The sequence below is a fragment of the Suricata suricatta genome, chromosome 6 (genome assembly GCF_006229205.1).
Source record: "Suricata suricatta isolate VVHF042 chromosome 6, meerkat_22Aug2017_6uvM2_HiC, whole genome shotgun sequence".
In the NCBI taxonomy this organism is placed as follows: domain Eukaryota; kingdom Metazoa; phylum Chordata; class Mammalia; order Carnivora; family Herpestidae; genus Suricata; species Suricata suricatta.
Window position 1 is genome coordinate 50,934,817 of NC_043705.1, and position 72,089 is coordinate 51,006,905.

The 72,089-nt window shown below is 44.9% G+C and overlaps 1 protein-coding gene across 2 annotated transcripts; it reads left to right on the forward strand.

Annotated features, from left to right (window-relative positions):
* Positions 1–20,361: 20,361 nt before the first annotated feature.
* TMEM174 (transmembrane protein 174) lies at positions 20,362–29,424 on the forward strand. 2 transcript variants are annotated; one of them, XM_029941466.1, is made up of 2 exons: positions 20,362–21,068; positions 29,236–29,424. In XM_029941466.1, the coding sequence occupies exons 1-2, from the start codon at positions 20,434–20,436 to the stop codon at positions 29,237–29,239; spliced, it is 639 nt and encodes a 212-aa protein (XP_029797326.1). In that variant the 5' UTR covers positions 20,362–20,433; the 3' UTR covers positions 29,240–29,424. The 2 variants fall into 2 exon arrangements, with proteins under 2 accessions (XP_029797326.1, XP_029797325.1); XM_029941465.1 differs by lacking the exon at positions 29,236–29,424 and adding an exon at positions 21,256–23,366.
* Positions 29,425–72,089: the final 42,665 nt, after the last annotated feature.

Here is a 72,089-nt window from a genome sequence, read left to right on the forward strand (position 1 = left end):
GAATCCCAAACCAGATAGAGACCCAGAAAAAAAAAAAAAAAAGAGAACTACAGGCCAATATCCTTCATGAATACAGATGCAAAAATCCTCAACAAGATACTTGCAAATCAATTCAACAGCATATAAAAAGAATTATCCACCATGACCAAGTGGGATTCATTCATGGGTTACAGGGCTGGTTCAATATTCGCAAATCAATATTATATATCACCTTAATAAAAGAAAGATAAAAACCATATGATCCTGTCAATAAATGTAGAAAAAGCATTTGACAAAACACAGCATCCTTTCTTAATAAAGACTCTTGAGGAAGTTGGGATAGAAGGAACTTACATAAACATCATAAAAGCCATTTATGAAAAGCCCACAGCTAATATCATCCTCAATGGGGAAGAACCAAGATCTTGCCCCCTGAGATCAGGAACACGACAGGGGTGTCCACTCTCACCACTGCTGTTTAACATAGTGCTGGAAGTCCTAGCATCAGCAGTCAGACAACAAAAGGAAGTAAAAGGCATCAGAATTGGCAAAGATGAAGTCAAACTTTTACTTTTCACAGATGACATGATACTCTACATCAGAAACTCGACAGACTTCACCAGAAATCTACTAGAACTGATCAATGAATCCAGGAAAGTCGTAGGGTACAAAATCAACATACCAAAATTGGTTGCATTTTTATACACAAATAATGAAGCAAGGGAAAGAGAAATCAAGAAACTTATCCCATTCACAATTGCACAAAAAATCATACAATACCTAGGAATAAACCTAACAAAAGATATAAAAGATCTGTATGATGAAAACTATAGAAAACATATGAAGGAAATTAAAGAGGACACAAAGAAATGGAAAAACATTCCATGTTCATGGATCAGAAGAATAAACATTGTCAAAATGTCATTATTACCCAAAGTAACCTACACATTCAATGCAGTCCCAATCAAAATTGCACCAGCATTCTTCTCAAAGCTAGAACAAACTATCCTAAAATTTATATGGAACCACAAAAGACCCTGAATAGCCAAAATAATATTGAAGAAGAAAACCAAAATGGGAGGCATCACAATCCCAGACTTTAGCCTCTACTACAAAGCTGTCATCATCAAGACAGTATGGTATTGGCACAAAAACAGACACATAGACCAATGGAATAGAATAGAGAACCCAGAAGTGGACCCACAAATGTATGGCCAATTAATTTTTGACAAAGCAGGAAAGAGTATCCAATGGAAAAAAAGACTGCCTCTTTAGCAGGTGGTGCTGGGAGAACTGGACAGCAACATGCAGAAGAATGAAACTACACTACTTTCTTACACAAAAATAAACTCAAAACGGATGAAGGACCTGAATGTGAGACAGGAAACCATCAAAACCCTAGAGCAGGAAGCAGGAAACAGCCTCCTTAACCTCAACTGCAGCAATTTCCTACTCAACACATCCTCAAAGGCAAGGGAATCAAGAACAAAAATGAACCATTGAGACCTCATCAAGATAAAAAGCTTCTGCACAGCAAAGGAAACAATCAAGAAAACTAATAGTTAATGAGGAAATGGGAAAAGATAGTTGCAAATGACATATCAGATAAAAGGCTAGTATCCAAATTCTACAAGGAACTCACCAAACTCCACATCCGAAAAACAAATAATCCAGTGAAGAAATGGACAGAAGACATGAACAGACACTTCTCCAAGTAGGACATCCAGATGGCCAACAGACACATGAAACGATGCTCAGCGTCATTGATCATCAGGGAAATACAAATCAAAACCACACTGCGATACCACCTCATGCTAGTCAGAGTGGCTAAAATGAACAAATCAAGAGACTATAGATGCTGGCGAGGGTGTGGAGAGACAGGCACCCTCCTACACTGTTGGTGGGAATGTAAACTGGTGCAGCCACTCTGGAAAACAGTGTGGAGATTCCTGAAAAAACTTTCCATAGAACTCCCCTATGACCCAGCAATAGCACTGCTAGGGATTTATCCAAGGGAAACAGAAGTGCTGATGCATAGGGGCACATGTACCCCAATGTTCATAGCAGCACTGTCAACAATAGCCAAATCATGGAAAGAACCTGAATGTCCATCACCTGATGAGTGGATCAAGAAGATGTGGTAATATATACACAATGGAGTACTACATGGCAATGAGAAAGAATGAAATCTGGCCATTCGTAGCAAAGTGGATGGACCTCGAGGGTGTCATGCTAAGTGAAATAAGTCAGGCAGAGAAGGACAGATACTATTTATTTTCACTCATTAGTCTAACAGGAGAAACTTAACAGAGGACCATGGGGAAGGGAAAGGGGGAGAAAGAGTTGGGGAGGAGGTGGGAGGCAAATCATGAGAGACTCTTGAATACTGAAAACTGAGGGCTAAAGGGGGAGGGGGCGGGGCAGGGGAGTAATGGACATGGAGGAGGGCACTTGGGGGAAGAGCACTGGGTGTTATATGTAAACTAACTTGACAATAAATTATTAAAAAATAAAATTAAAAAATTTCTTAGGATGATTGGGAAATTTTGATTAGGGCATGGCTCTTAGATAATATTACAAAGTGATTGTTAAACTCCTTAGATGTGATCATGTTGTTGTGATTGGAGAGAAGCATGTCTTTATTCTTAGAAGCATTTTTAACTGAAATATTTAGAACTGAAATATCATGTCTACAACTTATATCCCAATGGTTCTATAAGAACAAAAATATTATCACTTTCTTACATCTTCCACAAAAATAAACTCAAAATGGATTAAAGACCCAAGTGTAAGACCTGAAATCATAAAACCCCTAAAGGGAAACACAGGCAGTAATCTCTCAAATATCTACTGAGCAACATATTTATGGAGATGTCTCCTCAGGCAAGGGAAACAAAAGCAAGGTATTGGAACTATATCGAAATAAAAAACTTCTGTATGGTGAAGGGAGCCATCAACAAAATGAAAAGGCCATCTACTAAAGGGGAGAAGATATTTGTAAATGACATATCTGATAAGGTGTTAACATCTAAAATATGTACAGAACTTACATGGTTCTGTACCAAAAAACCCAAATAATTCAACGAAGAAATGGGCAGAGGGCCTGCATAGACATTTTTTCAAAGAAGACATCCAAATGGCCAACATATATATGCAAAGATATATGCATCAGCAGGGAAATACAAATCAAAACCACAATGAGATACCGACTTATCCAGTCAGAATAGCTAGTATAACAAAGTCAAGAAATAATAAGCACTGGTGAAGACGTAGAGGAAAAGGAACCCTGATGCACTGTTGGTGGGAATACAAATTGATATGCCACTCTGAAGAAACTGTATGGAGTTTCCTCAAAAAATTAAACATAGAAATACCATAAAATCCAGCACTTCCACTAGTGACTATTTGCCCAGAGAAAATAAAAATACTAGTTTGAAAAGATATATACACCCAGATGATTATTGTAGCATTAAATACAATAGCTAAGATATGGAAGCAGCCCAAGTGTCCATCGATAGAGGAAATGATAAAGATATAGTATACACACACAATGGAATATTATTCAGCCATTAGAAAGAATGAAATCTTGCCATTTGCAATATGGATGGAACTTAAGGGTAGAGTGCTAAGCGAAAATAGTTAGAGAAAGACAAATACCATATGATTTCACTTATATGTGGACTGTAAAACAAAACAAAACAAAACAAAACAAAAACAAGCAAAATAGTGAACAGACTAATAAATACGGAGTCCAAACTGGTGGTTGCCAGAGAGGAGAGAGGTGTGGCTGTGGGTGAAATAGGTGAAGGTGATTATAACTTCCAGTATAAAATAAATAAGGCACACACACAAAAAAAGCACAGCATAGGGAATATAGTGGACAATTCTGGGACAAGGTTTCACGGTGACAGACGGTGACTACACTTACCGCGGTAAGCACTGAGTAACATACAAATTTGTTTAAAAAATGCACACAAATACAGCGAGGTGAAACAAACCTGACAGATAGTACTAATTGCTGAGAAAGTGGAGAGTGTATAGATTTTCACAGCAGTTTCAACTTTTTCTGACTTTTCAACATTTCCCACCAACATTACATAATAATAATCATAACAACAGCAGCCAGGGGCTGTGTTGGGGGGGAGGGTGGAGCTAATGCTGTGGTGTTATGGCTTACTCTGAAGTCTACAAGTTTTTCTTAGACCGAGATACTTATGACAGCAGGGCGAGAGTCATGATTTTCTCTGAATTCTTTTAAGCGCTTGTTTTTGAGCAGAATCCCAACAGAGAGCATGAGGAATACCTGTTTGCCTTCTGGCTTCCTTGGCTGCTCGCTGGGGCAGCCATGATCTCAAAACATGTGTCCGGAGCACCAGGGCCCGGCCACTACTCTGCTGGCCTTTGTAGGAGGGAGGTGAATGGTTAACAAGCTACCCACCGCTGCATTGTTGAACCTTCTCTGAGCCTGCACGGGGCTCCCTGAAAGTCTCACAACAAATGCACGGGGCACGGGGCGGGGAAACAAGGCCCAGGTGACCCTGGTTGTTAAATAGCGAAAACCTGCTTTAGACGGGCACCTTATATAAGGCTACCCACATCTTACCAAAGGCTACATTTTTGCAAAAACATGCCTCCCTTTAGACCTACCCTAAGATAGTGCCCAGGGCTTTGGCACCTGAGGTCCTGGAGAAGGTAAGGGTAAGAAATCTGGAAGCGCCTTCTCAGGAAAGCTGACTTTCACAAGTAGGGGGAGGAGCCAGTGAAGCAGGTGAGCCAAATGTCAAGGGGCCTTCACAGGTGCGGAGATGCCATCGATGGTGGGAGATGTTACTGAGGACCCCCCCCCTGAAGTTAAGGGCTGTAGAAAGTTCACTGGATTGAGGGGCTCTGTACCTTTGGGGGTCAGGGCCAGATGGTGGTGGGAGAGTGTAGAGAATTACGCAGGAGGGAGGATATAGAGGCACATGGTGCAAATGATTTTTCGAGAAGGTTGGGGCAATAGTGTGACGGCTGTGGAAGACAGTATGTGGGAGGGAAGGAAGGACAGGGTTTTAGTGTCTGGAGAGGTTAGGGGAGAGGCTAGGTGGGTGAGACAGGCTAGTTAAGGGAAGAGGTAAGATCATAACCCACTGGTATTGGAAAGGGGCTTAGCACGAAGAGACTTCTCTGAGATGGAGGGAAGGCAACGGTGGGGGATGGGGGAGGCTGCGGCAAAGATACGGGGTGCTTTGAAATATTGGGTAAGACACCAGCATCACCCAGCTAGTCATCTACTATGCACTATACTTTTTACAGCTTTGGAATTGAGTGACTTCGTTGGTAACACTGCACTGCTTATTTGAAAGTTGCTAAGAGTAAATCTAAAAAGTTCCCATCACAAGAAAATAATTTGTAACCACATATGGGGATGGATATTAAGGACACTTACTGTGGTGATTGTTTTGCAGTGTCCACAAATTCAAATCATTATGTTGTATACTTGAAAATTAATAAAATGTTGTGTGTCACTTATACCTCAGTAAGAAAAGCAAAGAAACCTAAACCTTCTTTTGTGTAGATGTGGATCTTGACCTACTTTTAATCATATTTAATTCAGGAAGAAAGTCCGAAAGAAGAGGAGGGAATAAAGAAACACATATGAGAATTCTCAGATGATGAATAAAGTTATGCCTTGAAATGACTGAAAGGCATAGAAAAAGTAGCAGGGGGGGTGGGGAGTGGGCACCTGGGTGGCTCAGTCAGTTGGGCGTCGTACGTCAGCTCAGGTCATGATCTCGCTGTTCACCCGATTCAAGCCCCGCATTGGGCTCTGTGCTGACAGCTCAGAGCCTGGAGCCTGCCTTGGATTCTGTGTCTCCCTCTCTTTCTGCCCCTCCCCTGCTCATGCTCGCTCGTTCTCCCCCCTCCCTCTCTCTCTCCCTCTCTCTCTCTCTCAGAAATAAATAAACATTTAAAAAAATGTAGCAAAGCGGAGAAAGACAAAGGAAGATCACATGAAAACTCATGGAGAAGGGACACATAGGTGGCTCAGTTGGTTGAGCATCTGGCTTTGGCTCAGTTGGTGGGTTAGAGCCCCGTGTCGGGCTCTGTGCTGACAGCTAGCTCAGAGCCTGGAGCCTGTTTCAGATTCTGTGTCTCCCTCTCTCTCTGACTCTCCCCTGCTCATGCTGTCTCTCTCTGTCTCTCAAAAATAAATAAAAAACAGAAAAAAATTTTAAAAAGGAAAGAAAACTCATGGAGAGAGAGACAGTTAAGTCACCCATGCACACAGACCCTTCTGTGGCAAAGCAGACTGGGAGTGTGCCTCTGGGTGAATCACCGACTTTCCTCGGATAATACCCTCCTTTAGGGTCTTTGCAGTTTCTTGCTTTTAAAATGTTTCTAACTTGACTGGGATCCATTCTTGTTGGGAAAAACCTGCAGAGCAGGTAAAATTTTATTTTACAAATTGACTTCCGTTGTGCAAAGCACCAACCTATTACCCATGCATGTGTGAAAACAAAAGAGGCTTCACCCCTGGGGCAAAATGGTTCTGGACTGGCTGTGAGCGGGCTGCAGCAGGGGGCTTGCTCGCATGGGGTATGGCCGACAGGCTCGAAGGCAGATGTCCAAGCCATGTAGATTTGGTCTGGGGCTCAGAGGTAGTGATTACCTGGAGGCAGGTGCTTTAGAGGAGACATCAGACTGGGCTTCTCCTCCACGGATGGTGCTAACTTAAGGCTAATGAGGCCTCGTCATTCCTGTAGCCAGTTACCATTAGGAGGTCGCTGTGGTGGCTGCTGTAAGTAACACCTAATGGTTTGGTTATCAATCCTTGGGGCTGTGATAGGGCTTCCTTCCAGAAATACACAAATAAGACAAAGTAATATTGTTCCCTGAGAGTTAAACCTAAAAAAAAAATCTGCTCAACACATATTGGACAGAACAGAGATAATCAAATTTACTATAGAAGACAGACTGCTTCTCAGGTATGTAGAGAACACGACACGCATCTCTGGGAATGCATGCCTTTTACATGCCGTTCCCACCCCAGCAGTGTCCTTCCTTGCATCCTCCAGCTACCAAAATGCTACCACCTTTGGCGGCTCAGTTGAAATGCCACCTCCCCATGTACATCTTTTTCCTGATTCTCCAAGTCAAAATCAAGCACTCCTTTCTCTACATTGTAGAATTATGTTTTAACTTTGTTGTCATTCATATTTAATTCTACCTTGGAGCAGAGTTTGTGGTGAGTGGTAAGTCCTCCCTACTATATAGTTTAAGTTTTTTGACTGTAAAACCAGGTCTTATTCCACACTTTATGCATATCATGGGTGGTCTACAAATGCTGTTAAATGAAACTAGTAGCCAATCACAAAAAATCACATGTGGCTTTCAATTGAAAATGCACAATTGTTACTTTCCCTGAAGTGTGTCCTAGGTTTGGGTCCCCAGAAATAGCCTTGAGTGGGGGATTCTTATTCATGGATAAGTTAAGGAAGTACTTTCAGGGGAAAAGGAGCAAGGAGAGAAGAAAGAGATTCAAGGTTGGGGGGACACTCAGCAAGGATGTGACCTCAGCTGGAGATGAGAGACAGCCTGATCCCACCAAGCACTGGGCAAAAATCATGCTACTGAATTGGTCCTCGGTGAAGCAGTGAGGCTGGCCTTTTATACCCCCATGTCAGCTTGGCTTTGGCTGGGGGGCTCCCCTGGGTGGGCAAATTTCCAGTGGCTAAAGTCAAGTCTCTGGACTGGGGTTAGCTGTGAGCCATCAGCAGCCAACATTCACAGCAGCTCCAGGGTGTCAAAGTAAAATGTAATAAGAGGGTGAGTAATGGGAACTGTTGTCACAGCTCTCTTTGGAAAAACAGTCTGCTACCTCAGCTTTGGCCAATTAACAGCTTCCTGAGCTCCAAAAATGGGAGGTGGGAGTCAGGAAGAGTTGCTCTGGGGTTTCCCAACTTGAAATTTCTAAGTGTGCTGGATTTTGCTCATTTCTTTTCAATTTGGAAGATAAGTAGCATGATTTGGAGAGAACTTGTTTCAATACAGAAGTCTGCTCTAGCCCTTTCCTTGGCCATGAAAGCAGAAATAGCAGCAGCCACAAACAGAAGCATCTGGAAAGAGTCTCACAAGGATCTACAATTGGCCACGGTGGTTTTTAAGAAAAAAGCTACTGAAAGTCCGTTTTCCTAAAATACAGTCAGCATCCTCTACTTGCCCAAAGTTTCTGCTCATAAGTTTTGTTTACATGTGATCAACATGGCGGCTCTTCAACTCTCCTTGCCCTCTTTCTATATCATGACACTTCTATTTCGGGCAACAGTGTCAGTCCTTTAGTTCCCCAGTTTCTGAGAACCTGATTGCCTATTCTATGGTTTTGAACCCGAGCTCACATGTCCCTTCTGCCTGAGTGAACAACTTATCCTAGTTGGCTTAGGACTTTTCCGGAATTAGCACTGAAAGTCCTGCCTCCTGGGAACCCCCTAGTCCACGACAAACCAGGATGGTGGTCCACCCTTCCTCCTATCTGTGGAAAGGCTGCCCTTGCATCAGATGCCCACCTCAAGAGGAGGAGGGCTAGGTTGTCTGGTGGCCAGAAGAGCTACTGTCTTTCAGCAGCGTGGGGTAGCTTCTCAGAGGAGGAGGTGTGAGTTGGACCAGCAATGATCAACCTCTCTTTTTGTAACTGTAACTGGATTAATTACTCATTAGAAGGGCAAGAATCAAGGTACTGTAAATACTTGTGCAGCAGTTTGATATAGTAGAAAGAGCAGGGAACTGGGAGTCAAAATACCTGGTTTCTGCCACTGATGGCCATGAAACCTCAGAGCCAAACAATGCATGCTTCTGAGCCTTGGTTTCTCCATCTGTAAAGTGAAATCACAAGTCTAGGACTTGCTTCCTCTCTTACCTTTTGTTTTGTGACTTCATTCTAGAGGATAGAGTTACTCATACTCCTTGAGACATAGTTGGCTGTCATTACAAGTTTTTCCCCTCCTCTCCCCTTCTCCTCCCCCCTCCCTTTTTCTTTCCCCTCCCTGTTTCCTCCTCCCCCCTCCTCTCCTCCCCCTCCCCTCTCCCCCACTTCCTGCACTCATCTCTTTACTCCAAATAGGCAACCACATCAATGTGAAGAATATCATTGTAGTCTTATAAGTATTGTTTTGTGTATGGATCTTTTATTTTCATATTTTATATTGTGCTACAGACCTCATTTTTTTCCCTAACACTTTTTTTACTCGGCACCATTAAAGAAAGTATCTTCAGGATGCTGGTGTTGGTCTCCAAGGCTCTTTCCACTTTATGAACTTTGTTTAGAATTGCAGAATGTTCTATTATCCAGTGTTCCAGCTAACTGTAATCAAATAATTGATGGGCTTTCTAGAGCAACAGAAGGGAGAAGGGAGTATCTTTTGTCACTCCCCACATTGGTCAACTTTGGTCTGCACGCAGGGGACCAAGTACATTAATATGCAGACACATTCGCGGGGAGTACATGAAGTGTTGGATGGCAGGAAAGGTTATGAGTGTGCCTTTGGGCCTCTAACTCTGAACGGTGAGGTCTCCCAGGAACCTGGCAGATCTGCAGTCCTAAGAGCTCGCACTGGGGGAGCTTACCTCCCGCATAAGCCTGGTGGACACAGGGCAGCCGCTTAAGACCTCAGCCGGAGACCCGCCTCAAATAGTGCATACTGGCAAGCTCTAACTCCTCTTCCTGGGGCTGAAGAGGACCAGGCCCGTGTGCGCATCCCGCTGGGAGAGTTGCTGTGGTTGCTAGTGGTTTTTAGCAGAGCAGTGTCTCCCAGGCTGGGCCACTCTCTTGGTGGCATTGAAGCTCCAGAAGCCATGTGGTGCCTGGGAACAGGCTGCGGGTGGGGAGCAGCTGTGGGGATCAGCCCTCCTGTCACTGCCTGCCTACGCGTGGGAGAATGGCTTCCATTTCAGACAGCAGCGATTCACACTGGGTGGCCTCTGCCTTCCCTTCCACATCAGTGCACTGAGAACAACCCAGAAGGTTGAGGAGCGTGGAACTCCCCTCGGAGAAAGCAGACCCTGCTGTAGGGCCTCTTCTCTCTCCTTGTTTTCTGGCTCATCACGGCCCTAATCTTTATTCAGGCCTCTTCGCAAGCTCTGGGGAGATCCCTCAAGCCTGGCCGGTGAGGCCCGTGAGGTCGGGGTGGAACGAGGGGTGCCGAGGTGCTCTCTGTCTCCCCACATGATGGGCTTCCCCACTTGAACTTTGCTCAGAGGCACATCTTGACTCTATTCCAGACCTTACCTGTTTCTGCTCCTTTCAACATGCAAGACAAAGAAAAGCAACAAGGAAATTAAGAAAAACAAAAATAAACAAACATAAACACAGATAACACACACAGATAACAAAGGCCCACTGTTTCCAGCCTCTTTTCTCTACATTTCAGCTGATTCTATGTTGCTATGTGATCTCCTCAAGCTTCCCAGGGGGGGACATTGAGGCAGTCACAGGATTATGTACACACTCTACTTAAACGGCTCCCTTTGCAGTGGTATGACTTAAACTGACCCTGAGAATCAGAGAAGCTTCATCTTGACCTTCAGGCCTAGTAGCAGCTAATCCTTAGTATCCAGGCAATGGTTTCAGGGCCTGCTGACACGGGCCCAGTGCTCCAGCCGCACTAGGGACCCAGCTCCTCAGGAACCCAAGGGGAACACTTAAATAAATGTAGCAAAATAAAATAATTACAGCTGACAGTCACCAAGCTTACTAGGCTATGTGCTCTTTCGGTATCATCTCACTCGATCCCCAGGTCCTTCTGAAGTAGGTAGTGTTAGGAGGCTCTTTAATAAATGAGGAAACTGAGCCTCAGAGAATATAAGCAGCAAACCCAGCTACACAGCTAGTAATTAGTGGAGCCAGAATTTGATTGCACAAAAACCTCTAGACCCCATGTTCTCCGCCACTGTGCATATGTAAGTTCACACACACACACACACACACAGATGACGCACACATGTGTCTTTTGGTTTATACACTGTAATCATTTTATTTATTTTTATTTTTTAATGTTTTATTTATTTTTGATACAGAGAGAGACAGAGCATGAGAGGGGGAGGGGCAGAGAGAGAAGGAGACACAGAATCTGAAACAGGCTCCAGGCTCTGAGCTAGCTGTCAGCGCAGAGCCCGATGCGGGGCTCGAACCCACGAACGTGAGATCTGACCTAGGCCGAAGCCGGAGGCTTAACCGACTGAGCCACCCAGGTGCCCCACTGTAATCATTTTAATAATATTCAGAGAATCATAGATTGTTGGAAGTGAAAGTCACCTTAGAGATGGACTGAATAACATGCACGCACACACAAACACAGAAGTGAAAAGGAAGGAAGGAAAGAAACTGAGGACTTGGTTTAGAAAAATAGTTCTCAACTGAGTTGCATCAGAAGCACCTAGCTACAACACAGATCTCAGGAGCACAGCCCCAGAGTGTTGAATTCAGAGTCTGGGATGGGACCGCAAATTTGCATTTCTGACAGTGTCCCAGATGCTGCTGAAGCTGCTGGTCCTGCGCCCAGGCTGTGAGAGCCACGGCATGAGAGTAAATCATACACGTCAAGGAGCATAAGACCCACTGCGATTGTGACCTAAACCTACTTAGCAATCAATGCCGATGAAACCTAGACAAACATATTCCCGGCAGGGGCATTCTTATCTGATCACCTGTTCTTAAACACCCAGCAGCAGAACCAGAATGCGGTACGCAGGATTCTAAAGATGCCCTACCTGCCTCCCACAAAAGATTCCATACCCTTTATCCCCCTGGACCCGTGATGGGATATCATTCCTGTAACTACATTATGTTATATGACACAGTTGACCGGAAAAAGGGATTATCCAGGTCAGTGTAATCTAATCACAAAGCTCCCCAAAAGCCCAGAACTTCCTATAGCTGTAAACACAAATACCTGAATTTCCAAATTTGGAAAGGGAGCTACTTCCAATGCAGACCTACTCAGGCCATGAGCTCCGCCCCTGGCACGGGTGGGGGGCACCTTGTTGCCTGCTGAAATGTTAGTGGCTGTCACCTACATTCTAGCACCATCAAGGTAACATTCACGTCAGTCAGAAAAAGGAAATGTAAAGGTTGTCTGAGTGAACAGCCTATGAACCGTCTGCCCCAGTGACCCTCGGCCGGCGACACAGCCCAGCTCAGGAGCACAGAGGAGTCACTCGTCAGCAGGCGCGTGCCCTTCATGGAAGAGCGGTTTAAAAACAGTTTAGGAAAACAGATTGCCCTCCTGCACTGCTGATTGGTCAGATAACACCCTTTCCGGCGACGGAGATTAATCATCTGTAAAACCGAGGCACTGCCCCTCGCATGGCTATTAGGAAACTCAAGCAAGAGGCTGGGATGAATGCGCAGTGATCCCCGCTGCCCACGCCCCCAAATATTTTTTTGATTCTTAATGTAAAATACAGAGGGACAATTTTGATTTTCTGTATGACTACTAGATAGCTATGATTTAACCACTGTGGGTTTTTTTTTATTATTGTAAAAGAGGAATATAAACTCTCTGTGGTCACAGACATAATTCAAGTAAATAAAACAAGGTAGCTGGTAGATAATTCTTAACATTGAGATTTCCTTCAAATACCCAGCTCCAAATGATTTATAGACCCCTGACATTTAAGTGCAGAGTCATCTCTCAGGGGTGAGGTTCCAGGCATTTGATATCTCTCTCTCACACACACACACACACACACACACACACACACACACAGGCTTCCACAGAGCAGTTTCCTTCCCACCACAATGTGCTCAAATCAAATGCTTTGTTAACAAACGCGTGACCATGCTTAGTTTCACTTCCCACAAGAGTTCTCTGATAACTCTGTTTTTGTGGTTTCAGTGTCACTTTTCATTGATCTCTTTGAACTATAATCACTTCAAAATTACAATTTTTAACTGAGAATGTGGGTTGGTGGTTACAGACAGGAAGTTTGATGGGTAAACCTGACAAGCAGTGAAAATATGCAAGAAACTCGGGACAATTCAGAACTTGGTATTACTCAGCACTGTGATAGCGCCGCCCCCATGAGCTCCCTGGAGAACTTGTCTGTAAAGAATGATGCGGTTTCTAACCAACCATAAGTGACTACAAATGTGGTTGATCTAAAATCTTGAAACACACTTGGATGTCCGTGTGGACAGAAGTTCAAGCACTACCACAGACTAAACGGAAAAAAAAGTCAGTCTCCATGGAAGATTGTATTTCCAGAGGATGGCAACATCTCTCCTATTCCACATGCACTGTGACCTTGACACTCCTCCCACAGAGAGAAAGAATCTAATTCTATTCCTTTTGTATCTGGCTTGGCTTAGGGGTTTGCTTGAACAACAGAATGAAATGGAAGTGATATTCTGGGACTTCCAAGCTAGGTCATACGATCCCAGCTTCTACCTGGGACCCATGGAATGCTCCCTTGTAGGACACTCCCTCTTGAGAGCCAGGCACCATGCTGCGAGAAATCATACAGAAAGACCAGAGGTAGGAGCTCTGGTACACAACCTCACTGAGCCTAGCCACAGCCAGCAGAACTCTCCGCTCTGTGAGTGAAGTCTTGGACGTCGAGCTCAGTCTGTACGTCGAGCTGACAGATCGCTGCATTCCTAGCAGACTGCCCAACAAAACTCAGTCAGCCTATGGAATTGTGTTTCAAGCCATAAAGTTCGGGGGTGGTTTGTTATATAGCAATAGAGCACTGGAAGGTCCAGCCAGTTCTCTTTCCCGATTTACTGTGTATCCTTTCAGTGGTATTTTAAGCACATACATTCAATGATAAGCATATAGCTCTTTCCCCTTGCAAATGGTAGCATAGTAAATACACTATACAACAGTATACAATGCATCTTAGAGATAATCTCATACCTGTCCTTATAGACCTGCTTGCTGTTTTTGGGGGGGCGGTGAGGAGGGGCAGAGAGAGAGGGAGAGAGAGAATCCCAAGCAGGCTCTGCACTGACAGCGCAAACATCCATTGTCTATTCTGCTAAGACACTCTTTCATGTAAAGTATATATGTAGGTTACATTTCTAGAAGAAAATATCTGCATCTTCTTGAATTCAACTATATGTGCATTTAACATTTTAATAAATATTGCCAAATCACTCTGCTCCAAAAAAAGACATTGTGCCAAGTTATAGTCTCACAATTTAAAGTTGTCTGTTTTCCAACACTCTTGCCACAACAGTACCTTTACCAAAGTTTAAATATTTTTTTCCCTTGGATTCTTATTCAGGTTATGGATTATCGTGGCAAAAAATGAGCTTAATCCTTGATCTCTATTTCATATCTTGATATGTCTTGTTTGAGAAACAAGATACAGCTGTGGTTGTATCAAGCAGTCATTTTTGTCAGAATATTAAAAATAAATCATATGGATTTGGGAAAGGTTGTATGAGCTGTTATGTAAAAAGAGAGCCAAAGATTAATGTGATTCCATTTTTATAGAGTGGATAAGCTTTCTGTAAAATTAATGTGATTCCATTTCTGTAAAATTATAAGCCACGATCAAACAAGCAAATAAAACACTCCCTGGAATTTCCTGCAAGGTCAGTGTAGACCGCTTCAGAAGGAGGTGGGTCTGTTCTCTAGATGTGGCTCTAAAAAGTTTAGGTTGAAAGAGTTAGCCAAACCAAAAGAGTGCTTTTATCAAAAGATTCTACTTTTATTTAAGTAGGCTCCACCTCCAGTGTGAAGCCCAATGTGGGGCTTGAACTCACAACCCTGAGGTGAGATGAAGAATTGGATGCTTAACTGACTGAGCCATCCAGGCACCCCAAAAGATACATGTTAATGTGCTAAAAAGCCATATTTGAACAATTAGTGAACGACCGAGATTAACTTTTCATGTTTTGACAACAGTCATAGATATACCTCAATTCTACAGAGTCATGGATCTGGGTTGATCTCCCAAATAATTCATTTGCTAAATGGCAGATTCACTAACCGTAGTTGTTTCTTTGAAGTATTTAATTTCAGTTGAGTAGCTTTCCTTTGTTGTTGTAACTGCATCTTAAGGAAAGTCATTTTGTCTCTGGTTCATTCAATCTCGTGTCTACTGCACGTGGAGACATAGAGGCAGAGTGAGGGGAGCCACGGGCGACAGCTTCGGTTTACAATGTTGTCTGTGAGGACAAGCCCCAGGTGCTCAGATAATAACTGACCCAGAAATTTTCAATAAGATGGGGTCCTGAGGAGGGACACCTGGGTGACTCAATCAGCTAAGCATCTGACTCTTGGTTTTTGCTCAGGTCATGATCTCAGGATTGTAGGACAGAGCCCCAAGCCTCAAGCCCGCTCCAGATTCTCTTCCTCTCCCTCTACTCCTCTCCCCTGCTTGTACATTCTGTCTCTAGCTCTCTAATTAATTAATTAATTACAATTTTTAAAAAGCCTTGAGCTGAGATCAAGAGTCAGTTGCCTAACCAACTGAGCCACCCAGGTGCCCCCAAGAATTCACATTTCTGACAAGTTGCTATGCTTTGAAAACCACTGCTTTATAAATTATCATTTTTAGTCATTGAATAAGGAATATCCTACAAAGGGTCAAATTTCGTACAAAATGAATGAATGAATTGCTCACCTTCATGAAAAAAGGCTCACACAGTTGTCTTAGTCACCAAATATGTGTCAGGTTTCGATGTTCAATATTCATGAGCAACAACTGCAAGAAAGAAATTGCCTGTTTTTTGTTGCACATCATGTCACTTCAATAAAAATCAAATTTTAAAATTGAAGGGAGAGACTTCCTTGCTCACAGAGACTGTAACATCTTTTCTCCTGTGTCAGAACCTTGTACTCTTTCCCTAGAGTAGGCTGAAATCTGGTCCATTATGCTCAGAGACAACAAGTGGTGGTTAGCATGATTTTGAGGAAACTAGGCTCCGTGTGCTGCTTCAGCTGAGGTCATCCGAGTGTCCTCAGCGAGGGTAAGAGGACACAGTTGCTTCCGCTAACAACAGTGGCTCAGAATGACTCAGGGGCTCAGGATTATCAGCTTCATCTGAGTTTCCATGGGTGTCCTCCTTGTGAATCTCAGGATCCCAATCCGTCACAATTAGTTCCGAACTGGCATGTTACACACTTGATGAAGTTTCAAATTGAACTTCTGTTGTCATTATGTAACGTGCATATTTGAGTTGTGTGTTTAATTTTTAGTGAGGTCAGCCCTGCAGGTACTAGAAAAAAAATTCTCTTAGGGCCACCATCGAAACTCTTTGGTTTCCTGTCCATTACTTGAGCTGAGAGTTTAAAGCGTTGAGCTTGTTAATCTTCTTTTTAACTATTCCAGGGCACTCAAATAGGGCCACCCTAATTCCACAGTCTTCATAGTCCATCGTTGCTACCACCGTGGTTAAATGTAGCAGCCACTTGGTCCCTAAGTCACTTCCTTCACCAGGCACTTCCTCACAACCTACTGCAAGTGATGCTTTGATTAGTTTTGATATTACTGCATGCCATAGTTACTAACATCCATTCTTCATTGACAAGGAGCTCAGCACTATATTTGAGGCCATGAATGTGACCAAACCAACCCCAGAATCCCATTTTTATATGTCTGTTTCCTAACCCCACTGTTAATATTATGTATCATCAGGATCCAGTTAGGGGAACTGAAACCTTACCAGCTATTTTATTTTTTATTTTTTATTTTTCCATAATATTTTATTGTCAAATTGTTTTCCATACAACACCCAGTGCTCTTCCCCATAAGTGCCCTCCACCATCACCACCACCTCTTTTCCCCCCTCCCCCTTCCCCTTCAACTCTCAGTTCATTTTCAGCATTCAGTAGTCTCTCAAATTTTACATCCCTCTCTCTCCCCAACTCTCTCTCCCTCCTCTGCTCCCCCGTGTTCTCCATTAGGTCTCTCCTGTTTTCCTGTTAGACCTATGAGTGCCAACATATGGTATCTGTCCTCTGCCTCCTTACCAGCTATTTTAATAGAAAGAATTTAATATAGGAAATTAAACAGATATTGGAGGACTGAAAAAGCAAGAAGTGAGCGCTGAGGTAACTCAGATAGTAGCAAGTTGCGGGGCAGAGGGAAGAGGCTGGAATTATGTTACAATGTAGAAGCTTGGGGAAGAGATTCCATGGAATTGGAACCCAGCTTTCTGAATTAAAAAATGCCACGTGGCTAGTGCTGGCATCTGAGGATCTTGGGCAAAGAACCTCTGGAGAGGTTCATATGCGTGCTCACATCCAGCGTGCTGAGCACACGGAGAGTGGAGGGAGAGAGCATGGACGCTCCCTGCCCTTCCCCCACACCATCGGCCTGTTCCTGTGTTATATCCATTCATAATAAACTGGTGATCTAGTAAACACAACCAACAATCGAAAACCTCTGGGGAGGAAGCACCGTGGGGCTGGTGCTGGTCATTTAAAAAAAATTAACATGCATTGTATTAGTTTCAGGGATACCACGTAGTTACCATCCACCACCATGCACAGTTACAGAATTTTTCTTGCAATGAGAACTTTTAAAATGTACTCTTAAAAAAATAAAAAATAAAAAATAAAGTTACCAAAAAAAAATAAAATGTACTCTTAGGCAACTTGCAAATATACAATACGATGCTGGTATTTTTGAAGGGGCACTGTCAGGCTGGTCTGGGTGTGTTGCAGTGGGGAACGCCTGGAAATTCGAACCGTCATTGCCAGAATGATGAAATCTACTGACAGTAACAGCAAGCAAAATAGGAGATAGAAATGTCTTTCTCTTGCAGTCTTCCTCCAGTGCCCCCTACTGGCAGAGCCTAACATGGAGTCACCTGGCAAAGGAAAAATCTCCTTGGTGGATAGTACCTAAGGATGGTTGATTATCAGCATAGGCTTCTTTTCATTTCTTTTCTCATACTAAAATAATTGTATTGTTTTAAATGTCTCTTTCCATGCTAAAATACATGAATGGTCGAAATAACATGCAATCTACTCAAATGTAAATGTAATACTTACACTACATAATTCTAGAAGTTATCTACATATGGAAATAATGTATATATAAGAATTATATTAAACAGGTCATTAATTAAGTAAGATCTAAATGAAGAAGAGAGAAATCCAAATTACTTTAGAGGGAAAAGCAGAGTTAGATGTTATTTTGTGGTTGTGTGTGTCCAGGGCCCAACTGCCATGAAGCTGCCGTTGTCAAACCTGCAAGTGACCCCAGGGCCCTGGAACTCAGCACAACCTAACTGTTAACAGGATGAAATGATACCCTTTATATAATATTAAATATTATATATTAAATATCCAGAATCACGCCTGGTCCATAATATGTGTTCAATAAACCTTAACACTTTTTTTTGTGATATAAGCACATAAGCTCCCCCCCCCTTCATTCTGTTCGTGTGATGTATTACATTGATTGGTTTTTGAATGCTGAACTATCCTTGCATTCCAAGAAAAAAAATCCCACTTGGTTGTTATAGCATATAATTATTTTAACGTGTTGTTGAATTCAGTTTGTTAGGGTTTTTTCTTTTCTTAATTGCTATTTACCATATACAAAGAGTTTGAGCTTTTGGGGTGAGAACTAAATCAAGGCGACCTTGAAAGTTTAACAGAATCCTGGACTGTCTGCTCTGAAAGTCATTCCAGTCGCGCTTTCATGGGGTATTTTCATAAAGGTGAGCTCTCTGCCCTGCTCTTTCAGTCTTCCCAGTTACTCTCTTAGCTGCAAATGGACATAGCTACAGACAAATGAGAAACATCAACTGATGCTTTAGAGGAAGAACTTTGAGAGCCTAGCCTTTTCTAAATGCCAGGGACTGTTTCAACTGTTAACTCAGGGTTTAAGAGCATGAAAAGAATGTCAGGCTAGCTGATCAGAATTTTTATGGTAAGAGAGAAAAGCTGGCCTCTCTGGGTCTTTGACCTAGCTCAGTGGGAAAAGCGGCAGAGCGCTTCAAATGCACCACCACCCAATCCTGGCTGCTAAAGGACACATCTGGGAAGATACCTGAGAGGGGTCACCTGCTCGCTTTCCCATCTGGAACTGAAGTTAGAGATTACAGGCCTTGTCCTGTAGCAGAGGGGAGGCATTTTTGGTGGGGAACAAAGTCTCCCTGGTCTGCCAGGAGCACTTGGGATTGAACTTGGAGAAAGTTAACAAAGATTCTGATGATAAAAGCCACTTGGGGCATTTATACTTCCTTGGAAATTTTGATTCTGTTGGTCTGAGTTAGGAACTTGGATTTTGCCTTTAAAGAAAGTGGCCCTGGTGATTTTTATCATTAGGAAAGTTTAGAGGCCTTGTCTAGGGCAAAAGGGCAATTATTTTCTTGGACCTCTGCTCATTAATGGAAAGGGACCTAATATAATATTTAACCACTTAAGAGAGACATCTGTTTGGATAAGGCCTGTCCAGGAAAGGAAGGGGATTACAGTTACTATTCAGCAGAGTAACAAATTCACGGGGCCGCTTTCAAGTTCTGTAATTATGAATGACCGATAATGTCATTAAAGATCAAGCCTTCTTCTCTGAATTAGCTTGAGCTTGGTTGCAAACATAGGCTTTAAAAACCACTGAGCATGGAGCCTGCTGGAGATTCTCTCTCTCCTTCTGCCCCTCCCCTCCAAAAACATTAATAAAAAAAATGAAATATTCCCTTTTAAAAAAAGCCATTATTAACCTCACCTTGGAGACCAGGGATGTGCTACCACCATGGAGGGAAGGTCTGCAGCGGGTGTCCCCTAGATGGTGGGTCATACCTGATGCTCATTCAACTTTGGCCATTGATGTGGTGCCTAGGAAGGTTTCCTGGGGCGGGGTGTCCTTGCTCACCCCCAGCTGGAACCGTTCCCCAATGCTAAAAGCAAAAAGCACATGGGCTGGTCATAAGACAGCAGAGCCTAAGAGCTTGGTGAGGGTTGTGGGTGGTTAAGAGTCATCATAGGTGGAGCCCCCGATGTGGGAAGGATGACACAGTCAAGAAATGCGTGTCTGCACCCTTCTAGGGAGCTCAACCAGCAGGAAAAGTGGGTTATGTGTCCGAGCATGTGATGGGGACATCAAGGTCCCCTGCCCTGCAGAAGCCCTGGAGGTCCCTCTGCCATTTCCACAATCCTAGTTTTGGCAGGATGCAAACAGGGACTGGGAGCAGCGCCTTTAACATCTAGAAAAGCAAGTCATGGCACAAAAGGACAGGCTCAAGTACTTTTGAATGAATGAATGTGAATGAGAAAGAGCTTGTCATTGAATCGTAAGACAGAAGCCTCCAAACATGGACAATGAATAAGAAAACTTCAAGCTTCATTTCTCAGACCTTTATTCTTCTAAACAAAGTTCAGGACTCTGCCTGTTATACTCTGTTAACCACAGAGGCCCAAAGTTCTTCCATAACTAATCGGAGCCTGTGACTGCCTTGCTCTGCTCTGAGGAGCTCTCGCAATCCCTTTCCCCTCTCGAAAGTGGGGTGACTGCATGCGGACCATGGAGCAGGGCAGCAGCCCCGCGGAGGACTTCCCTCTTAACGTGTTTTCGGTCACTCCTTACACACCCAGTACTGCTGACATCCAGGTGTCGGATGATGACAAGGCAGGGGCCACCTTGCTCTTCTCAGGCATCTTCCTGGGACTAGTGGGGATCACCTTCACCATCATGGGCTGGATCAAATACCAAGGTGTCTCTCACTTTGAATGGACCCAGCTCCTTGGACCCATCCTGCTGTCAGTCGGTGTGACATTCATCCTGATTGCTGTGTGCAAGTTCAAAATGCTCTCCTGCCACGTGTGCAAAGAAAATGAGGAAAGGGTCCTGGATTCGGAGCAGACAGCAGGAGGACAATCATTTGTTTTCACTGGTATCAACCAGCCCATCACCTTCCATGGGGCCACTGTGGTGCAATATATCCCTCCTCCCTATGGCTCTCAAGAGCCCCTTGGGATCAACGCAACCTACCTGCAGCCAGTGGTGAACCCCTGTGGTCTCATACCACCTGGAGGGGTGGTGACGGCCACGCCAAGTCCTCCTCAGTACTACACCATCTACCCTCCAGAGAACGCCGCGTTTGTTGGCGAGCAAGACTACCCTTCGACTGTGGCTGGTGCAAATGACAGGTATGTTGTGTGTAGAGGGGATGCTCCCCCTGCAGCTGTCACAGTCACAGCCCATGGCGTTGTCTGGTCTGTAAGGAAGGTGTTGGGAGAATGCAAACGTCTGTGTGGCCTGTTCCCAGGATGGCGGCGTCGGCTCAGAGAGGCGCCGTGGGCTGTAACGGGTCTGTGTTTTCTGCTCCCATGCCAGGTCCAGCCCTGATGCTGACCAGCTGGAAGAGACACAGCCGGGAGAAGAGGACTCCGGCTGCTTCTCTCCTCCTCCCTATGAGGAAATATACTCCTTCCCTCGCTAGACCATGATGCTGAGGGAACAGCATTTAAGTCATTGTTGCCGATGAATGAAGTGTTGGATGCTATGACTTTCAGAGGTTGGACAGTAGGACAGCCCAGGCAGCCTGATGGATACCACTCAAGGGGGTAGGGGTATGAGGGGAAATGGGAAGTAAAATGTCTCAGATTGTTAAAAATTAGGCCCAGGGTTCGGGGACATTTCCTTCTGGTACAGCTGGACATCCCTGCATATGGTTCATGGGCAGGAACTTCACTTCTTTGTCCACAACCCACCCCTTTCCTATAGGATGACACCCGTGTCTCAAATTTAGCTCCAGCAGCCAAGGCAAACATCACGGCTGTTGGGACTCTAGGAGTTTCCATGGAATGAGAGTGGGGAGGGGGTGGGCAAGGAGCAGACAAGAGAAAATAGGCTCAACAAGAGATTTACCTGTTTTCAGCCCCTCAAAGGGGGTTTGCAGATTCCCAAACAACTTGGTTGCTGTCTGGGGTCCCCTGAAGGCTCTGGGCATCTTAAAGGCTGCAAAACATGTTAGTAGTGGAGTAAAAGAAAATAATGTCTCCTGTTCAAGAAATATTAGATAGCTGGCTACAAAATAAAATAATAACCCTGTAAAATAAATAATAATAGGACGATTAGTCAATAAATCCATAAGCTACCACTAGGTCCCTGGGAATACTGGCAAGGCTAAAGCTTGATGTGTCCACCCAGGCTGGGATCTCTGCTGGATGCAAGCCACATGGGCCCAGGGACCAACAGAAAACAGGTGCTTCTCTAAGCACCTTTCGATGAGTTCTGCTGAATTAGACAAAATAGAGCCTCATGTCCATACCTGGAAAATCATGGATCATGGAAACAATCTTTATGGTCAAGACAAGCTCACCTTCTATATAAAATCTCCCTGAATCTGAACTGTGTAATAAACCACCAGCAAAGATGGAAGACTTTAGAAGAGATAGTTACATTCATCGAGTTTTAAAAGAAAATATTCCCCTTATTTTCCTGCCACTGGAGATAAGGGAGGCTCATCCCAGAGGAAGACAGGATTCAGCAATTCCTTAAAATTTTGCTACCATGTTTATATATGGAGTGATTTTTACTAATTTGTATCACAAACATCTCATTTTCCAAGGATACGATTAAAATATGCTTGGTTTATTATTGTTGTGATTTGCATTATATTTTAGGAAAAAAACCTTTTTATATGTGAATTCATTTTAATGTCAAAGTTTCAGTGCCCAGGCCAGGACCTTTAGGGCCTTGTCAGCCTTGTAAGCCATTTTAGTCTGTGTCTACAGAGCAACTGCAAAGCCACTGAACGGTCTTAATGAGGAGGGAGCTATGGTAGGATTCTGAACACTTACTAGTTAGGGTAAAACCCAGCATCACAGAGGGTGTAATTTTGACCTTGCTGGCAAAGCTCAGATCTAAGTGACCACAACACCAGGAGACACCCTTCTCCACCCTCAGCCTTCAGCGGGGCACCGTGGGTGGGTGGGTGTGTCCGGGCCATCTATATAGAATTCAAAAGAAAGCTAAAAGGTCTTGTTCATCAAAGGAGACAGGTTGTTGTGTGGGAACATCTCCTGGGAGCCGACTTGGGCTGGGCCTTTTGGCTGGAGAGACTCATGACAGCTCAGGATCTTGACAGGGCGGGAGTCCTTACCTAGGACTGTGAAGTGAGGCCCAGCCACTAAGGGGAAGAAGCTTTCACAAAGCTCCTGGGACTTCTTGTTCTGCATGGGCCAACCAAGGACTGGATCTCTTGTGCAATCTGGGGGTGCATTCCCCTCCTGCAGAACTCCAGAGGAAGGGGTGCCACAGAGTGAAGCTCTTCCCAGAGCCTGTGATCAATCGATCCTTTCTCTTTGCCTCCACTGTGCTGGGCACCAGGCTGAGTTTCAGGCTCTTTGCTACAAACCAGCCCGTTAAATAATGCTCTCCCCACTTTTTTCTTTGGTAGAAGGTGGGGGTACGTCATAAAAATAAAGCCTCTTGTTTGTGAAGACCTGGCTATGGGTGTCTGTTTTCAGCTTCTGACCTCTAGGGCATCTCATGGGTCTTGTTTACTGTCGGATCCCTGGAGCAGAGCTGGCGGAAACCCTGTTCCCCAGGCGCCTGGTGTTTCTCCCCCAAACAGATGCTCCTCCTCATAGTAACCGTAGTCAGGTAGACTCCTTTTTACCAACAATTTAACCTTCCCACCTCGTTCTCAGTAGTGTCCCTGCCCATCAAGGTAACCAGGGTGCTGCTGGGAGAAGGCAGCCTGCACCACTTGGCATTCACCAAAGGCCTCGTGCAGGGCCCTCTGCACAGCCAACACGGGCTCCTGTGAATAACAAGTGTGAGATAAACAAATGAAGAACTTTTCAAATGGCTAATACATGACAACTTCAACTTAGCTGTTCTGTTGTTTTCTACGTTATGAAAAATTTCAAACAAATACAAGGGCCCCTGTGGGGCCGTCCTTTACCCAACCTCAACTCATGGCCAATCTTGTTTCATTTACACCCCTACCCACAATCCCCCAACTAGCTTTGTATTATTTTTTCCCAGGGTTTTTCATCATTTTGTTTTATTTTTTAAAGCCTTTTTCTTTGTTTTTAAATTGAGGTATAATTGACATATAGCATTATGTTAATTTTAGGTGTACGATATGATTTGATAGTTGTATAACCCAGCTGGATATTTATTTATTTACTGAAGGAGGGAGAGAGTGTGAGAGGCAGGGAACGGGGAGGGGAGGGGGGAACAAAGAGAGAATCTTAAACAGGCTCCATGCTCCCGACACAGGCTCGATCCCATGATCCTGGGATCATGACCTGAGCCAAAATCAAGAGTCCGATGCTTAAGTGACTGAGCCACCCAGACACCCCCAAATGGATTTTTAAAACAGTAAATCATGTCATCTTAAAATATTTCATCGTGTATCTTTAAAAGGTAAAGACTCAAAAAAGAGTCATGTAATTATTACTCCTAAAAAATGTACATTGTCTTAAAGTCATCAGATATCTAATCAGTGTTCAACTTACCCCAATTTTCTCTATTTTATGTTTACCTCTTCATTTTGCTTGAATCAAAAACCAAATGAGATTAGCGTTTTGCTAAACACCCTTAAGTTCCTAGTTACATTATACTGTATTTTGGGAGACAGACAATTGGCAAATGGTTCATAATCGCAGATTCATATTTATGAAATCTAACTTTCCAAACAAAAATGTTTTTCAAGATTTTTCACTTTATATCTCCCCCTGTCACTTCCCTGAAACCCTAAGACTTCCCTGGAAGGAGAAACTTATTTCTTCTCATTTTTGTTAATTATTAGAGATCTTTCTAAACACAGGCCTAGAAAAAAAAATATACATGAAAACACCAAGAGATTTTTAAGTGAATGTTTAGTTGACAATTATGTGTTGCTGAATATTTTCAAGAGTATCTGAAAACTCTGGCAACCTTTAGCAGTTTCAACCTGATAGGCAAAACATTTTTAGGGACAAAAAGTTATCTTCAAAAATCATAAAAACTCTTTGGAACATTTCAGAAGTGGAAACCAGAGTCTCCTCCTTAAGAGATAGTGGGCAAAACCTCTTGCTAAATATTAAAACTACCCGGTACAATTTAACTCACAGAGGTTATTGATTGTGAACCTCTCACCAATGAGTTCCCAATTCTCCTCAAATTAAAAAAGAATATGCTTTCTAGACACGCCTACAACTCTTCCTCTGAAGGCGGATAAGTGTGTGTGTGCATGTCTGTTCACGTATACCCTCGTATAGAATGTGATTTATGGATTTCTTGCTCATTTACTACTAGTAAATCATCAAGAGTTTTATGTCCCAGGCAGTCAGCAGTTGGTTATAAAATCAACAGAGAGCCGTACTAAATAAACCGTTACCGGACTGCTCTTAAGAACTTGATGACAAATCAGAAAGTGAAGACAACTCCGGGGGAATGATTCTCACCTGCCTCTGGGATACCACAAAGGTCTCAAACAGGGGAATTTTATTTGCTTTGAGCTTTTAAGAAGATTAATAACCAGATGAACTGGGGAGGAAATCAGTTTTCTGGGTTCCAGAAGTTTTCTTCTGGAACAAAGAATTTGTCCTCCAGCACAAAACCTACATGTGTGTAAATCATAGACACAAATATGTGTGCTGGAGTCTGGGCTCACACACAAGGGGCTGAAAGTGAAGCTTCTGTAAGGAGACAGAGCCTTTCCTGTTTGAATCTTCCCATTTATTAGTTTAAAACCTAAATTTTTAAAAGATGGAATGTGTATATGCATACTTTTTAAAATAGATTTAGTGTGTCTTAATAAATACATAAGGTCTGGTAATAATACTTTCTGGAGCAGAAGAGGGGAAACTCATTTTTCACATTAGTCCATGCTAAATGGACTAAAAATTAATGGATTTTGAAGTTTTTACTTATTTTGAGAGAGAGAGAGAGAGAGAGAGAGAGAGACAGAGCATGATCAGGGAAGCAGCAGAGAGAGAGGGAGACACAGAAGAGGAAGCAGGCTCCAGGCTTTGCACTGTCAGCACAGAGCCTGACACAGGGTTCGAACCCATGAGCTGTGAGATCATGACCTGAACTGAAGTCAAACGCTCAACCAACTGAGCCACCCAGGCGCCCCTAATGGATTTTTTTTTTACCATGCTCATTTACTACCTGTTCACAAAATTATTTTTAGAATAGAGGAAGAAGAGAAGGAAATGATCTTTCTCCATGTACTTTACAGTTAACGTCATCTTCTTGAGTCCTAGGACAAATAATTTTCATTGCCACTGCTGCTTATATATGTAACAGAAATACACACAAGACACATTGATGCAAATGTAGTATGTACATACTGTGATATGAATAACATTTTTACACGGACATACACACCTCTGGCCTCGGGGAAGAGAACAGTGTTCACTGTCCATCGCTCGCCCTGCGTGTGAAAGATTTTCACACATATATGTTCCTGCTAAAGTCCTGTGCTGGCTAATGTTCAAGGTTAGGTAAACACTGACTAATGTCAATGGAACAGCAACACACAGAGAGTCATGAGTCAGATTCCACAAGGTCTTTCTTTGATAAGTTTCTCAACCCAGCCTCTACCTCCACACCTTGAAAACTCACCATAGCAGCAATTCACGAACCTTGGTCCCTTCGGGGGTGAAACTGAGAGTAATTAAGTTACACGATTTCCTCATCTGAAGGAGCTGCGGGATTCACTGTGCCCCCTTCCTGCCTTTCCCACTCTGGATGGGTCCGTGCAGGGAGCAGCTGCCGCAGCCGCCGGGCTCTTTCCCTCCTGCTTCCTCCTGCCTTCCAGCCGAGGCTTTTCCATCTGGGCCTCTGGGGCTGGTCTGATCCCTCTTCAGCCAGGAAGGACTCCCTGATCCCTCAACAGTCTGAACAGGAGCCACGAAAACATGCTTGGAATTTTTCAGAAGGCAAAGAGACTGCAAAGGGAAAACAAAAAGCTCCATCTACAAAGCTCCAAGGAGAACAGGCTTAGACTAGAGCGTGTCTCTGCCTCATTCGGCCCCTCAGAGGTCACAGTGGGCTCACTTTGGGGGTCACCTTTCTGGTCCCTGTGCTTCAGTGACACCTGGCTGACTTCCCAGCTTACTCTGTGGTTCTTGAAGGCCAATGGCAGGAGGCACCAGGGCTACTTAGACTTGTATACCTGGCGGATATTCTCACAAAACTGAACAAAGGCCGTTTGTCACTTCAAGGGAAATAACCGACAGCATTTATTGCCAACAATAACATTCGACCTTTCAAGCGGGCATTAGAATTCTTGAATGTTTTATTTGTCATCATGAACTTGACAACTTCCCCAAAGGTGGATTTTATTTTTGAGATCCAAGTGGTATTTTAAAATGTGATTTTAGGGGTGCCTGGGTGGTTTGGTCTGTTAAGCGTCTGTCTCTTGGTTTCAGCTCTCACAGTTCCTGAGTTCGAGCCCCATGTCTGGCTCTGTGCTGACAGGGTGGAGCCTGCTTGAAATTCTCTCTCTCTCTCTGTCTCTCTCTCTCTCTTTCTCTCTCTCTCTCTCTCTCTCTGCCCCTGCATGGCTTATTCTTTCTCTCTCCTTCTCTCTTTCAAAAAATAAACAAAAAAGATTTAAAAAGTGATTTTTAAAAATATTACACAATGAAATGTGTTAACATTTGAAAGGTTGGCTTAACTCAGTGAATGAATATTTTCCACATGAGCACTACATATTACAAAATCATGTGCATGTAAAAAATACATTCAACATGCTAGATAGACCAATGGATTTTAACGGAAGAGACCACAAAATATTCATTGATTTGATTTCAGGTACTATACTGCAGCCAGCCTTTAAGAAACTGCCGTGTGAGTGTTGGTGTAGTATCAAAGAATAATATCGACAATAATCTGAAAAGCTTTAGAAATATTTCTATATTTTTGAACTTACACATCTGTGGAAACAAGATTCTCTTCATATAATTCAACCCGAACAGCACATTGCAAGGGATTCAATGTAGAAACAGACACGACAATCTGCCATCTGTTAAGTTGGATACTTAAAAAAATTTTTTTAAAACATGTATTCATTTTTTTATTTTTATTTTTTTAATAGTTTGTCAAACTGGTTTCCATACAACAGCCCGTGCTCTTCCCCCCAAGTGCCCTCCTCCATCACCACTGCCTCTTTTCCTCCTCCCCCTTCCCCTTCAACCCTCAGTTCGTTTTCAGTATTCAATAGTCTCTCATGTTTTGCATCCCTCTCTCTCTCCCCAGCTCTCTTTCCCCCTTCCCCTCCCCCTGGTCCTCCATTAGGTTTCTCCTGTTCTTCTGTTAGACCTATGAGTGCAAACATATGGTATCTGTCCTTCTCTGCCTGACTTATTTCGGTTAGTATTCATTTTTTGAGAGACAGAAAGTGATAGTGTGAAAGGAGGAATGACAGAGAAAGAGGGAGACATAGAATCCAAAGCAGGCTCCAGGCTCTGAGCTGTTAGCACAGAGCTTGACGTGGGGCTTGAACTCATGAACTACAAGACCCTGGCCTGAGCCGAAGTCAGATGCTTAACCGACTAAGCCCCCCACATACCTCTAAGTTGGATACTTTCATAAAAATTTGCAAAATTGAAAAGAAATACCATTCTTCTCACTTTCCACTTTAGAAAAATATGTTATTTAACACATAAAGGGTATATAATTGTAATTTTTTGCTTTTTAAATTTTTTAAAAGTTTATTTATTTAAGAAATTTCTACACCCAGCATGGGGCTTGAACTCACAATCCCAAGATCGAGTCTCACGCTCTTCTAACTGAGCCAGCCAGGTGCCCCTGTAATTTTTATCATTATGTTTTAATTTTTTTGATGATTCTGGAGCCATTTTAAATTTTTTCTATCCTTATTGACATATTATTGACAAGTAAAATTATAAGATTTTAAAGTATATAATGTAATGATTTGATATACAATATACTAATACATACTAATATATAAATAGATTTGATATAAAATAAACTAATCTTATAATGAATAAACAATATTTAGTTTTTTGTCTTAATTTCTAATATGGAAAATACTAATGGATATCCCATAATAAAAAATTCTTTGGATTCTTCAATATAGTTCAAAGGTATAAAAGGTTTCCAAGAGCTTAAGTGTTGAGGACAGCTGGCCTATACTATTGGGGTAGAAAAGAAGGCCTGTTAGTGTGTCTACCAAAAACACTACATTTCCCAGCCTCCTTTGCAGATAGTATAAGCATGTGATTAAGTTCTGGCTAACTGGATGTAAACAGAAGTTTGGGGACAGGGCTTCCAGAAAGACTGTGTGGAAAATCCATAGCTAGGGGAATTCCTTTTTTGACTTTTGCCTTTTCCTCATTCTGACAGATGACAACTTATATGTGATCACAGAAGACCCAGCAGCCAGCTTGGACCATAAGGTGACCTTGAGAAAAGAAGCTATTTGTTATAAAGATGGAGGAGACAGACAAACAGTTGGGTTTTTAGTGACAATCGTGATTCTGCCTGATTGTCTACTCCAGACTTCTTTAAAATGAAAGAGAAATTTTAAAATCTTGTTTAAGCCATTATTATTTTGACTTTTCAGTTTCATGTAGGGAAACCTAGTTGGTACCCCTAAGTGTGACAATGTGCTAACATTAGCCACAAAGGACCTCACTCTACCTGGATTCTATACCTATTTCTGTAAGAGTCACCTTAAGGTGGCAACCGAGCAGCCATTTCTCTGGAGGCTGGAGGAGAACACGTGCACAGACGACCTCCCCGCCCCTCACCTGCAGACCTGGGATGTCCTGCCCCATTTGGAAGCAGCCAATCATGAAGCTCCAGCTTCCCATCACCCTGACAGAAGAGGCGACCTATTCCATCCCGCCACGCCCCGGAAAGGCCCTTATTTGATAATCTGCCCTCCCAAGATCAAACCCAGAACCCCTCACCCATAAACCCCCCTTCCCCGCATCGCCTATCAGGCGCGGCATCCCGGACTCCCCACTCCTCGGGTCATGGGACCTCGCCCGGGAATCGCAGATCCCAATAAAGGCTTTCTTGGCTCCATAATGTGGTGTCTTTTTCCTCCCATCTCTGCCTCCATCTATTAAATCTTACATTTGGTGCCGAAACCCAGGAGGAGATAGTAGCTCAGCAGCTAGCTGAGCTCTCTCCTCCCCGATTTGGGATCTAACCTCGGTGCTGGAAATGGAAACTGTCCCAAAGGCCGGGGTCCTCCTGTGGAGCTTCTGGTCCAGGATCCAAACCCTACCCCACCAACTAATTAGGTGAGTTCCCCGATTATCCGAGCCTCCGTCGGCGTCCTGTCCTAAATCGCGGCCGCGTCAGGATAACCCCTCCGCCATAGCCCCAGGGGCTACTCCAGTGGTATACAGTCCCAGTGGCTATATCCGCTCGGGCCTCCTGGGTTGGGGAGACGTCCTCTCCTAGGATGAGCCAACTCTCCATTCCGAGTCTCGTGTCTGAACACAGGGACGCCTATTTCAGTCCCGAGACTTTAGGCCGGATATTATGGGAATTTCCCAATCTAAGCCAGAACTCACAAAACCAGCGCTCACCCTTTACAATGCCGTCTAAAGAACTTCCCACTCCTTGGTTATGCTAATGACCTCCGCGTTACCGCCACATCCGTTTCTGCACTACCGTGCGGCCCCTTTATAAGCTAGATGACCAATCTCAGTGGCCTCCAGAAGGGTCCCTTGATTTCCAAATTCTCACGGACCTAGATAATTTCTGCTGGAGGCAGGGCAAATGGGCAGAGATTCCTTACGTTATGGCTTTTTTGGATCTGCATTGCCGCCCCTTGGCCCACACTTCCCAACCCCCTACTGCCTGAATCCCTGCTTCCCTCCTCCCTGACCTCTGACCCCTAGGGTGATCTTACGGCCAGCCCCTCCTGCTTCTCTTCCCAGGGACCAGCCCCACTCCCCGCCACCTCTCCTCTGGGGACCCGTCCCCCTCCTGCTGCCTCTCCTCCGGGGGCCTGCCCCCCTTCCTTAGCAGCCCCTAACACCACTCTAACCTGTGCTCACCAACAGCCTTAAAATGCCCCCGCGCCGGCCATCTCACCTTTCAGGGAAGTGGCGGGCGCGGAGAGGCTTGTTAGCGTTCATGTGCCCTTTTTCCCTACAAGATCTGTTGGCTATAGAAAAGCCCTTGGGTCATTCTCCTCGGACCCCTCGCAATTCATAAAGGAATTCCAATATTTGGCCCAAGCATATGATCTCGCCTGGCAGGATATCCAGGTAATCTTGACCTCTACCTTAACCTCAGAGGAAAGGAAACAAATCCAGGCAGCTGCTAGCGACCACACAGACCAGATCCATATTACCGATCCTATTGGGACAAAGGCCATACCGGCAGCCGACCCTAATTGGGATTACCGGCAACAGGGAACTGGCCACAGGCGGCAGGATCATATGATCCAATGCTTGCTGGCAGGCATGCGAGCAGCCCCAAATAAGTCTGTTAATTTTAATAAGCTCCCAGAAATTATCCAAGAGCCCAATGAGAACCCGCAGCGCAGTGTAAGGCCGTCCTCTCACTCTTGGTTTTGCCTCCACTGGCCAGAAGGCCTGGTTCCCATGTTCCTTGTCCTAGTTTTGTTGTGTGTTGTCTTGGTTTGTTTGGACTGATGCTATGGGACAGACTCAAACTACCCCTTGACTTTAATCTCAAACCATTCCAAGGACTAGGGAAAGAGCTGACGGATTTAGGCTTAAAGTAAAAAAGAGAAGGTCTCCATCTTTTTCCAGGAACGAATGGCCAACCTTCAACGTTGGATGGCCACACACTGCCCCTCCCCCACCTTATTAAAACCTTTTCTTTCTCCTAGGATCCTACCACAGCCTCCGGAGAAACCGAGACACAACTCCGAGGCCCCTCCCCCTCCTTAAATGCATATTAAATAACTTCTCCAGTTTCAGGAAAAGAGGAAAGAACTATGGCTTTAACCTAAAGCTATCCTGGCTGCGGACACTGCCAGCTGGACTGGCCGACATTCTCTGGGACTGATAACCCCCAGAGAGCTCCTATAACCTTAACCTTGCCTCTTCTGCCTTCCTCCCACTCTCTGTTTCTGTACCTACTTGGATGTAATATGCCTCATTGCCTCCTCCCAACCTCGGAGGCTAAGAGCAAAGTGCACTTCCATAGTCATCTAGGTCTTGGGAGCCAGGAAGACACTCTTGTCTTCGCTTCCACCTTGGCAATGATGCCAGTAATCTGTAAGAGTCACCTGTCTAAACCTCCGGAGGTAAACTAGTTTATCATCTAAACTTTGAATGCACATGTGCTTTTGTCTGGGGTATTAAATGGAGGTCTGGATACACGACTTCCCACCCCAGGGCCACACCGAGACGTTAGTCGGGCCCTTTAGTAAACCTGTAAACACCTGTTTTGTGGTCACTTCTGCACCTGTTTTGTCCAGTTGTCATTGTCATTGTTTTTGGTCTTATGTGTAGGTGAATGTGAATGTGTAACTCAGTCTGGCAAGCCTGCCGAGCGTCTATGGTAGCACTGAACAGCTTCTGATCGTAAGTCACAATGCTGAGACCGCTATGGCTAAGCATCACCTAAGTTCCTTTGGGACACGGCCAGATGGGCATCTGACTGGTCTCCTCATTAGAGGGGACACCCCTACCCCTTTGTCTGTCTTTGCGACACCACCTCAGAGAACATGGGGTTGGGACTGCAGAGAAGGAGACCTTATTGGTCTGGCTGAGATAAAATCATACTGAAGGGGACACTGACTCTCTTTGTGTTCCTCTGCCCTGTAGATGTGAGGACTTCTCCCTCATTCATTTCCCAGGTTAACAGCTATAATTGAAGAAAAATTTTAAACTAGAAATTCTCCTTCTCTGCCCCCTGGGGAGCCTCTCCTCTTGCACTCCCTTCCCTCATCCTTTTTCTGTACCGCCTGGGTGGGGAAAAGCCAGCCTGCCCAACTGCTCAGGTCTCAGGCAAGGCCAGCTTCTCCCTCTGCCCTAGGTGATAAGAAACAAAACACCACAAAAGTCAGATTTTTTGCACCAAATTTCCAGGTCAAAACTGAAGCACAAGCCACAACTAGTGATTGGTATATTGGTATAGGATGAGGTCCTTAGATGTTTGTGCTTTTGACTCGTGGCAAAACAACTAGGGATCTTTAAAACTGTTAAAAACCTGCTTTGTACTCAATTGGTTCATAAATTTACCATCCAAGAAAAACTCTAATATAAATAACTTTCAGTTGGTTACTAAGTCCTCAATTGGAGACTAAAGGTTCAGGCTGATGGGAAAATAAGAAAAGCAGCCCTATATGCAGGAAACTGGGGATAAAAATTGGTGATATGTAAGAAAGATATAAGAAATGAAAATGCATTTGTGTTGAGGGTAAAAGAAAGTAATTTTGTCCTAAATGAGATTGGTTGTTTGGAAAGAAGTGGCTTTGGGACTTTAGGGAAAGGAAAGTTGTAGAAGGTTCGTGAAAGGAAATCATTGAAAAGGAATTTTATGTGTGAGGTTGAGATAAATGAAATTTTAAAGATATATTGGTATAAGGTTGAAATTCTGCTTTTCTCTCCGTTCAAAAGACAAGTTTTTCCGAATTGTTGATCTGCTCTTGAGGTAAATGGAGAGTTTCTCTCTTGTCTGCCAAAAAGGCCAAAGAAGCTTTAGGGCTTCTCTTTGTCAGGTCCTTGATTGCTTAGTTAAAACTTTTAAACGTTAAAGGAGTTTGGTTTTCCTAACCACTATGTAATGCTATGCATTTATCTTTGGGATCCTTTATTGCCACTTTGGTTAAATAAGTAGAGTCTTCAGATTTGTAATAATCTGTAATTCTATTTAGGATGTGCTTTATAACTTCCTAAGGTCTTAACAAACTTCCCAGGAGTTAAATGGTAAAAAGTCTTACACAATTCGGCCCTTTTATTTAGGATGCCAGGTTACTTAAAAACACTGTTGTACCTAAAAAGCTGCCTTCAACCTGATCAAATGTTGTTTCTACCGAAGCATTTATCGTTTCTCTCTACTTAAACTGTCCGAAATTCAAAAACTCACAGTGAGTTTTCTTTTTCCATGGTGATTATAATTGTTTGCATAAGTTCAATGAGAATCTGTTCATTTTATAACAGGACACCATTAGAAATACTGGTTATTTTACCAAAGCTTTGACTGGAATGTCCTATTTGAGAGTCATGCATAGACTCAGATATGACCTGACAGCTTTACGGAACTAAGGTTGACTTTATGGAACATGGAGCCATAAAGCCTCGTGGAAATGTTGGCTGGATACCTTGCTCACAGAGTTCCCAGCAGCCTCCCCAGGTGAGTAAAGAAGGTCACTTCCTGGCAGGTGTAGGGACCTCAGCAGATGTTGGGGACCTCGGGAAGAGGAATTGGCCCACCTCAACAGGTATTCCAGGCCTGTCTCATGGAAAGTGCTGGCTTGGCTTGGCTTCTGGCCCAGAGTGGCTACTAAAATTTCAACCTGGAGATTCCTTATAAAAGGACCCAGCAAAGCAAGCCTTATAAAATCCTCATGAACAATCCTTATTCTTGTTGAGCTTATATAAATAATCAGGCCAAGGTTGTTAAGACTGAACTCGTTCCACAAAGGCATTGGTCTCAATCTGGCTATCTAAAAATGAGGGTTTTAGAGAGAAAAACTATGTTTCAGCAATGCACTACTGTAAATGTTATTCTAGTTCTGAGTGTCTTTGAATATTTGTTGTTAGATCTCAGGCTTGTTAGTCTGTGAGAATGATATCTAAAATGGGAGTCACACCTTTTCAAAAGACTTAAAGGTGAAATTCACAGATATGCAACTAAACAAAAAGTTCAGCCCCTATTAAAGTTTCAGGTATCTCTCTGGAGTTAAGTGGACTGACTCAGAAAAAACCCTCAACCTGGTGAGGTGATCCAAATCCAGTGGATCAGCTTGAACTGATCTTCAAAAAGACTCTTGACTCCAGGGATCTCTAGCCCTGCTCCAGCCACACCCCGGAAGCTGGCTGGTCTAGCATGGCAGAAGCCTGAGGAATCATCAGTCCAGTAAAATAAACTGTCCTTTCTCTTTGCCATCGGACTGGCAAATGTTGCCCCAGAAGGCTGGGGAAACAGCAAAAGTTCCTGATTATGTTCTGTTGGTATTAATTGCCTCTGATCTGGGCATGGAATTTTAACATAGCAAAAGGTAAAAGGGGAGCCTACACCTCTACCGCCAGACTCTAATGGGGGGGTCTCAAGTGGCCGCTAGACGGCCCACCAATTTGGCTAAGGTTAATCATGTACAACAGGAAAAGATGAGCCTCCGGCCGCCTTTTCAGAAGGAATCATGCAGGCATATCGCACTTGTATGCCCAAGGATCCTGAAAAACCAGGAAACCAATCTGCTGTCGTTCTTACTTTTGTAAACCAGGCAGCACCAGGTATTAGAAACCCTACAGAGAGACCCTCACCAAATTAACCATGGAGACTGGTGGACATTGGGTAAACTCTCCTTCCTAGGCCCTTTACAGGGTAAAATTCCCCTTAAACCCTAGGCCGTACTCCTTATAAAATTGTTTGGACGACCCCCTCCCATTATTCCTAACCTTACATCAGAGTTATAATTTGTTTTGTTCCTTAAAAATGATTCAGCACGATCAGGCCCCATCTAAAGGATGCATTAACTAAGGCCATTGACGCTGATATAGCCGAGCCAGAAAGCTCTATTAGTCAGTTACAACACTCCTTGGATTCCTTTGCTGAAACGGTGTTACTAAACAGGCAAGGGTTAGACTTACTACCATTACACCAAGGAGGGCTATGCCAGGCTTTAGGGGAACAATGTTGCTTCTATGCCAATAGCTCAGGAATTGTACAAGATAATCTTAGCCATGGTTCGCGGCCATCTATAAGAAAGGGCAAAAATAAGGAGCCAAAAACCAAAATTGGTATGAAAGCCTCTTCAACTAGTCTCTGTGATTAATTAGCCTCTTGTCCACCCTGGCCCAACCCATAATCTCATTCCTCCTCATAGCCCTACAGGGGCTGTGTCTGTTCTGCTGTTTTTCCAACTTTTTACAGGAACTGGTATCCAGATTCACCAACCTCGCCTCTACCCACCTGCTGCTGGTTTACCAGTACTCTCCCATTCTGACCACAAACCCCAATCATCGAGGCCCCTATCTCAGCAGGAAGTAGCCAGAGACCTGACTCCGCCCCATAACACCAAAAAGGTCGGAATGCAAGAGTCACCTTTAAGGTGGCGACCGAGCAGCCATTTCTCTGGAGGCTGGAGGAGAACACATGTACAGACGACCCCCGCCCCTCACCTGCAGACCTGGGATGTCCTGCCCCATTTGGAAGCAGCCAATCATGAAGCTCCAGCTTCCCATCACCCTGACAGAAGAGGCGACCTATTCCATCCTGCCACGCCCCGGAAAGGCCCTTATTTGATAATCTGCCCTCCCAAGATCAAACCCAGAACCCCTCACCCATAACCCCCCCCCCCCATCGCCTATCAGGCGCGGCATCCCGGACTCCCCACTCCTCGGGTCATGGGACCTCGCCCGGGAATCGCAGATCCCAATAAAGGCTTTCTTGGCTCCATAATGTGGTGTCTTTTTCCTCCCATCTCTGCCTCCATCTATTAAATCTTACAATTTCTTATGTATTTAAAAATTTTTTTTTAAAATATATTTTACTTATGTTTGAGAGACAGAGAGAGACAGTGTGAGCAGGGGAGGGTCAGAGAGAGAGAGGGAGATACAGAATCTGAAGCAGGCTCCAGGCTCTGAGCTAGTTGTCAGCACAGAACTTGATCAGGGGCTCGAACCCATGAACCGTAAGATCATGAACTGAGTCGAAGCCGTCCCCTTGAGCCACCCAGGTGCCCTCTTATGTATTTTTAAGATTAGGTTTCATCCCCATGCCAACCACTGTATTAAAGTATGATATTGAGGAAGCATTAGTCATGGTAAGCATTGTAGGCACTCAGAAATTCATTCAACCCTTTAAGCTACAAACATTTGGAGGCTATTCTCAGTATGGAGAGGGAAGCAGACAGCTTATCACTTAATTGGTGTTCTGGGGCAGGACTTAAAATGCTCTTGAGTAAATTTCATTGTCACCTACACTCATTGAACCAGAATGGCTCAAATAAACAAAGAGGCTTCCTTCTCCATTCTCCTTAATTTTGGTGGGTTGACAAATCTCATGCCCAAGATTAGCCATGTCAGTTACTCCTTCAAGCTACACTGTCGATATAGTAACTGGCTTGACTTGAAATACCGTTGTCGAAGCCAACAAACCTCGTTCATGGAGCCAGCTGTTACTAAACTCTTCTAAGCAAGGTAACTTTTTGTGGAACCTCAAAGCAGTCTCTTCCCTCCAGTTGTACAGAGTCCATTGCCATTTACTGGGAGCATCATAGTTGGGGACTGGGTATAGAAGAGATATACAAAAGCCTTACTCATGAATGCTGGAAGACTCCGGAAGAGACAGCATCTTCAGGGTCACCAAATTTACCCCAGGCTCCTTGGGTTTGGGGTGGATTCAGCCGAGACCTGACCACTGTACAGCCTGTTGAGGATTAAATATGATGATACTATTGATTAAAAACGACAGAATGTGCAGAGTTATAATTAGTAAGTCATGCTGGGAAGGCAAGGAGGAGTAAAAGCCTAGGTTGAATTAGAACACTGGCTCTGCCACTTACTAGCTAGGTGACTTTAGGCAAGTTGCTTAACCTTGCTGAGCCTAAGAAATACGCAGGTACGTTTTCTTATATAATGCCATTCATTCTAGCAGGTGGGCAAACATGGGCCAAAATGTGCTAACATAGTTGGAGAAATGACTCTTCTATTACTTTTTTCCTGCCATAATCTATCACTTTAGAATTAGATTTGCTTTCATATAACGAAAACCCCCAAATAAAATTAACTCAAACAAGATACGTTTGTTTCTCTCCTACAATGTGAAAAGCCTGAAGGTAGGTAATATAGGAGGGATCCCTATCATTAGTAGCCCAGACTCCTATCTTTCTGCCATCGTCAGTCAGCACCGGCTTTCCTCTTCAGTCATCCCATAGTCCAAGATGGCTGCTGATGCGTGGCATTATGTCTGCATCCTAGAAGGTGGAAGGATGTAAAAAAACAACAACAGGGAGAGCCTGGGTGGCTCAGTCAGTTGGGCGTTTGACTTTGGCTCAGATCATGATTTCAGTGATGGTGAGTCCCAGCTCCGAGTGGGTCTCTGCCTCCGTCTCTCTGCCCCTCCCCCCACTCACTCTCTGTCTGTCTCTCTTTCTCTCAAATATAAAATAAAACATAAAAGAATTTTAAAAGAGAAAAAGGGCATACCTCACACCTGATTTGACTCTCTTTAAAGAAAGCCTTTCTGGAAGCTCCCTCTTACACCTCCACCTCATTGACCAGTGTGGGGTCCTGTGGCTTTCCCAAGCTGTAAAGGAATTCTGGGAAACACAGCTGTTTGTTGTTACTGTGCTTCTATTACAAGGGGGAAATTGTAGAGAGACGTTGGGTAACCAACTAGCAGCCTCTTCCAGACTTGGTTCTCTCTCTTCCACTCTCTCACTTCCATCTAGATTCAACTCAAGAATTTGGAACTTTTCAGAAAACGTTTGTTTTGAATCCCTCTGCTGAACCAGAAATATTAACTTTGAAATGCCAGGATAAATACTCATGCCAGATGCGAGGCTTCAGCCAAAGACGCTTGACTTATAACTTTAGAACGACAGATGCACTCATCAGCAGGGAAGTATCAATGAGTTACAGGGCATCTGAGTTGTACAATGGGCAAGCTTTGACTGAACCACAACACCAAGGGCTTGCTGTGTCACATATTTGTCTCATTTCTCTCGGTTTCTGTGGGATTTTCAGTGTAACCCATCTTCACATTTGAAGGACATTAGTTGTTATGGAAACAGTGACATTAAATTCACATGGCAGGATTTCATGATATTGACATAATCAAAACAAAGTGTGTTCATTCCAGGAGCTAGGACTTAAGAACTTGAGTTCTTCAGAGTTTAACTTGCTTCCTGAGTTTGAGGTGGGGAGAGAGCGGGGAGAGTGTAGGAAGCCAGATACCTTTGGGAGCTGCCATAGCTTCTTTTGGGCATTAAAGCTATATTTAGTGCAATTAAGTTGCTAATTCAGTAAAAATGACTGCAGTTCCCTTGTGGCCCTAGAGAGTAAAATGCAGCTGCTAATGGTGGCTGATTTATAACCTAGGCACCAGGGGAAATAAGCCAGATTTTTCTGAGGGCCTAAATCACTCAGCCAGGCGATCAAAACAGCATGCTTACCCTGGGCAGAGCACCAGAGTGTGCAGCCTCCAAAACTGGGCTTGACAAACTCCCCGTTTTCAGCAGGATTAGACCCCTTCTCGCCCTCATCCCTCAGAAGGACGCAGGAAGTATAAGAGAGTCTTCAAAGGCTGAGAGGTCAGTACCTATGCCCTCCTCAACCTCAATCACAACCCAAGGAAACTGGGACTCAAAAGGCAGAAAAGTATGTATTTAGTCTGGGATCTCTCCTACTAGCAAGTTCAGGTCATCGAAGATGGCATATGTGTGTGGGCAGGGCCAATTTGAAGGGATAGCTGATTGTACACCGCACATCCCCCAGTGAACACTATTCACAGCACAGTCTAATTTAGTGGTTCTCAAACATGGCTGCCTATTAGAGCCACCTGAACAGTTTGAAAAATTCCAAAGCTCAGGCTGCACCTCAGACCAATTAAATCAGACACTCTAGAGGAGGGACCAAGATGTCAATAACACTTCAAGTCACCCAAGTGACTCCAATGTGCAACCACATTAAAGAACCAATGGTCTGACTCCCATAGACTTCCATGTGAATGGTGTCCCCTGCAGCTATACTGGGGACAATTCGCACAAACTTCTACCACAGCCCTGGGCAGGGGTGTGACAGCTTCTGCACAGAGGCTTTTTACTTATGTTGTCTGCTGGGAATTTGTTTTTCCTTTTTGTTGTCTTCTTCAAGTTTAAGATTCCTACAGAAAGATTTAGAAGATGGACTTTGCAAGTGAGATCAGCACATGTGATGAAGCCTCATCCTTGCCAAGCTTCTCCCTCGAGCTGGGGCCTCCAATCAGGTGGCCCTGCTGACCCCTCCCCGCCATCAAAAGGCCCCACGTTTGGCACATGGGAATCAGTCAGTGATCCTTAGTAGAGCGTGTGCATAGGTGAATAATGTAGGGGCAAACTGTGCTAGGAGAAGGTTCTGGGTGCTGAGAAGGAGACAATGACAGAAGGAGGGCCTCCTCTCAGCCTCGTCAAAGGGGCCTCTTACACTGTCCTGGTGAGCCAGCATGCAGTCCAGGACCTCCTGCTCACCTGCAGTCACCAGGTCTCTGGACCACATGCAGGAGAGCACAGCAGGCCAGGGCTGACTCCTGGAGTCACAGGATTTGGCCCCTCACTGGCTGAGTAACTTTGGGAATGTCCCTGAAAATTGTCATACCTCTGTCCCCTGTATCTGGTGAGTGGAACAGTCTGTGCCTCTTAGTGTTGCTGTGAGGCCCCACTCAGTGCTTATCATGTGCCCGGAGCCCTGGTAGGAGCTTGTAAAAGAAGGCCGTGGTATTCTTGCCCAGGCTCTGGGTCCGAGATTTCATTGCCTTCACCAGGGAGGTCCGCAGAGGGGACTGGTCACTCTCCAGCTACCCTGGATCTAGCCCCTGACCTGAAGAGTGCTCTGTCACCAGGCCATGGCGTGTGTTCCGTGATCTGCTGATAACAAAACACTTCCAGCAGAAGACAGTAAACTCTAAAGTGGTTTGGTCTTTTTCTTTAAGGTTCTAGAATGGTGTTTCAAAAACGGGGGTTCTGGAGTCAGGGCGGGCTCATCTCCAGCATTCTGTTCTGACCTGTGCTAAGCTCTTACCCTCTCTCAGTTTGCACATCTGTGAGATGGAAGAAACACTGTTATTTGGGTCATACATATGGTTTAACAAGACACCCAAAGGATATAATGTCTGGAACATAACTAGCACCTGATATAAACAGCTGATAATTTTGAGGCAGCCTTATTTACACCTCCCCTCTCCATGTGCTAGGCCAATGGCTCTCTGGCCCTGTGGCTTTCCACAGCAGCTTCTGCCAACCTCAGTCCTGCTCAACTCCAAGTACTCCCAGAAAGCCCCACTTTCCATGAGTTCCCCTTCCACTTGATAGAGGTTCCTTATGTCAAAATAGAGTCCTTGCTTCCCAGGGCAATCATTACTAAAGAAAAGCTTCTCTCATTGGATCACGTATCTCAATGTGCTCCATTAAGTCACGTCTCTTCTTTCTCGTTGCTCCCATGGGCAGACTGTGTCCTGTTTCAGCAGAGCTGACACATTTATTCCAAGATGCTTGTGCCGTTTAAAATGAACACTTTCTCCCACGTGCACCACCCCAGAGCCTGCCAGCCTGCTCCGTGCAAACACGGGGCTTGGGAGGGGTGCATGCACACACTGGCTATTCCTAAACCTAAGAATAACTTGCACCCTGTGCGATGAACTATTTTGTGTTTATTCACAGCCTGAGCCCCACCCACATTCAACTTGACATCACTGTTTCCATAGTAAATAATAATCTTCAAATGGAATACAGCAGGAGCCGAAAGCCCCACAAAATGCAGCCAAATGAGACAAACATGTTCCTTAAACAATGGATACAATGGTGTGGCGTGGCCGCAAGCCTATGCATTTATGTTCCAGATGACTTCCATGTCTCAAGCCCTGGTTCTTCCATTCAACAAGGAAATGGGGAGGGTTTGCAACTATGAAAATAATAACACCACAACCTCACATATCCTATGGGAGCACATATTTATAGAGAGAGACACGACTCACATTAACTGTTAAGACGTATGCACGCAATCCTGCATCTGGAGCATGTGTTAATCCTCAACGTTTCAAAGTAACTCTTTGGACTTTGGTTCTCTACAGAATTTAAAATAGACCCTGGAACCTTGCTCTCATTTGCTGTTTGTAACCCTCACTTAGCACCCAGGATAGGTTCTTTTCATGGCTGCCTATATTTTGGTGTTTAGGTGTTAAATATAAGCTCCTTAGGGTAAGGGCCCTGTTTTATAATAGATACCATGATTTCCAAGAATTGAGCACAGAGGCTCACACACAGAAGTAGTTGTTTAGGTTTACTGATGGTCAGAATGCATAACACTGCCCAAGAGAGAAGAGAATCCATATGACGGGTAGTATCCGAACACACGTTAAGGCATTTTGTTCCTGGACATGGTAGAAAGACATTAACTCATCCTTACCTTCATGTCTCAAAGTGCAGCCCATGAGTCAACAGTGTGGCATCCTAGAAGTTGTTAGAAATGCAGAATCTTAGGCTTAGGCCTCCTGAATCAGAATCTTTATTTAAACAAGATCTTCCAGCCATTCACATGCACATTAAATTTCGAGAAGGTCTACTGGGTCGACACCACCTTCGCATGCATGGTTGAAAGTGGTATTCAGGACAGAGAGAGAAAAGCCAATAATAACATTTACTGAGTTCCAATAGAGCCTAGGAGGGGAGCGGGGTAGAGGGGGAAATGGATGATGCCTATTGAGGAGGGCATTTGTTGGGATGAGCCCTGGGTGTGGAATGTAAGCAACGACTCACGGGAATCTACCCCCAAGCGCCAGAGTGCTCTGTATACACTGTATGTTAGCCAACTTGACAATTTTATTTCAAAAAAAAAAGCAGGAGAGCCTAGGAGGTAGGTACTATTGTTATTCCATTTCACTAGCAAGTTGTGGAGATGGAATCAAACCTACAGACTACATGCTCGCAAACCATTATGTTATACACACTGGGAATTGTAGACATGTAGAGGAGTTCACAACTCTAATAATACCTTGGAAGAACTGCAACTTACACTCAGGTAGAGCTTCCTCCATGAAGCATTTCATATTGATAGGAATTAGGGCACCTTCTAGTCTATAGCTTACATGAGGAATACATGCTTATTTTAGAACAACTAGGAAATAGAGGTAAGCAAAAAGATGTAAAAACTACCCAATAACGGTAGCATAATTATTATTTTAAGAAATACTCTTCCATATATAATTCTTTGAATATTTATGAGTGTCTATATGCATATGTATATATTCATGTTTTTAACAAAAAAAGGAATCACGGTATCCATACTATTGTGTGACTTTCCCTATTTTAAAATGTCTTTAGAAGTTTAGATTTCTCTATTTTTCACCATCTTCTCTTCTCTGCACATGTTTTTAATTCCCAACCATCCTTGAAGGACTAGCTCAAGGTTCACCTCCTCCAAGAAGCCTTCCTTGATCACCCAGCCCATGGGTGGCAGTGACCCTTAGCTGACACTGCCAGCCTGGCCACCTCTGCCTGTTTGTCTGCATAACCCTCATTCCTGGGCCACATCAGCTCAGAACAGGGTTTGAGTGATATTCATGGGACACTGACCGCTGCCTCCAGCTTCTGCTCATGGAAATTCTGCAGCCACAGCAAGTTTCTTCCTCCAGGTTCAAGGGTGCTCTTGAATGTCTCACATACGTGTCCTAGCTGTCCTCTTCTGTGACCCAGTGTGTCTGTCCTCCCCATGCTGGCTGCTCCCCGCACTAACTTATCCACTGTGATCACCCACCCTCTCCTGGCCACAGCTGACAGACAGCTGCTGGCTGGGTTGGATTAGAATTAACAAATGAAACTGCCAATATGCTCCAGTTTTTAACCTACCTCCATGGTATTTTCATGACCTTCATTCAAATGCTCCCACTCTTGCAATTCATGTGACCGCTCCTCTGCTGAGCTCCGACAGGGGTTCCCTGTACCTGGAGCAGACTCTTCCCACCTGCCTTGGACTCCATCGTTTAGGGCATGAAGCAAAGCAAGCTTCTGGTGGACTGGGTCTTTCACAGAATGCAGCCTTTCTTTCAGGCGATAGGATTTTCTCCTGCAGGGCTGCCCAGTGTCTTTGGGGATAACTGCACCAGAAGACAAACTGAGTGATCTGCACTGGGTAGCACTCAGAATGGCCCCTCTTCACCAGCTGCCCACCTATGTGCAGGGCTTGGCTTGGGCACCATGGGGGTGGGGCCCACCCATATCTGGTCGCTGTCAGGGAGGTGAAGGGTGCCCTGCTTCTCTGCTGCTTGGCATCACCACCTCCCCCATGAAGCTGCTGCCTCCTGGCCTCTCTCAGGCCCAAACACCCCCACCCCTCCCAGGGCATCAGCTCACACCTTTGCTCTGGGGTCCCTGTTGTAATTCCTGTCCTCCTTCTACCAGCCTGCTGGGTGAGCGCACATGGGATGCCACTGGCAGACTCAGCCGGGCATTGAGTTCTGGCTCTAACACTTGATAGCTTGCATTAGTTCCTTTGGCCACTCCATGTCTTATTTTTTCTGGTTTGCTAAAAGAAGGTAAAACGAGCACCTGCTTCACTGAGTAGTTTTGAGAGTTAAATAAATCACCCACAAGGGAAACAGAGCGATGCCCAGAATATGGCCAGCCCATGAGAAAGCCTAGCGTGAAGCCACTGACAGCAGGCCCTTCCCCTTAGCACTTTGGTCTGTACCTGACACCCCCGTGGTGTGTGATTAAGGCTATTTGTAAGGAAATGAAGACAGCTGTCCTGTGCTGATCACAGAGAAAATGGACTGCAATGAGAGACAGAGTGAGGAGGGGCATGGAGGAGTCTGCATCAGAAGTGCGCTGCACCCCAGTCTCCTAGCCCCTCGTCATACCCATCACACCAGACCCCTCATCTCTGGGAGACGTTTCCACCCAGCTCCCAATAACACCCAGGTGCTGGCAGGGTGCCTGTGGAAGCCTCAGGTGAGAGCAGTGCGAATTTCAGAACCTTGGGGAAAAAAAGTGCCCTCACTCCGTAGAGCGGCCATAGGAGTCCCAAGAACTGAAGGACCAACTGGGAGGCATCATAAACGTCAGGATCTGAGGGCTTCAAAAGTACATTATTCAGTTCCAAACATATACAAAGATTCCAGATTGATGTACAACTTCTGAAGATCTGTCCAAATTTCAAGCCAAGAAACAAGAGGGGGCTGTGCAGGGAGAAGTACTCCAACTGTCAGCACTAGGCAAGCACTCGTTCCTGGGACCAGGCTGGGACTCTGGAGATGCACGTGTGACTTTTGAGCCTTCTCCATTGGAACCTACTGTAAAAATGCCCCCCACCACGCACCCCCAGCAGCTATGCTTTCATCTCGGCTACCCCTTCTATGCATGGCTTCATATATGGTGTCATAACACATATTAAGTTTATATTTAGCCCTATTTTCATGGGAGAGACGAATGTAACCAACTCCTTTGGTGACTGAGCATGACAGAATCATAGTAGCATAAACAGAACATGTGTGGGTCAGGATGCATGGAGAGGGACAGTGGGCTTGCCCAGCGGTGAGCATTCTCAGAGCTCCATTGCTCAGTGAGAGTTGCTCCTAAAGACGTAAGACTTTTGAAACATCTGCCATGTGGGGATGCAGCAGCCATGCATTTTCATAGGACCAGCTGTACAATCTGCACATGAGTGCAAACTGAAACTGTGAGGTTTCTTGTTCAAAAAGTATTAGGAGTTTCAAGATGGCAACAGCAGAGGGTTGAAATGCAGGGTCTCTCCTAAGTATGAGGCTCTGGGTGACTGGGCAGGTCACATAGCCATATCATCAGCCCTGCATGTCAGGCCACCATATCAAATTCAAGGAATATCATGTTCTTTTATTTCTCCAAAATAAAATTTAGCATTCAAAGAATTAGGGTGCTCCCTTCCCCTATCCTGGGAGCTTACAGCATATATAGCACTACCCAATGGCAGGGGGAGGAAGGGAGGCCATGTCCTCGGGCCCTGATGGTATCCCTCTTTACCAGGGCTCCTCCATGGCTGCAGGAAGCCACAGCTGATCCCAGTCCCTCCCATCAACTCAGAGAGGCCCTCACAGCTCTCCTCCTCCCTCACCACAGACCTGGCATCCACTAAACACCCGATCTCTGCCTCCCCATGTTCCTTGACCCTCCCACCCCTTGCAAAGGGAGAAGTTAGAACCCTTTCTCACCATCTGGTAGCTTCTATCTAGTCAAGGCATGGCTCTTCACTCTCCCTTCTGAGATGTTTCCAGGTTAATGCATGCCCCTCAGAGGGCCTTCAGGCCCCTGTGCCTGAGGTGGGAAAGGGGAAAGCAGATGCTTACCTCAGTGAGGCAACTTTTTAATATTCTCACCCCTGTTGGCTTCACCAAGGTTGTGGTGAGATGAGGGCCTCCCATCTTCTGGGTCGTCAAGTGCCTTTCACCTTTTGCATCTGTGGAGGACGGTGGAGCTCCGTGGGAGATGGAGAGGGGCGGGGGTGGAGTAAATGCAGTGGACTAAGGCGGAGACCTTACTGAATTCCAACTCCATTGCTTCTGTCACCATGACCTTAATCTCCCCATCCATGAAATGGGTAGTCATGCCTGTGACTGCCCGGGATGGTAGGGACGGGGAAATCAGATGCAGCATGTAGCCAGTCCTTGCCCACAGTTAGCACTGTCTCCTCTCTTCTCTTTCTCTGATCTGCTAACCCTGACGCAACTGCAAGCCGGAGGAGATCAAGGAGTTTTGCAGATTTAGAAAACTATCTCAAGATGTTTAACAGACTGTTGAGTAAAAAGGCAGGCGATCAACAAGCCTGCCTGATTTCACTTGTGGAACTTTGCACACATATCCATCCTTACCAGAAATGTTTGGAGAGATAGTCACCAAAATGTTAATAGTGGTTTTCTTTGGGGGCTAGGATTTCAGGTGAGTATTACCTTGTTCTTTATACCATTATGAATTGTCTTAATTTTTTGCAATAAATATGTCTTTTTTATTTTTATTTTGTGTGTGTGTGAGAGAGAGCGTGTACCTGTGCTCACGAGGGAAGGGCAGAGGGAGGGAGAGAGAGAATCTTAAGCAGGTGCCATGCCGTCAGCACAGAGCCCAATGTGGGGCTCAGTTTCACAACCATGAGATCATGATCTGAGTCAAAATCAAGAGTCAGTTGCTTAAACCAAATGAGCCACCCACGCGCTGCAAGAATAGCTTAAAAAAAAAAACCCTTTAAGATAGTGTAAAACACAACTATCTAGGATAAGAGTGGTTAGTTTAGAACATTTCTAAAGGTGAATGCATGACACTGTATGAGGACACAGGGCAAAGATATGAGCATAAAATGTAAGCTCTAGCGGTGCCTGGGTGGCTCATTTAGTTAAACATCTGACTCTTGATTTCTGCTCAGGTCATAATCTCAGGGTTGGTGAGATGGAGCCCTGTGTAGAACTCCTCACCCACAGCATGAAGCCTGCTTGGGATTTTCTCTCTCCCTCTCTTGCTCTCCCCCATTCGTGTGCACTCTCTCTCTCTAAAAATAAATACACCTAAAAACATTTTTAATTAAAAAACTAGAATAAAAAGCTGTAAGCTCTAAAAATAGCTGCTCTCATCATGAACTGGCCCAGCCTCTTTGAGATTCATTTGGCAATACCGAGCACCCCTGAAACTGCATGTTCTCTGTGACTCAGTAATTCCACTTCTTGTTATATTCTCTCATGCACGAGCACAAAGAAATTAACAACTACAGCATTGTCAACAATAGTGAAGAACTAGGAACAATGCTTACTCCCTTTTGGCTGCTATAACTAAGTTTTCCACAGTTTGGAGGCCAGGACGTCCGAGATCATGGCACCAGCAGATTCAGTATCTGGTGAGAGAAGACATTTCACATTTTATTGGCTAGAACTAGTCACATGTCCCTGCAAGGAGTCCTTCTAAATTAGAATAGAGCTAAATGTATCTTCATGTTGTAACTGTTCTTTAAAAGTAGTTATGTGTAACTCTGTCTAAACATAGGAAATCAGATTCTCAGCATGTTTTCAATTGTTTTTTCTTAATGAGTTAAAGAATCTTGTAATGATTTCTGGGTGTGTTTAGTAAGCTCATTGTTATGCAAAGAAATTGAATTCAGAAGCAGGAAATTACTTTGTCTAAGAAATCATTTCACCATCCCAGACAGTGGCCATGTGCATTTCTGAAACCCATGGCTCCTTATACACAACTGAATCACAGCGGGAAATACTCTGACTCCACACTTCCTTCTCCTTTCTTGTAAACTTTATTTCCCTGTTGATTCCTGCTACTACCCAAGAGTAAAAGTCCGTCTCAACCTGCACATTTCCCTAGTTCTGCCTCCACCTGACCTTACAGATTCACTCTTGGCTTTGTTTTCTATTATTAATTTTCCTGTGTTTACTTGTCATTAAAACGTTCTGCAAATATCTGCAAGGCGTGTTGCCCTGGAGTTGCTGAAATCCCTTGTCTATTTAAAGAACCCAAATCTCACATTATGGTGTCATGTTTGGGGCAGAGCAAACAGAGGGACCTCCCTAGCCGGAAAAGCAGTGCTCCCCAGGATCTGGACACCCTTCAGGGAACACAATGTCTGGCCAGCAGGGATCGGGACCTTCCTACTGGGAGGAAGCACACGGGAGATCATCTGTGGAGTGAGCCTCCCTGCCTCCCGACAGACCCTCACACTGCAGCCCTGTGAATTCTCTGTCTGTGGCACCACCTTTGCCTAGTCACTCTCTGGCAAAACCAGAGCTCCTCTCCGCCTCCCCTTTCTCCTCCAGGCCCCTGGGAAGGATGATCCTGCCTTCTTGGAATCCGCCCTTCCCTGGCCCTTGCCCAACCTCTCCTTGCATCTGCCTCTCTGCACTTGTTTCTTGGCCAGACTCCCGGCCTCCAGTTTCTCCCACACCCAGAGTCCTCTGCCCTCTGCCCTTCTGGGACTCCCCATTACTTCCCTTAAAACTGCGGCGGCTCCCCCTACAGGACAAAGGAGGAAACTCAGTGGGGCCTCAGGGCCTGCTCCAATGGGATCCAGCCATACTGTTTGCCTCACTTTTCCCTGCAGACTTTCAGGCACACGTGAAGGGTCTGTCACTGGGCAGGGATGGCTTTGGGACAAACTTCATCTTCACAAAGAGCCTCAGATCTAGACTTCTGCTGTAATCTGCAATATTACAATGCAATGCTATACATAGTCTCAGAGATAAACGGACAGATGTCCTAAGCAACTTTATCTGAGGTCCTGTTACTGGGCCACATTATCTGTGGGAACTATAAATTAATATATGTTAAGTAAATTATGTAATTATTCTGTAATTATGTTTTTTTCTGTAATTGTAACACGTAATAACCTAGCATTATGTCTTGTGTTAAAAGAGTTTAATTGTTCAGTGTAACATTTTAAAATGATCACAAAGGTTATCGCTCTGTTGAGCACTTCTTTCTCTTATTCTTTTCTTTCTTCCTTCCTTTTTAGGGGTGGGGAGGGAAATTCATTTTTTAGAAAGCAGAATTTTTTTTTTTTTGGATGTCCTGGTTTTCCTGGTCTCTGCCTTGGGTGTGTCTCTCTCCCCTCTGCCCCCAAAGCATCACTAAGCTGCTCCACTGCCTAGAATTCTCTTCTCCCTGCTGAGCTCAGGCCAGGCTCCTCCAAGGCTCAGCCCTCCCCTCCCCACCTTTGGCGCTCCCACAGTGCACAGCCTCACCTCGCTGAGCTGCAGCATGGACTTGACCCTTGTGTGGGTCTACCATAAACTACCTTGAACCTCATAGCATCTTTCTTCCAGTGCAGGCATGTCTTTCCAACTAAACCGGAAGTGGACCTGTGTTCTGCCCTCACATCTTGTAACCATAGCCTCCCTTGCTGTGCCCTGAAGTCCCACCAACCCCACAGTGCCCCCTACTTCGGCTGTTGAGGACCCATCTCATCTTCCCTGTTTGTGGACTCCCCTAAGGGAATGTCCTTTAGGTTGGATAGTCTGTTTTTTAAAATGTTTATTTATTTATTTTGAGAGAGAGAGAGAGAGAGAGAGAGAGAGAGAGAGAGCAAGCAGAGGAGGGGCAGAGAGAGAGGGAGAGATAATCCCAAGCAGGCTCTGTTACTGTCAGCACAGAGCGCAATGCAGGGCTCGATCTCATGACCATGAGATCATGACCTGAGCCGATATCAAGAGTCAGATGCTTAACCGACTGAGCCACCCAGGTGTCCCCAGGACGGACATTCTTAACCACAGGTCCTTGGACAGGCTCCAGGGGGCTCCATGAATCCTCCAAAATTGGGCAAAATCTTCTCTGCATGTGCAGTTTCGTTTTATGGGGTGAGGGTTATACTTTCATCCAACTTTCAAAGGACCTGTGACCTAAAAATCATGATGAACTCCTACCCTGAGGTGCTCTGGTGTACAGCACAGAAAAGAAGGAAAGGACTCAGTTACCTCATCTGCAAAATAGGAGTAATCATGTGTGCCTGTGTGGGGGGAATGCTCAGGAAATGGTGATCATTAGCATTTCTGACCTACTCCCAGAAAGTCCTCATGGGAAGGAATCCCCCACCCCCAATGACTTAGGTTGGAGGTTTCCAAACTTGGCTAATTGTCGGAATCACCATGGGAGCTTGAAAAATACAGGTTCCTGCCCTCCATTCCAAACCCAAAGGAAGAAGAATCTCGAGGAGAGAACCCAGAGATCTGCATCTTCATCAAGCTTCCTTCCTAATGGTTCTGATGATCCACTAGGCCTGGGGGTCACTGCTCTCCTTTGCCCCCCCTGACTTGTACCCTACACTCCATGAGGCTTTGCCACCCCTGCCTTTACTCATTCGGAGAAGTACACGTGTCTAAGGAAATGGCCAGAGCCTCTGAGGGAACAGTGGGCTGCAAAAATCTTTTCAAAACAAAGAATGATGTATCTTTATAATTATATCCAGACCTATATTTAGGCCGTGGCTCACATGGCCTCTTGAACTTCAAATAAATACCTATTTTGTTCCTTGTTTAAACAGGTGTAACAATATCGGGGGATACTAGACTTTTCCAGGCAGGAAGGCAGCTCCCACAGCTGTCAGAAAGCACTGCCCTTTCATTCCTCACCAGAGGAAAAGCTAATTATACTGTCATAGAGCAAAATAAATGTACAATTTCTACCCCTGAGCTCACTGAACCACTCTGGGCATACTTTTTTTTCTGGCAGGACCCAGGGCCAGCTTGCTCAGCCCAGGCTCAGATGTTTTAGAAGCCACAGCCCTGGGCAATTCCGGGTTTGTGAGGCCTCCTGTCTCCAGAATGCCACCACTGTCACTTGAACAACCCCCCCCCCTGCCCCCCCCCCCGCACTCAGTCACACACTCCTACCCACACACACACATCCTCTCATATACTTGCACACATTCCTATGCACAAATGTGCTATATTCTCACACACATGCATGTGACATCCGCACAGACTTTCATGCACACCCACGCTCATGCACACATTCTCCCACACACAGAGACGCACCCCTCCTCTGATGCCAGGATGCACCCCCCAACCACGAGAGTCTGTCCCTGTGGGCTTCAGACCTCTAGTTCACAGTCAAAATGCCCAAGACTTTCCCGTTTTTAGCCATTGAAGTCTCATGTCTGGGAACGCCCCTGTCCCCCAAAGTGCTGGGCAAACTGAGATGGCTGGTCACCCTAAAAGCATCTTCCCGGAAAGAGACCCAATACATTTTCCCAAACATGCAGTGTCCTGTAAGTGAGGTTCTGCCCGCTCTCCTGAAGGACACACTCGGGCTCTGACAGCCCATGATCACTGACTTGGGAGAGCTGACTCATCTAGACAAGTCCTCACAGGGACAAGCAGGCGTCTATGTAGCTCAGGGAAAGGAGACCGTTTAGCAGAACCTGGGCAGCTCAGTTGGTTAAGCATCAAAATCTCACAGTTCGTGGGATTGAGGCCTGAGTCCTTCTTTGTACAGACAATAAGGAGCCTGCTTGGGATATTCTCTCTCTCGCTCTGTGTCTCCCCTGCTTGTACACATGCATGCTCTCTCTCACTCTCTTTCGAAATAAATAAAACTTTTTAAAAAGTATATAATCTGACTGGGTAGGGATCCTACAGTGGTTCTACCAAGCATTAGAATCATCTGGGAGATTTTGAACTGCACCTTGATGCCAGGTCCCAGCAAATACCATGTGGTTTAATTGCCTTGGGTGGGGCCTGAGACAGGTTTCTCTAGATTCTCAGGGGATTTGACTGCAGCCAGGATTGAGAGTCACTCAATCCAGGGAAAGTGTACATCAGCCAGGTCATTCCCTGGTGGCTTCCTGACCCTTTGCAGGCGTGTGTGGCAAAGGCTTACAGAGCTGGCAACATGGTGGAGGTCATGTCAAAAGAGAAGAGCACTGAATCTCCCCACTCTTGGACTTTGAAATGGACATGTTGTCTTGTAAACTTATAGACCCAAATTCAGTTTGCATGCCAGGAGTGTCTGAATATGCCACTAGCTGGAGGTTCAACCTGAACCTTATTTGCACATGAAAGGAGTTTTCCAAGCAGCAGTGCCACCTGCAGTGGCAGCAAAAGGCAGTCGTCTGACTGCATGTGAGTGAGCGTTCCTGCAGATGGAACAGTTGGGGTGAAGACCACCCTGGCTTGTAAGTGCCTCCCTGAGAAGGGGCAAGAAAGGGGTGGGAGGAAATAGTAAGGATTTGGGAATTAGCTGAAGTAGAACCTGTGTTCTTTCTCTCCACCTGTCGGCACTGATGTGTGGCCTTGGGCAAGTGAAGTGTGCTGAGCCTCGGTTTTACAAAGCACGTAACAAACAATACCTGGTACAAAACATTCTTGGGAGTGCATCAGTGACTAAGCACCAGACCTGGTGTTGGTGGTAAATGACAAATGACAGCTATTGAAAAAAAAAATGAATGGGGATGCTGTTTCATTCTTTGTTTTGTCCCAGAGCTTCCATCAAATCCCAGAGAAAGCATTCTATTCTCAAGTCACACAAACAATTAAGTTAATGGATGGAGAATACTGAGTTCCTCTTGTAATTGTAACAAATTACCACAAACTTAGTGACTTTGAATAATGCCAATCTATTACTTATAGTTCTGGAAGTCAGAAGTCTGAAATGGGGTTCACTGGATGCACATCAACATGTGGCCAGATTTCATTTCTTCTGGAGGCTCTGGAGGAGGATCTATTCCCTTTCCTCTCCCATCTTCTAGAGGCTTAGAGCAGTCTCTGGCTCTTGGCCTCTTTCTCCTTCTTCAAAGCCAGCAGTTCTTGGCGCTCCTGGGTGGCTCAGTCATTTGAGTGTCTGATTCTTGATTTTGGCTCAGGTCATGATCCCAGGGTCATGGGATCAAGCCCAGCGTTGAGCCCCACATTGACTTCCATGCTGAGCATGGAGCCTGCTTGAGATTCTTTCTTTCTCTCTCTTTCTCTCTCTGCCCCTCTCCCCTGTGCTTTCTCTCTCCCTCTCTTTCTCTAAAAACAAAAAACAAAAACCCAACCATTCAGCATATTCAAATCTTTCTCTGACTCCGACTCTCCTGCCTCCCCGTTTTACTTATAAAGACACATGATCTCATTGGGTCCAGCCAGATAATCCGGGACAACCTCCCCATCTCAGGATCACGTCTGCAAAGTCCCTTTTGCCATGCACGGTAACACATTCACAGGGTCTGTAGATGACTATCTGTAGTGGACACTTCTGGATGGCCACTGTTCTGCCTGCTACGTGGGGACAGCTTTGTCGATTGTAAGCTTTTTATCTTCCGCAAGTTCTCCTCCAGACTTTAACACCTGCTCCCACTTACCTGGTAGCAAATACTGGCAGAAGGCTAAAATAATTTTTGAACCAATTAGCATCTCCAGAGCATTCAGAAACTGCCAGTCAGGAAATTCAAGTTTTCCTTTGTGCGTATCTGTGAATCTGTTTATCGATGGTTGTGATTTCATAGTACATGCCATAGCAGGGGCATAGTTTTCCCTTGTAAAATTGTTCCTGGCACATTTGAGGGGACTGATCGGTGATACCGTGCCCTGCAGACATGACCTTGATGAGTCTGAGGACCTCTGACCCCCACAAGTCTAAGGACTGCCCAGAGGGACTCCCAGTTTCAGGACTTTACAGGACCACTCTTCCCCAGAGAGGGGGCATCCGTAACTCCTCCCTTGGGTTTTTGTACATTGACTCCAGGAAGGAAAGGCCTGAGTGTGCAACAAGCTCGTATGTTCTTCAAATGAGTTGAGAACTTAAATCTGGAGTTTGGACAGGAAACTGGAACTCAGTGGGAGGTCTGTGAGTGAGGGTGGAGGACTGGGGTGCTCCCAGGCTTTCAAAACACAAAACAGGTGGTTTTCGGCAGTGCAGGCCGGCTGGGGAGAGGTGGGGAGGGGAGGGGTGAATAATACCAAGTAGGCAGGCTTCTGGATGGGTGGGGCCGGGCCTGCAGCTGGGCTGGCTGCCTGAGAGCAGAGAGTGACAGGTGAGGGTTCCTGAACCTCCCTGCTAGCCGCTCTGGAGAATCCTGGGACTGCCCACAGGCGTGGGGAGGAAAAAGCAGGAGTCCAGCCAAGCTGGAGGCCTCCTGAAGGAGAAGACCAGGCAGCAGAGCGGCAGGAACTCCTTCCTCTGATGAATCAGCAGTGATGTGGGCGACAGGGAATCCGAAGCCATGAGTCCGGCCTGAGGTACCATCCACCAAGTCTGACAGGCTTTAATTATTTTTAGGGTAAGAAATCTGTGCTTTGTAAACACGCCAGATGTCGATGCTTTTGTATATATTGATTTCTTGTTTGTTTTACTTTTTGTTGTTGTCGGTGTTGTTTTAGTAAAACTCAAAATAAGCAGAGGGTAACAGAGTCCTTGTCCTTCCCTGGAAAGGCCCGGCTGGAGAATCAAGGAGTCCTTGGGGAGCCGAGGCCCCTGGTGAGATGACTCAAAGGAATGTGACCAATCTCAACTCCAGAAGTGGCTGCTTGTGAAATCTCCTGGGAAGTCTTTAATTACCTCTTGAACACATCGTGTGAGTGAGCGAAATGGTGATTTTAGTGGCATGTTCGTCACAGTGACAATAGGAGCAGGCACTGAAACAGACAGCTTAGTCGAGTCCCATCCAGGTCACCCAGAAGGCTGGGTGACAATGCTTCTTTAAGTAGCTTGGCAGATAATGCGAAATGCCTCCTGACTCCCCAAAGGGCCTGAGCTGCCCATTTTCTCTTTACCCTCTCTAGCCCTTAAACAAACAAAAAATAAGTAAGTAAAAGTCCACAGTCTTTGCTACAGACCTGCCTGACATCAATTAACACTAGCCTCTGGCAAGTGGCAGTCCTCACAGAAGCTCCAAGATGTTTTCAACACGAGGATTCTACTGTGTTCTCTGAAGTATGAGTCAAGTATGAGTATACGAACAGGCAGTTTCCTGACAAGGTAACCAGGCTCAAGATACTAAATGGTGACACTTGTTAAGCGATCCTTTGAGAAAGGGATAAATCTGTGCAGAGAACAAGGTCCAAGGGCCCCCAATTCCCTGCATGTTCCATTAGACATTTGAAATCTCTCAGTCAAGCATGTAGCAAATGGGTGTCTCAGGACCGGTAACTGACTGATAAACCCCAGAGGTCTGATTCCAAGCTATTGTCCAGAGAACATTTCCACTGTTCACACTTGAGGGGGGCAGCCGGAGTGGCAGCAGAGAGAAGGGCTGAGTAATTTATTCAGGGGCTGCAAGCTGAGAAACAGATTTGGTAAGTACATACTTCAAAGCTCACTAGAGAATGCCCATAAAACACAGACTCTCTGCAGCAACCAGGGAGTGATTTAAATCCACTTGGAATTTCTAGGAGGAAGGAGTAAGACTTATCAGCTCTGCTCAGAGCCTCATGAATAATTTCACCTGACACAGGACACTGAACCAGCAGAAATCTGGGACGTACAAAGGTTTCCAGCTCATCTGTGTTACTCAAGTCGTATTCCTAAGTGGGGAGCCAGCTTGGGTAAGGGAAGCCTAGACAGGAAATTCACCATTTTAGACACATTATTTTTTGTCCTTGTGCGAGAGATGTTGGATAGGAAACACATTTTCTGGCAGCCCAAACCTGGCTGGCTGGGTTGGCCAAGAGAAAGAACTCGCACCCACGTAGGAGCAGGATGTGGACAGCATTGGAAACTCCCTCTAGGCTAGCTGACAGTGAAAGGGAGACTTTAAGCGAAGTGAAAACCTAGGCCGGATCTGCAAAGGTGGTGGCTATGAAAGTTACTCGTGTTGCTTTGAACCCCTCACACCCCATCTCCTTCCTCCACACTGCAGACCCACTGCCCGCCAACAGATCATTAAGTTATTGTCAACGAAGCAGCCAGTCCTGGCTCTGTGAAAGGGTGTCCCCCGCAGCTCCCCACAGGTCCTCGCTTCTCCTAGATGGGCCAGTACGGACGGCCTGGACCTTCTCGAAGATCCCAGAGGGTCTAGGTCCGCAGGAATCACCCCTGCCCCGCTCGGAGCACAGCCCTTCCCGCCCGCCCAAGCGCAGCCCACCCACGCGCGAGCCAGGTGCCCACCATGGAAGTGGCAGCGCCAGCGGCCCTGGCAGCCAGGGCCGAGGAGAGGTCGCTCTGCTTTCCCCCTGATGGCCGCAGGGGGGCAGGAAAGAAGGATTAAGGACTGAGGCCAGCCGAGGAGCCGGCCGCGGGCGGAGGGCGCGGGGTGGGAGTGGGGAAAGCGCGGGGCGCGGAGCTCGGGCGGCGCAGGGTGACTCTGGCGGGCGAAGGGCGCGGGAACCGCCCCGACTGAAGGAGCTCAGTCCGAGACACCCGCCGCCAGCCGCCTCGACATCCGGCTCTGACGTCGGCGGCGACTCGGGGACGGGACCCAGGAAGGGCCGCACCCTCCCGCCGCTGCGGGTGCCTGCGCGAGGGACGCGAGGGAGCCGGGGGCTGCGCCGGCCGAGGGACCCCGCCGTCCCTAAGAGCCGGGGACAATCTCTGCAGCCTCCGGGAAGAAGGCCGCCCTGGGAAGAAAGGACGCGAGCTGCTCCCCTGCATCCCCTCTTTTCCAAGGTCCAAACCCGTCCTCCAGCCTCTGGCGACCGAGCATTACCCTCGTTTTGCAGATACGGAGGCCTGGAAGTGTTGTGAGCCTAAGGGACATAAACATAAATCAGTAATGCTAATCCTGAGCTCTGTGGTTCAGATCATTTCAATCCAGGAGCTACCTTTTTACGTCTAATTGGCTGGACACCATGCTTTGTTCTGCTTTCTCCAACCGAGGCCACTCCAACTCCTTCATCTTCTAGTACAGACTTGCATGTAATTCCATCATTCCACCCCAAGACGTGACAGTACAGGGGCTCTCTTCCCCTCATCACATCGGTTCCCTTTCTCTTCTTTCTGCTTCCAGATTTAATTCCCGAACCATCTGAACCAAAACTCCCCCAAAATTCTAGACTAGAGAGCCCAACATAAACAGAAATGGCCCAGGAAAAAGGCAGGGCTGGGGGCAGGGAGTGAGGCTATCAGAAACCAAACTGCATTTTTGTAGTTTGTTTTTTTTTTTAACTGATAGACATTAAACTACTTCCTAAAATCTTTCGTCTGTTAAAAAAATTTTATTCAAAAATGACTTGCACTGATTTGTTCCACTGATGATACTTATTTTGAAATTTCAAATAACCCTTGGAGATCATGGACAATTTTTATGTTCATTAAAACTACATACAGGTTCAAAAGGATTTTCAGACATTGCTGTTATGATGTTAAGAAAGCATTGTTTTAGAAAAAATAGCAAGCACCATGAGGAGGAAACCAATAAAATGTAGGCAGGTGGGATTTGCCAGGTTGTCCTAAAAACAAAGCCTTTGTCTTCCTCTTCCTTTCCTCATCCTGTTAGCAAACTGTTCAGCTGAGGAGAGAGTGCTTGGATGAGTCCAGTGCCTAGTCCTTCCTACTGTGTGAGCCAAAAAACGGGGCTCCTGGTTCCCCCTCGCTCTTATTCACCTGGCGGGGGTAGGGGGTGGGGGGGGGGAACACAACTGGTCACACTGGGCAGAGAGCGTGCTCTGAGGGACTGTGGCAGCACTCCCAGAGGAAGGCCCCACGCCTTCTGGAAACTGTAGCCCCGTGCTCCCAAGGCGTGGGTCTGTGCGTTGATCCTTTATGCTAGTCCTCCAGCACCTTCCATTTCCTCAGTGTCTGCTTTTCTAGCTTGGCTGTGGCCCAGGCTCCTGATTTTTCACTTTCCTTTCAGCTGTCTCCTTGTCTGGTAGTTTGGCTGATTCATTAACGTCTCCATCAGAGGGGTGTGCAGGGAGCTTGAAACCCCACTCAGCTCCTCTTAACGGTCCTAGTACTGGGCTTGGTGGGAAAAGAGCCACGCTGTTGGCTAAAATGAGATTTTGGGATTATCTGTGGATTTAATCTGGTCTTCTCACATCTACCATTTCCACAAATAATTAGAGATTACTAGATACATTCAGAAGTTGCATTAGCCTTAAAGAATTTGGAGAAAATCTAAATAGGCTTAAATACCATCTTGGAGTCCAGAATGTTAAGCTCTATGCTCCAGATAATTAACATTTTTAAGGCCTTCCCCTGCTCCTGCCCCCTGGACCCCGTGGTTAACATCAATACTGGGTCACAATTCACTGAACACATTTTAAATATAATACATATTGCAGGAAGGGTGAGCAGCATAGAAGAGCAGTAAACACACTACTGTTGTATTCAGAGATTGTAGGCCAGACAGCATTGGCGATCTGAAACTTCTGTATCATCCAAACGTACATTTTGATTTGGGCAGTTTGAGATTTTGATTATTAACATGGATGAGAGACCAGCAGGTGGAGGACAGTCTGTAAACCTTGCCCTCTCTGTGAGCATGAGCATGCCACCCCTCTTCCTGGAGGACACCTTGGACACAGCATGTCCATCCAGAGCAGTGAGGGATGCTTTTACAGAGGGTGCATGGCCCCTCCTCCAAGCTCAGAGGGCTCCTTCCAGAGACTGTGAGTGTAGGCAATAGTCTTCTTTTGGTTTTTCTTTTCCCATGGAGAGTCCTGCATTAGCACTGACATGAAAATGACATCCTATTATTTCAGTATAATCGAGAATATGGTAATCATAGTATCTTACGCTCCTGTAGTGTGTTCAACAGTTTTCAAGGCAATTTTGTATTTGTTCTCTTATTTGATCTTCATGATAACTGTGAGATTAGGATGGATATTATCACCTCCGTTTCTTTCTGACGAGGAATTTAGCCACGGTCAGAAAGCTAGTGAGAGCATGTTGTAGGAAAACCAATTTGACCATAAATTATATTTTTTTAAAAAGGGATAAAATAAGAGCAGAGTAGAATTAGAATGCAGCCTCTGACACACAATCCCACATACCATTAAAATTCTATAATAAAACATCATAGTTTCTTATGACTGCATTATCATGCCTACTATATGTTCATTAAATACATTGCACTCAAGCAGGCTAATTTTATATGGATTTAATTATGCAAATTATACTCATGAAAAAATGGTGTCTTTTTTTTTTTTAACAGTCTGTCTCCTTTGGAATACTATTATTGCAATAACTCTGCCCTTTAGTTGTATTTCTCCTCCTTAATAATCAGCAAGGTGTTAATCTAGCCACTTTGGACAATTTCCCAAAGTCACTTAAATTGACTTATAAACTATCACCCAGTATTCACTTTATGCCAAGGCTCTTCTTTTCCATTACTAGAATCTGAGTGCATATTGAGATACTCCCCCAAAGGAATGGGTCAAGATCACAGGTTACCAAAAACAAACAACTCTGGCACAAATCAAATGTTTTTATGTATGTGTAATAACTATAAATTTTATATCCATAGCTATTTTTAGAAAGATTGATAAAAAATTCTCTGACATACCCACATGGTGGTAGTCAGATTCATTCTCAAAAAACCTCTGCAGCTTTTTCCATCAACACCATTCATATTTTAGAAGACTGACTCTGCAGAGGCCTCCCCAAAGAATTCCCTTAAATCTCTGCCAACCTGCGGGGAGAAGGAGTGGAGATATTATATAAATATCTGCACTGAGTTCTTGGATAGAGTTGCACAATGGCCATATATGGTGAAAGGTAGATTTTCCCTTGTGACTATATTCTTGGAATATGTTAAATGCATATGTCTCCATTTCTGCTCCCAAGAAGCTGGCGTACAGATGTTTAGTATTGGAGTGGTAGAAACGCCACTGTCTACAGTTTACATGACGTCTAATAGGTCTCTAGAATGTGCTTAAAAGGCAGTGTTCAGAAGTAGGCCTCTAACCTTTGACGTAATTGTCTTTCTTTAGAGTCACATCTTGAAGGCAAGGATGAAGATTTGGAAAGGGAATTCATTTTCTCAAGACCAGACTTACTATTTTCCTTCTGTACTTTATAGTAATCCTTTAAACTCAAAAAAACTTCAGCTAATTATGGATTTCTACCTGACTAATGTTGCCATTTGAGCGGTTGCATGGCACTGTTTCTAGTTTCTGACCCCCTGTCAGGCCAATTCTGCCTGATTTCACTCATGTGCTGCTGCTTTTTATAATCTGACCATTATTTCCACTCAAATGTTTCCAGCTTTGCAAAAAAACACGAAGAATTTGAAAGGGGGGAAAAAACCCCTCGCATAACTACTATTTGGATAATTATCACTTTCAGTTCTTCTGATTGTTTTTTCTGCAAAAAGGATACTATGAGAAGAACATTTGAAAAAAGTTAAAGATTTTAGTTCGAAGCTATGTTTTCTAACTCACATTTTAAAAATAGAGCTGAGGCAGTTTCTCTGGCAATTAAAATATGATTTCCCCTCTATTTTCTATGCTCAATAAGCTCAGCTGTTACAATATATTTTGAAATATACAACGTTGAGTCTAGGGCACTAGACAAAGAAGGTAAAAGGCTTTGAGGGGGTTTTTAAAGATCCAGTTTCCTAATAAGTAAAATGGGCCCTGGAAAGACTTCATGGTGTTTAATATGTTTTTTCCCTATCTTCTAAATGCAATAATCTCTAACCGCCACTTGATCATCTGAGATTTATATTCACTATAATTTATGTCAACTTATATCTGGGATTCTTTTTTTTTTCCCTACAACGTTTGGCAGCAAACTGCTGGTGGAAACTAGAGTGTTTTACATTAGCAGCCCTCTTAAATTATTTCTATGAAATAATTTACTGTGGATTACAAATTCTTATATGGCATTTAAAGTTAATGATTAGGCAGAGAGATATATCAAAAATATGATTAGTCACATATGTACCTGACTTGCATGGTTTTAACTCTATGTGTGTTTTATAAGAATTGCTTTTCAAAAAGATATTTCTGGGCTTCTGTATTTTTCCAGTCAAAGCCAATGTATTTGTAAAGGAAAAGAGACATATACATACATGTCCTTATAAACTATCTCCTCTAATTAATGTCTATAAAATTATTTTCTATTTCTTGATGGCCATTTACAGCATAGGCATTGTCGCATGGTGTGAAATTATAAAACTCACAATGGGAAGATCTTTTGCAGCCTAACTTGAAGTCAAGATGTAAAAATCCTAAAGTATGAGAGCTTTAATGAAAATTGTAATGTCTCTTTTTCACAGCAAGGCATTAGGAACGAAGTGATATATCCCCAACAAAACAAGAAATGAAATGAAACCCAGGGCTCCTCATGCAAACCGCAGAATGAGCTCCTTCCTGACTTGTTTTCATTTTTTCCACATAGTTATGGCTAAAGCTTTCAGATATCTCTATGTTTAATTTCACTCATCACCCAGGCAAGTAAGACTTAGAAGGGTGGCCGTGAGACTTGGATTACAATTTTATTTGCCTGGCAGCAGCTTCTCCCAGAACACCTCTTCCGTATCTCAGCCAGAGATTTCTTTTTCTCCTCCTTTCCTCTCTTTTCCTATTTCACAGTGGTTTTCTTAACTCAACTATTTATGATTCATTTCATGAAAGGCTAGGTTTTCTCGGAGGGTGCTAGAATGTCTTAAAGTGGTTTTAGAGACTAGCAGCAACAAGGAACTGTTTTCTTTTGTGCTGTAAAATAAAGTCATTGTTAATAGCCTACAACCTACAATAAACTATTAAAAAAGGAATTTATGACGGCTGGTTATTATCCTCCAGAAATAACGTTGTTACAAGTCTGCCCTTGTCAGTCATCTGCAGGAATCACGTGCCGGATCTCAAACAAAGGGAGGGTCTGGATACACACAGAGGCTCATACATAGCAAATTATCCAGGGATGGCCTGGCCTGAGAGTCCCTTATGCCCTTCGTCACCTTTGCAAAGTAAGAGAATAAGAGCCACATGTGTATTTTATCCTGATTGTACTCAAAGGCACCTGTTAGTGAGGCTGAGTTTGAATTGGGAATTACAAGAATATCTGCATGGCTGGGAACAGCAAATTATGTGGGAGGGCCTGGGGGACATTGGGGCAGCAGCAGGCAAGGCTTTAGAAAGACAGCTGGAACCATCCTGCACCCCTTGAAAACTGCAAGTCAACTCTTTTCCTTCTTTTTAACATTAATGTAAGTCCTAAAAAGAACTTCCTCTTCCTCTCCTCACTCTGTAAGCGCTTTCCTTTGCTGAAGCTGGGTCTACCTGGCAAGCCCCTTGTGCGTCCTCTTTGGCATCAGCAAGGAAGAGAGGAAGAGAGAGCATCCTATCGCACAGCTGAGCATGGCATGGGCGGGGGGGGGGGGAACAAGGGAGAAAGGAACAGGATTTTTCACCAGAGGCTGGATTAATCTAAAGCTCAGCAACCAGAGCAGGTCTGCGGATGTTACGGAACCACCAAAGGTACAGGGTCTGCCTTGGAGGAGAGCTACAGAGAATGAAGAATAATGGGATCATGTACAGCTGGGGAGGGATGGGAGACAGTCTAGGAGGTAGATGAGGAGAAGGAAGGGGGTGGAGAAGGAGGAGAATTAAAGAGGAGGCAAAGGCCTGAAAATGGTTTGACTGGTTTCCAAGAGCTGCAGATACAAAAATCATAAAGGTTCTAACCCTTTGTACCATAAATCGTCATTCCCTGAAGAAAGTAATAGAATTTCACTGGTAATGGCTTTCTTTATTAAAAAAAAAAAAATTACACCGTGCCTGAAAATGTAGGGGGCAGGAAGAGATTTGGGTGAGTGTTGCTTACTATTAAATGCCAAAACACAGAAGACTGAGTTTTTAAAAAATATATATTTTTTAACATTTATTCCTTTTGGAAAGACAGATTGTGAGCAGGAGGAGCGGCAGAGAGAGAGGGAGACACAGAACCTGAAGCAGGCTCTAGGCTCTGAGCTGTCAGCACAGATCAGAAGCGGGGCTCAAACCCAGGAGCAGTGAGATCATGACCTGAGCCAAAGTCTGACAATCAACTGACTGAGCCACCCAGGCGCCCCCAGAAGATTGGTTTTAAAATGAGAATAAAAACAAAAACCTAAGAACCATCACTTCTTAGACCTTCACTTAAATAAGCATAGTCTAACATAGTGTTCAGAAAGTTATCAGAAGCATCTGTTCAGTATGTTTTGAAAGCCAACTTGCTTTGTTCTGTGAAGCAATGTCTGAGTTAGTGTCTATGGAAAACAGAATAGCACACACACACACACGATTTTAATCTCATTATTTTGAAAACTTGGTAAAGCTTTGGTGTCATCTGAAATGGCTGATTTTCTTATTTGGTGTACTTAGACAAACACTAATAATATTTTTAGAAAAAATTATGTAGATTTAGAAAACTGAAAATCAGAATCTAGAATTGAAATTGATACTTTAGATAAAGCCCTGATCTGTAATTATCTGAATATAAGTGACATTGCTTCACCATTCCTTCATAGGATTAAAACCCACCTCTACAGGAAAATCTAAAACCCACTAAAATATTGTTACAAAAATGTGAAAATTAAAGACCTGATAGAAATAAATATAATGGGGGCACCTGGGTGGCTCAGTCAGTTGAGCGTCTGACGTCAGCTCAGGTTATGATCTCATGGTTCATGGGTTCGAGACCCGTATCGGGCTCTGTGCTGACAGCTCAGAGCCTGGAGCTTACTTTGGATTCTCCCTCTCTCTTTGCCCCTCCCCTGCTTGTGCTCTGTCTCTCAAAAATAAATCAATGTTAAAAAAAATTTTTTTAAGAAATAAATACAAATGATAAATGTCATCTGCCAAAGTAAGCTAATTTATATACTAGCAACCTATTTAGCTCTTTTATACAAAATTTCAGAGCAGCTGCTATCATGAATATTTATGGAATGATGGCCTGTATAGCAGTCCCTGCTCTTCACTTAACTACCCAATAAATCCAAAGCTGGAATATTTTCAGCAATATTCATCAAGGGTCACTTTTTTTCCCCCAAGTTTATTTATTTTAAGAGAGAGAGCGCGCAGTGGAGAGGTAGAGAGAAGGAGAGCCAGAATTCCAAGCAGGCTCCATGCCACCAGAACAGAGCTTGGCATGGCGCTCAAAGTCACAAACTACGAGATCATGACCTGAGCCAAGATCAAGAGTTGGTTGCTTAACAGACTATGCCACCCAGGAGCCCCCATCAAAGGTCACTTTTAAGTGATGTAAACTATCAATGATCGCCTTTTAAAAGACTATCTACTTTTGGTCAAAATGTTGCTATAGAAAATTATCCCCCTTTGAAATACTATGTATTAATTGCATCGGCAATCATGCTGTCAAAATAAAATGCACTGAAGACCTAGGAAGAGAATTTCTTAATTAAATGTAGAAGAAAAGCACAGAAGATGATGTTCATTTTGTAACATGCTCTTATTCCAAGATAATCTATAAACAGCCAGAGCAAAAAGAGACTCAAATAAATGAGTGGCCTTCTGGTCAAAAGATGGAAACTGATCTGTTTAGCCATTGAAAACTTAGGAGAATTTGTTTCTGTACTGGAAAAATAAAATCCAATAGAAAATATGGTTTTCTAAAATGTTTTTCTAATTATCACCATGGGTCTCTGTGGTTCTGCAAATACAAATAAATGGAAAGCTAAGTTCATTTCTTCCCGGCTCTCATTTTAGCTACAAAGCTCCTAAGTGAAAACACAGTTTTTCGGGTGTTCTGTAAGTCAGGAGTGGCAAAGAACAGAGGTGCGAGAATTCCAGGAAAGGCAGTGGAGGGGCGCAGAGGCCTGTGGGAGCAACCAGAGAGGGTGCTGAAGAGTGCTCCTTTGTCTCAGACCGCCCACTCCTCACCTTGATCCACTGGCCACACTCTTTCCTATTCTGGAAAAGTGGAGCTGTTAATGTTGGTTCAATATCACAACAAACACCAAACTTCCTATCACCAGCATCACAGTTGCTCCTTGTAGCAAGAGAATGCCAAATCGAGCAGTTGGTGAATCGTAAAATGTTAGAGCAGGGAGGGACATTAAAGCGGTCTCTCTGGGTACAGTTTCTAGCTATGTAGGGGCTGAATCAGTAATAGATGAACTCTTGACTCTCAACCCACAGTTGTTTAATAAGGAAATATCACAAATTGGTGTAGAAGGGATTATAGATTTTAGCATAGTGTGGAAGATTTATACTTAAATTGGGCCACCTGGGTGGCTCAGTCAGTTAAAGGTCTGACTCTTGATTTTGGCTCAGGTCATGATCTCAGGGTCGTGAGACCAAGCTCCACACTCAGCGAGGAGACTGCTTAAGATTCTCTCTCTCTCTCTCTCTCTCTCTCTCTCTCTCTCTCTCTTCTATTCTTTTCTTTTTTTAATGTTTTATTTATTTTTGATACAGAGACAGAGCATGAGAGGGGGAGGGTCAGAGAGAGAAGGAGACACAGAACCAGAAGCAGGCTCCAGGCTCTGAGCTAGCTGTCAGCACAGAGCCTGACACGGGGCTTGAACCCACGAATGTGATGAGATCTGACCTGAGCCAAAGCCAGAGGCTTAACCGACTGAGCCACCCAGGTGCCCCTCTCTCTCTCTCTCTCTCTCTTTCTCTCTCTCTCGCTTTGCCCTATCCCATCCCGTCACCAACTCTCTCTCTCAAATAAAAAAAATAGATTTACACCTAAATATTTCATGGTTTTCTATATCATAAATTAGACTCCAGCTCCCTAGAGTCCCAAATTAAGTCTGGAGCACCTGTGTCCCAGGTGAGCCCCAGAGACCCGTGGTGTCCAACAGAAATACAATGTGAGCCACACATGCCATTTAAAATTCTCTAGTAGCCACATTGTAAAAATTAAAAAGTGAAATTAATTTTTATAATCGTGTTTTGGTTATTTTTGCTGTGTAACAAATTACCCCAAAACTTAGCTGGAGACACACACTTATTATTTTACAGTTGCTCTGCATGAGTGGCTTCGCTGGAGACTTCCGATTCAGGGTCCCACCTCTGTTTGTAGCCAAGCTGTTGGCTGGGCTACAGGGACTGGGCAGGAGGGTGTGCTTCCACAAAGTATCACTCACACGGCTGGTTGTTGGCTGCTGTGCCTCAGTTCTCCTCGACGTGACTTCTCATCCTCCAACGACTCTTGTCTCCATTTGGCATCTTCAGCACGAGAGTCTGTTCTTTACTGGTGACGGTGCTCTGAGACAGAGGCAGAGAGGGCTCAAGCTAACCTAAGGAGGAAAGAGCACCCAAGATAAAAGCTGCTTTCTGTAGACTGGTAATCTAATCTTGGAAGTTACATTCTGTCACTCCTGCCATTTTTTGTTCTTTAGAATCCAGTCATTAAGTTCCGCCTACATTCTAGGGGAGGGAATTGCACATACAGGTTATTGGGGGTCATCTTAAAAGTAGCCTACTGTGAGTCTATTTTAATTACCCCAAGTATTATTTATGGTATTATTACATAATCAACATAAAATTATTAATGAGATATCTTCCATTCTTTCCTTCATAGTAAGTCTTCAGGATCCGGTATGTATTTTACACTTACAGTTCCTACCAGTTGGACTAGACGCCTTCCAAACACCAGCGGGCACATATGGCTAGGGGCTACTGTAGCTACAGCCCACCCAAAGCCCCTAAGAGGATCTTCTTCGCTTAAAATGTAAGGGATCTATCAGCTCTGTATCAAGGGCTTACCATGCTCCATGCATGGTGCTAAATGTGGGGAACCCTAAATCAATACACTACCACGCCTGCCCTAAAGGAATTCAGCCAGACAAGTAAGAAGTTAAATTCTAAATCTAGATCAACCATTCTGGGCCTCCCTCAGAGAGCTCTAACCTGTGATAGGTTCTAGAATAAAGCAGGACACAGTCTTTCTTCCCTGGGAAGGTGGTGACCCGGAGTCTTTTTGGACTAGCCAGAGCCTCTGACAATGACCATGGACATCACTCACCCTCAGCCCCAACCTGAGGCTATGTCTCTGGCTCTAAGCTTGAGCCCATATGTTGGCCTGAAACCTGATTTGCTTTGGATGTGGAGCAAATTAAATATTTGTTTAACTCAGTACATTGTACTTTCCACTTTACTCTCCATAAGCAAGACCTGTAGAAGAAGGGAGATGGGGGGGGGGCACCTTAACTATTTCAGGCTTCTTGGGTGCTTTGGAGGTACGTGTCATAGTTGCACCAAGTTTTATATATAAATTGGCTCAATGTATATGGAACGAAAGCTCCTTAATTATCTTACCAGCTACGACTGGATTTAGCAACAGGGAGCATTATTTTCAGTCTATTCTCTGTCCTAACTCTGATAATGTACATAGGTATTTGATTTGAGTCTTTTCTCACAGTTTGTGTCCTGAAGCATATGTGTGCTCTTTGAAGCAAAACTCTGTGCAGCCAGGACCTACCCGAGAAGCCTCCCATATCCCCAAATAGCACTTCACTTACATGCTATTTATTAATGGTGATACACCTGGCAGTACAGTTAAAGAATTCTGGGTTTCATGGGGGCGGGAGGATGCAACATACTTTTTATTAGCAGTAGAGGAAAGCCGTTTTGAGTGGTTTTTCTACCAAAGTAAATAGTAGTCATGTATTTTCACATTAGAGGAAAACCCATGCCTGTTTCAAAAAGGAAGAAATCTGTTTCATTTAGATGATGTCTGGAAAAATGGTCTTGAAGACTGTCTTTATTTCTTGTCTTCATAAAAATATTTTTTAGGTGGGAAAAAACCGTGAAGACAGTTTCAAGTAAAGGAGTACACGTAAAATAGCACATCTTTCTTCCATGTAAAATTCATTTCTGTGTTTTTATCATATATCTATGCACTGTTTCATCAAAGTTACAATAGCTGTTATCTTTAAAAATAAAATCCTTTTGTTCTACAATGTGGATGAAAAAAAAAAAAACAACCCCAAAAACCACCACCAACAACCTGATGACACATCTCATTTCTGTGTCTAATGTCATGAATTTTGGTTGAACTGCCATAGTCTAAAGCTCAACCATTCAACCAACCTGGAAAAACATTCAGGTGGTCTGGAACACAGAAAAAGTCCCTAAAGCTGGAATTTGAAGGGTGAGATTACAGCTTCTGTTCTGTGTAAATCTGTCCAGATTTAGCATTTTACAGTATCAGGCACTACTCTAAGAGCCAAAAAACGACTCTGCCTAAAGGCCCCTGCAAGAAGTGAAACCCCCATGCCCTGGAGTCAGGTCACATTAGAGAAATAAGTGAATTGTAAACACTCCATTGTAAATACAATTGATGCACATCAGTTTTGTTCCTGTAGAGTAGCTTCATTCTAGAAGCACAGTTTCCTCCTGTTTTGGAAGTTCTAAATGAAAGAAAACAGCATTTTAATGGGCCTTTGGGAAGCGCAGCATGCTCAATCAGGGCGTGTATGATGGGATCTATGACTATCTTTGCTGGGTTTTAGAATGCAAATTTAAGTACACAGTAGACACTGCAACAAATATAGAGATAGAGATAGAGATAGAGATATTTGTATCCATCTGTGCACAGACTGATACAGCCCGCAAGCACATAATGTGTATATGGACAGTGGCAAAAATATCTCTACTTTCTTTTTTTCAATTACAGCTTTTGTTGTGATTTATTCTAACATATTCCACAAAATAAACGTTTCGTTGATAGTGCAGGCATTGTGAAGGATGAGGGGTGCATAGCTCTTTGGAGAGAGAGGGAGACTCCTTTAGCCTCCCCCCAACCCCGAAATTTTGATTTGCTTCTTAGAAGTTAAGCTGACTGCATCAGCTAAACAGCTAAGCTTGAGGTCTGGTTTAAACCTGGAACTCACTTCATTTGGCCGGCGTCGGCGGCTGCCAGCAACGTCCCAGGCCTGCCAGTTCTCTAGAGCGTTTGCGTGGCCTGTTTACCCCGCGCGATGGGGCTTCCCATCCGGGGAAAGATCTTGTTTACTACCCTCTCTCCCAACCCCCAGGCTAACCCGGTGGCGCGAATCCGGAGCAGCGGGCCCTCGGCAGGGGCCGTGAGTCCACGGCGCCCGGCGCCTGCCCTGCGGGAGGCGAGAGCAGGCCCCGGCTCGCGGGCTCCGCTGAAAGGGCGATCTTGACTTTGCGCCCTTCTTGCTAAGGCTCGTGGGGCACAAGAGCAACTGCAGCGGGTCCCGGCCCGCGCCGGAGACTGGGACTGCGGGCCGCGGCCTCCCGCTCCGTCCTCGCAGCTCTCCGGGTCCTGGTCCGCGCCGCGCTCCCGGGCCGCGGGGCCAGAAGCGGAGGGAAACCGGTCGAAGCCCCCCGGCTCCAGGTTGGCGGCGCTCACGCCCCAGTCTCGCCACAAAGACCTTCGAGGAAATCTTCCTAAAAACACCCTAAACTCCAGAACATTCGTGATTACGCGGAGTGTCGTCACTGCCCCCGGCGCGCGTCCATGCGGACCCAGCGCCTCGTAGAAATGGCTGGCTTCCACGCAGGCCGGAGCGGTTTGGTGGCCGCCCTAGCAGGGACCTGTGCAGCAAAACAGATATATGCTGAAAACCGCAAAGTGAATGTATCGCAAAACTTGACGAAGGTTGATCTCTCCGGGCCTTCACTGCCCAACATCTTCTAAAGCCCAGAGAGGGGCGCTAGCAATTCTGGATTCCGAACTGTGCGGTTTACAGTTCCCCTGCCCCGCCTGACAAGGCCAGGCCGCACTCCCCGCGCCGCCCGCGGGGCCGGAACCGCCCTGCCCGCGCTCGCGGGTTACCGGGGTGCGCCCGGAAGGTAGAGCCCACGGGTAACTCCAAGACACCAAGCTGACTCACGCGGGGCAGAAATTCAGACTTATGACGTCATTTTCACACCTCCTTTCTCGGATTGTCTCGCGTCTGTTGAGCCCACCAAGGAAACAGGCCCACACAGCAGCTGAAGCCAAAGTGCTACGATTCCGAGCAAGTGTAGATTCGATGGAACTTTTCATTCTCCTAAGCATCATTTTTATTTTCCTCGTATAATAATCTCATCTTTCGGTCAAAGGTTTGAAATTGAATATTAAATATCATAGCTTTTATGTTATTGAAACCAGCGTGGTGTGATGAAATAAGGGTAGTATTAAATCTCAAAAACAAAGCAAAACCCCCAACCAAACCTTCTCTTTAGGGCTGCCTCATTAAGCAGCTGGAGACAGAAGAGGGAGGATTTAGGAATCACCCGAATGGAGCATAAAGGTCTTGCTTGTCATCAGAATATTAAACACACCCACTTCTAGAATAAATAAAGAAAGAATTGATTGCCTCTAAACCTGAGGCCTAGGCCAGAAAAAAAAAATGTTAGGGCAGTCTGCAAATTCAGATGGCTTCGTCCATTTCTATGCAAGGAAAACAACTAGGTACTTGGCAATCTAGGCTTTTAAATTTCCTGACTTTCTATCCACTGTGAGGGGAGGTGGGGTAGTCTATTCTTATACCACAAAGAAACACAAATCGTTCCTCATTAGAATCTTCCCAACTATATTCTGGCCAAGGAAATGATCAGAAACCTACAATTACAAAAATTTAGAAAACTACCTACAATTATACACTGTATTTTTGTATTTAATCCTCAACAGGCTGAGGATATTTTAATAAAAATTGGTATCAAGTAAGTAGCATTCTTTCTTTATTTGTTGGCAATGTCGCTCTCAGGATTTTTCCAAAACCATAGGGGTGGAATGAAAAGAGAGAAAAATGTGGGCAAGTGTGCGTTTTGCTTGGATCTGAAACTTCTTGATCTTAAATCTTTGTCTCTATCACAATCTTGTCTAGACTCAAAGCTGGCTGTGCTTGGCTTACTAACCTGGGTTTCGGCTGTATAGACTGAGAACCACAAGTGAGCTTAGCTGATTCCTGCTGGGTGGGTGGGGTACTTAACGCCCCTGTGGAGGACCGGATGGCCACAGCTAGCCAGGGCGAAGTCTAGATATCACCCAGCCACTTCCCCAGTCCCAGACCTAACCCGGAAAACATTTAACCTTGAGATTTTTTTTTAAGCACACAGTTTTCACAAGCCAGGTCCTCTCCTCTAGACCAGCAGAACCCAGCGCGTGTCCTCTGCTGCGTGGGGAGGGCCTGGCAGCTGGCAGGTCCGTCTGGGCCACAGCTGCAGGGTCGGCAGCCCGTCTCAGACTCAGCTTCTTTCAGAAAACTCTTTTCTTGTCGGATGTGGTTTCCCTTTAATTAATCACTCATGCCCGAGTGTCCGCCGCGAAGCTTCCCCACTCTTCCTCCAGCCCCGCATATGAGCCGTTTTTTGGAAGCTAGAGCACAAACGGAGCAAGTGGGGGAGCGGCCGTGGGTGTGGACTCGGCCTGTCACAGGGCTGCCGGCTGTCCTGAGAGACCCCAGTTCGTGGTGCTCTCTAAGCTACGCTTTCTGGAAGACCCACTCCCTCTTCCTGGACTTTCTAGCCAGTTGGTCACCTAGTTCCAAGCCTCGGCCTGGGTGGTCCAGGTGTTCTGGGTGGTCTAGAAGACTGTATTTCCATCAGGTTCTCTCCTTTCTCCACCTCCTTACCTCCCCCTCCCCTCGCCGCCTTAGGAGCTGGCACCCCGATGGCAAGAGTCACCTTTTGCCCCCATTTCCACCCTACTCCCTTATGGATGGTCCCTCCAGGCCTGGCTTGGCCTTCCCCGGGGCCCTGTGGTTTACTGGATTTCGCAGGACATACTGGCCAATCTTCAAAAAGTTCACCCCTGGAGGTTGTTGGCCGAGGCCTTTGCAGTCTCCTCTCCGGAAAGCCCTGGCGCTAAACCCTAACATCAAGGTAGTCTCAGGACTGTGGGCCCTGATGCAGCGGGTATACATACATTCATCCCTTGTCCTTCCTTGCGTTTCATTCTCTTACTTCCAAGTCACAAAGGGAGGCCTCCCAAGCCGGCGTCAGCTTTAAGGGCGCAGCCGGTTGTGGCAGGGACCACCCTGGGACTCGGGAGTCTCCAAATGTGGCCCCTGGCGCCGCACACCGAGCGAGGTGGGTTCAGATATGACTGTTTGTGAGCG

Coding starts and splice junctions, on each gene's coding strand:
- TMEM174 (XM_029941465.1), top strand. CDS start 20,434: ATGCGGACCATGGAGCAGGGCAGCAGCCCCGCGGAGGACTTCCCTCTT. Junction 21,069..21,255: donor GTGGCTGGTGCAAATGACAG/GTATGTTGTGTG, acceptor CTCCCATGCCAG/GTCCAGCCCTGATGCTGACC.